At 39.5% G+C, this 72,089-nt stretch overlaps 1 pseudogene; it reads left to right on the top strand.

The window, feature by feature from the left end:
• Positions 1–43,780: 43,780 nt before the first annotated feature.
• LOC122744555 lies at positions 43,781–44,651 on the top strand (annotated as a pseudogene).
• Positions 44,652–72,089: the final 27,438 nt, after the last annotated feature.

Raw genomic sequence — 72,089 nt, 5'->3', positions numbered from 1 at the left:
AAGAACCTGTTGCCAATGGAACTTTCTCTCAGCAGCTGCCCATAGACAGTTAGAAGAGCAAAGTTAGCCCAGCAAACCAGGATTTCCTAAGTTGGCCCTTACACTACAGAAAGCATGAGATTGATGCGATCACTTAATGGCAAAACAGCGGCACTCTGGCTTGTCCAAATAGCTTTCCCTCTGTGTCTGTGTTTGTGTTCCCCTATGCTGAATGTGTTCTTGGGGCAAATCTCTTGCAATGTACTTTGGGCTGCTAGAGGTCTTCAGTCATGGGGTTTACCAAAGAGCTAGAAGGCAATGGCATTGTCACAAGGTCAATGACAACTATGTCTGGCCTTAACAGCACCTTCTGAGCCCCTTTATTCTCTTGGGCATGCCTATGTCAGGCATCATGGGATCCCAGTAGTCAGTGATCATGGATCCTGGAATAAGAATCATGGCATATAAATAGTTAACACAATGTACATTTCTAAACTATATTAGGCAAATGCAGCATTTTTTCATAATTTTTCATGCCGTGTACTAGACAGTTCAGTTGCTTCCTGATAGCTCAGCTATTATCTCTTGGGCAACCTCAGCAAAGTAGAGGCTGGGACCCTTGAAAAATATTGTCTGCTTCTCTTTTCATTAAATACGATACCCTAGCTATTCCTTTTCCCTACAATTTGTGTTGGAGACATGAAGGTATTGTTCAAGAAGATAGTTTATTGGAGTGACAAGAACCCTGGCTTTAGAATCAGAAAACCTAGGTTCAAATCTTGATTCTGCTATATACTTACCTGTGTGACTATGATCAAGTCACCTCTCTGAGACTGTTTCCCCATTTATAAAATGAAAGGGGGTAGCTAGGTGGTGCAGTGGATAAAGCACTGGTCCTGGATTCAGGAGGACCTGAGTTCAAATCTGTCCTCAGACACTTACTAGCTGTGTGACCTTGGGCAAGTCACTTAACCCTCCTTGTCCCACAAAAATTTGAAAAAAATTAATAAAAGGATAATGAAAGGATTAGACTAGATAGCCTCTAAGGATCCTTCCAGCTCTAAAACCTATGTTCCCATGATCTTATGACAACCTTTCTACCATTTCACGTGTGGTCTTCAAAAATTGTTGTTGTTCAGTCATTCAATCATGCCCAACTCTTTATGACCCCATGGACCATAGTACACCAGGCCCTTCTGTCCTCTTGAAGTCTGTCCAGGCTCATGGGTTTTTTGTTTCCATGACACTGTCTCATCTTCTGCTATCCCCTTTTCCTTTTGCCTTCAATCTTTCCCAACATAAGGGATTTTTTTTTTCTAATGAGCACTGTGTTCTCATTGGGTGGCCAGTATTTAAGTTTAAGCTTTATTTTTCGTCCTTCCAAAGTTGCTGCAGCCAAAAAAAATGTACCACACATAGCTATCCTGGTCCTTGGATGAAAGGCATGGGGCAGCTGGATGGTGTAGTGGAGAAGGTGCTGGGCATGGAGTCATGAAGACCTGAGTTCAGATCTGGCCTCAGATACCTCCTAGCTGTGGGACCCCAGGCAAATCATTTAATCTCTGTTTAGCTCAGTTTCCTCAACTGTAGAATGGGGTTAATAAGTGTACCTACCTCCAGGGTTGTTGTGCGGATCAAATGCTTAGCATATAGTAGGTGCTATGTAAAGGTTTATTTCCTTTCCCTCTTATCACCATTCCAAACCTTTCTAGGTTGGTGGGATCTGCCAGAGCTTGTGATTTGCTTGCATAACCTATGAGAACCCAGGGGTCCCCTCAACTCCATGATGAGGTCTCAGGGGAGGATTTTAGACACTTAGTAAATTCATTAATGAATTTACAAATAAGTACTCACTATTGATTGGTTATGCTGGTAAACCTCAATTTAAGCAAAATTGACATCAGCAGCATTCAGGTATTTAAAACACACATACATACACACGGACACATTTCCAAAAATAATCACTACAGTGTTCCCTCAAATTGCAAGCTCCCATAATGCTTTTAAACTGTCATCTGATTACAAAAATGTGATTTTTCAAGATCATGGCTTCTATGTGAAGCAAAGTCAGCCCATTCACTTACTAGAGAGGCAATCTAGAATAATTGAAAGGGCATTGGACTTGGTGAGGGGAAGATCTGGATTCAGATCTCTTCCTCTTGATTCATCTCACCTGTGTGACCCAGAGTAACTCAGTTAACTTCCCTAAGCCCCCTAACTTCCTAACTTCCCTAAGCCTTCCTTAAGCCTTGGTTTCTTCATCTGTAAAATAAGAATAATAATACCCATTATGGTTCTAATGCCATAATGGATGGCATTGTTGTGGAGCTCAAATGAGGAAAATGTTTAGTAAAATTCTTTGCAGATTAAGGTGCAGTAGATTTGTCAGCTATTACTATTAGATAAAACATAAAGATCAGTGCCATCCTAGCCCTCCCTCTCTATTATTGCCAATTGTGAATTAGTGGGATCTGAATGAATAAGAGGAATACTGTGCCCTGGTACTCCACAGACCAAAGATTAGAGATGCAAAGGCATCTGAAGGTAGGGCAAGTTCAGAGACTGCCAATCTGACATCGTGCACATAGAGATACCCAACTCACTCATTTGGCCCTGTCTCCAGTTGAGGAAAAGCACATTTGATCAGCACTGATAAGTCACTAGAAGGAATCATACCTCTGGTGTCATTTTTTCCCCAAATCCACTGTAACACATATATTCATCTTGTCAGATTGTTATATAAATAGATGAGGTAAAACAACATGGCATTCGCTGTACTTCAATTACTTTCTTGTATAATGTCAAGAAGTAAAAGCTAACAAACCATAACTTTTCTTGACATTTCCTCCCTTAAGTGACCAATGATGGATTTGCCCTAAAAAAGCATTCATCATTTTAAGGAACAGTAGAGACACTGGATTTCTTTGTGTTGGCTTTTTTCCCCCTCCTCTTCTCCTTTTCTTTCAGTCAGTGGTTAAATTGAAAAGCCCAGCTCTCCTGCAGATGGGAACCAAACGTGGTTGATAAGATTACATGTTTCTAATCCTGAGGGATGTTGAAGTCATCCAAGGAAAGAGGGCATTTGCTGTCATAGATGGTCAAGGGATAGACCTGAATTCTCAGAAAGGCCCACAGGCTCCTTTCCCCACCCCCACTAGCCCTGTCATCTTCATTCAGCTGTATAGTTGAGATTATATTTTTCCAAGCTAATATTTTTACTCTTCTCTAATTCACTAATGTTGCATCATAATCACTCTCTCTGTTCCCCAGCCAGGTCAAAACCCAAAAAAGAGTCAGGACAATGATAACGAAAGAGGAAAGGAAGATGAGAAACAGAAGTAGGAAGAGGATGAGGAAGAGAACAAAGAGGAGGAAGGGTAGAAGGAGGAAAGAAGAGAGAAAATAATCAAATATAATAAAAGGAGGTAGAAAAATAAAATAATAGCCATTAGACAAAGTTACAATTTTGCTTAATTCCTAAGACCTAGGGCAAGAGTTCTTATCCCTTTTTCATGTCATGTATCTCTATGGCAGCCTGGTAGAGCCTAAGGACCCTTTCTCAGAATAATGTTTTCAAATGCATAAAATAAAATCAAGAGTATTGCAAAGGAAACAAAAGATGAAACGAGAGATGTATTTTTTTGCTTGCCAATTTCACAGACCCCTTCTCCTGGAATCTGTCCTTGGATCCCTTGGAAGTTTGTGTATTCCAGGCTAAGAACCCTTGCTCTAGGGTACTGGTAGATAACAAATACATTCAGTCATAAGCTAAGTAGCTTAAACATCTCTGTTTGAAATAAAACCTCCATATAAACAAAAATATTCAGTGGTATTCATTGTGGTTACAATAAACTGGAAAGAAAGTGGGTACACATCAAATGGAAAAGGGTTTGATTTAACATATGGATATAATGGAATATTAACACTATAAGGAAGAACATGAGGAATTCAGAGAAACATGGGAAAATCAGCATGAAGTGGTTCAAGGCCAAAAAAAATCAGAACTAAAAGAACAATATATAATGACTTCAACAATGTGAATGAAAATACTCATTGAATTCAGATCAATTACTACTCTTGGTTCTGAGAAATGAAGGATAAAGCTATGTACTACAGTGGGTGAAAACAGTAGCTCTGGAGTTAGAACATCTAGGTCCCCAAGCCACCTCTGAAACTTGACTACCTATGTTTGGCTGTTGCCACATGTGAAATATTCTTTCTCCTCATCTCCATCTCCTGGATTTCCTGGCTTCCTTCAAGTCCTGCTAAAATCTCTCCTTCTACAGAAAGCATCTCCTGATCCCCTTTCATTCTAGTGCCTTGCCTTGGTTGATTACTTACAATCTATTCTTTTATAACTTGTTTGTACAGTTATTTACATGTTGTCCCCACCACCACCATTTTGACTATGAGATCCTCGAGGGTAGGCACTATCTTTTACCTTTCTTTGTATCCCCGGTGATTAGTACATATGGTACCTGGCATATAGAAAGTGCTTAATAAATGCTTAGTGATTGACTGACTGACCTTGGACAAGTCACTTAATCTCCTTAGATTTCAATATGTATGTATGTTATGTATATATGTGTGTGTGTGTGTGTGAATATGTATGTATGTGTGTATATATATATATACAGTATATATGTGTGTGTGTGTATATATATACATATATATATATACACATAAACAAATGTATACATACATACAGAGAAAGAGAGAGGAGGAGGGAAGGAGAGAGGGAGGGAGGGAGAGATGGCCAATTAGTTTCCTTCCAAATCCAGATTTATGATCCAATAAAAAGGTGAGAGGCCATAGGTATGGAATATAATATACACTATCAGACTTCATTGCTTTGCTGGTTGCTTTTGCCTATTTTTCTTTGTTTCAAGAGAGTGATAAGAGTGATAAGAGGAGGGCATAAGGATATTGGTCAATAATTGTGATGTTAAAATAGAAAAGAAAAAATGAAATAAAATGCTTCTGTTTGTATCACCACATGAAATATGTTTCTTGGATGTGCAGTAGAGAAGGCAGAACAAGGAGTAGACTATTTTACAGGTAAAGAGAGAGAGGAAACTGGACCAGAATGGAGGAGGTTACACGTTCCCATCTCTCTTATTCAGAAATAGCATGATTACACCACTAGCTCAACATGGCATGGTGGAAGAAGCAGCAGCTAAGGTGTCAGGAGGCCTGGGTAGTGTTGCCAGCTCCACCAGTGACTTATTTTGCGATGTTGGGGAAGTAATAATCTCTGCGTTGCAGTTCCCTCATCTTTCATTTGGGGATCACATTTCCTGCCCTGACTACCTCATGAAGTTGTTTGTGAGTATCAAGGAAGTAATTGATGTGAACACTTAAGCATTATCCAAATGCAAAGCCATATTACATATTATTATTCCTCTCTCTAGACAGCAGGGGCTAATGCATCAAGATCTCATAGCCTTGAGTTGGACTCTGCCCAAAGGCTTGTAGGGAAGGTTATATTATTCCGGGACTTCCTTGTGTGAGGATGGGGATTTGGGGAGTTTAGTTTCAGGATAGACCCTGGATTACTGGACCAGGTTGATAGATGCCAAGGTACAGAATGTTGGATGTTCCACTTATGAAAGAGAATGACCCCCCCCCCCTCCATCTGGAAGTCATTCTATGTTGACCCAAAGTATCACAGTTCTTCTATGTTCCAGCACTCCATCGTGTCAAGCCACGTTTCTCAGGGAGATGGTGGGGTGGAGCAGAGTCACTCCTTCAATCCTAATAACTCCAGAGAAGCCCCACTCCCTTCCCAACCCCCCACCCCCAGTCCCTATATCCCATCTTCCTGGTACCTTTTCTCTGGGGACCAATCTGCAGACAGGAACATTAACCTCAAGGCCTCACATTGGATCCCTGCTCCTTGGTTATTTTTCATTTTTTTAATCATTTTGGTTTCTATCATTCCAAATCGAAACAGAATTACAGCACTTATCCAATAATACTGTCTATATTGAGAAACAGGATGCTGGCAAACATAAAAAAAATTATGCTTTTTTTATTAGTATGTCCAGAACTAGAACGCAATAAAACACAGACCTTTCGGAGGAAGGGAAAAAAAGAAAAAAAAAACTCTTACTATGGAGAAAGAGAGCCAGGAGGAGATTACTTACTGCTACAGAATCCAATATTGTAAAGGGTTGGGGTTTTTTATTTTTTATTTTTTGCCTATGCCACATTTTTAATGTCTCAGTGAGCTCAGTGTGCTGTGACTATCAATCACAGGAAACTACTGATGTTATGAAACTGCTTTTAAGATATACGGAGTTTTCAGAGCCAAAGTTGTCTGAAGAATAAAAATCTTCAAAGCTCATATATTTTCAAAAATATCTATTTGATACACCAAGCTGAATAACAGCCAGCTGTCTCTACTCCATAACTGCTTGACAGAATGCATGAATATTGTTTTGTGGAGAAGGGCACTAAAATGGGGAACAAAAACTTTTTATGTTGGCTCCTGCTGATGCTATGGCCCACCTCTTCCATTTGTGGGCACCAGAGGTCACGTTAAACTCTGGACGATGAGACTGGGGAGACTCGAAGTTGAATTAATTTGGGAGACAGAAAAACCCGACAGATATTTATTTAATCTACAGAAAAATCTTATGCTGCTTGTCAAATTTTCCCCAAAAAACGGTAGTGGGGGTGTTTGGCCTAGACTAGGGGGTGGGAGAGGGAAAGGGGAGGGGACAATCAGGAAGAATAACATTCCTGTACCCCTTGGGGTGAATTAATTTTTCTCCCCCAACTTCAGAATCCACTGCATTGGAAAGAAGACTTACCTTAGAGCCACAGAATCTGAGTTCAAATCCTGGCTCTGCTACTTACTACCTGTGTGACCTTGGTAAGTCATTTACCCTCTCTGTGCCTCAGTTTGCTTATCTTGAAGATGAGCAGGTTGGTCTAGATAACCTCCACATTCCCTTCTAGCTCTAGCTTAGAAGTCTATGATCACTACAGAGCCCTCCATTTTTACTTTTCCCTCTATCCAATTCTTCTCTTCCTTCCCTCCTCCTTTTCTCATATCTCTTTCCTCCCCTGTATAGTATACCTTCTTCTTATCCCTCTTGTACTTTCACCTGACTCCCAAAAAAAGGCCAAAATCATGAGGAAAACAGAAACTCATTAATGAGAGTTAAAGAAAACCATTTCAATTAATTTCTACCCAAACCCAGAACTAGTCAAGGGACAAAACATCTCATGAACAGAGAAGGCTGTTTGCTTGTTTGTTTATCTGAAACCCAACCTGATTATCACCTGGCAAAGAAATAGAGAGGCATCCTCACAAGAGCACTAGATTAAGAGACAGAAGAGCTGGCCTCTACTTCTGAACTACTACTTCACTAACCATGTGACCTTGGGCAAGATTTCTACCTCCAAACCTCAGCTTACTCATCTGTCAAATGGGAATAATGATATAACCTAGCTCTCAGAGCTATTGTGATGATGAAGTGAGAGTGGCTGTGAATAGAATTTGTAAACTATGAAGTGATATATAACATCCACAGGACTGCAGGATCACTTCATTTCTTGATGGATCCCACCATGAGGCAGTATGGTACACTGGAAAGTGGGTGGGGATATAAAGTCAGGGCACCTGGGTTTGAATCCTAGTTTTGCTACTTACTCCCTGGGTCACCTCAGTCAAGGCACTTACCTTCCCTGGGCCTCAGTGTCTTCATCCACAAAATAAAGAGGTTAGGGCAGCTAGGTGGCACAGTGGATAAAGCACTGGCCCTGGATTCAGGAGAACCTGAGTTCAAATCCAGCATAAGACACTTGACACTTACTAGCTATGTAGCACTGGGCAAGTCACTTAACCCTCATTGCCCCGCAAAAAAAAAAGAAAGAAAGGAAGGAAGGAAGGAAGGAAGGAAGGAAGGAAGGAAGGAAGGAAGGAAGGAAGGAAGGAAGGAAGGAAGGAAGGAAGGAAGGAAGAAAGAAAGAAAGAAAGAAAGAAAGAAAGAAAGAAAGAAAGAAAGAAAGAAAGAAAGAAAGAAAGAAAGAAAGAAAGAAAGAAAGAAAGAAAGAAAGAAAGAAAGAAAGAAAGAAAGAAAGAAAGAAAGAAGTTAGATTTAATGGCCTCTGAAATCCCTTCCCACTTGAAACCTATTCTCTCATCAGTGGAGCTCTCCCTCAACTAATGCACAATTGCAAACCTGTATGTTTCAGTAGGCAGTCTTTAAGTGTTCCTGTACCCATCCCCATGGAAAAAAAAAATCACCACCTGCTGATCACATCTCTAGTAATATTGCTCTCTACACTTGACTAAATTAGTTCTTGGCTGACAGACATATATACCAGACCATGACTGAAGTCTCTTCAGTTTGGTAGGAATGGTCAGAACTTACAGTTCAATGACATGACCTATGAGAACCCAGTTAGGCACAAGAGGGCTTTGGCAGATGTAAAGGGCTAAAATTCTAGCTATACTGTCTAAAATATCTAATGAGTGGTCACCAATAAATTATAAGCTTTAGCAAGAGTTAGACTTTTAAGCATTTATTAAGAAGAATAAGAATTTGGTGAAGAGAGAAAGAAAGGCCTAGATTCAACTATCTATCTCGGGGAGATACAGTTCTCCTGCTCCCCTCTCCATGAGAGTCCTGGCGAAAAAGAACGAGAACGCCAGCCTCGCCCCCTCTTCCTCCTACAAGCAAACATCACTTCCTGATGCCAAAGAGCCGCATGTCTTACCTTCAGGCGCCTTCTCCTCATGGCAGAGCTTTGCTACAGCAAGTCTCCAGCAGGTGGCATCATTCCAATCATTACACAGAGAATGTTTATTACTATTACTATTTATCCTCCTCCTTTCCCCAAAAAAGCACAAAGGCTTCTTCATATTGGCTTTTCTGGGGGACCCTGGGGAAGTTGAAGCAGAAGCCTGCTGAGATCCACCAAGCCAAACTCAGGCTGCTGGGAGGATGTTAATCACCAATTTCTTACCCATAGTCAAAATCTGGAGGAGGGGAGTTTTGACTGCTCTCGTCTAGAGCTACAGATGAGGAAACCAAGGCTCAGAGAGTAAGTCATTAATCCAAAGGCACACATCTAGTTAGTAGCAAGGCTGGGACTTGACCCTGTGTGTTTTTACTCCAAATACAGTGCTCCTTCAACTCTGTAATGAAATATCTAGGGCAGGAGTTCTTAACCTGGGGTCCATGGACCCTTAAGGACTCTATGGCTACATTTCAGGGGGTCTATAAACTCAGATGAGAAAAAAATACATTATTTTCACAAACCCATTAGATTGTGAGCTCCTTGAGAGCCGGAACTGTCTCCTGCTTCTTTTTGTATACCCAGTGCCAGGCACATAGTCGGCACTTTAAAATATTTATTGACTTCCCTTCTGCCCGACTAATCTCTAAGTGAAATTTAGAATTTCCTTCAGTTATGAATTGTAGGCAACAAACATTATTCTAAGAAAGGGTTCATAACCTTCACCAGACCACCAAAGGAGTCTATGATGCAGAAAAGTTTAAGAACCCCTAACTTAAGACATCTCTCTCTTTAATAAAGGTCCCAAAAGAAGTTATCCCAGGTTCAAAGCATTCTGTGGATTTCCTTCACAAGCCATAACTCAGGTGTTCTTACTGATAATATTTATTTTACTAGCTATCCAAAGGTCACCATCAATTCACAGCAAAGACATTTAATGGCAGAGCCTAATAACAGGCCTTGCAACAAAACATTTCCTCCCTAAACTTGGGGCACACTCTCACACGAATGCACATACCAGCAATGAGAAGAGTGGACACAGCTAGGGAGTACATAGGAACATATGTGTCAAAGGCATGCTTATGAAGAAGAACATAGATAAAGGATATGGGTGGCCATGGTATATGTTGAAATACTCCACCAAGCAAATGAAAGTTAAAGGAAGAAAAGTAAGGAGGAACAAACCCCAGCCAGAGCACAATGAGACCTCACCCTCGCTCCTTTGCTCAATATTCCTACCTTTATCATGTATTTGGAACTGGCAACAAGCCTCCTAAGCTTTAAGCCACCTTTCATCAGAACACTACCAACCCCTCCTCCCGTCTCTGTAGGGGTGGTGCTGTGTTGGATTTACTCTGTGTGTAGATAGATAGATAGATAGATAGATAGATAGATAGATAGATAGATAGATAGATAGATAGATAGATAGATAGATAGATAGATAGATAGATAGATAGATAGATAGATAGGAAGGGAGGAAGATTGATTTGCACATGCTTTTTTGTGCATATGTTGTCTCCCTAGAAAGACCATAAGCTTCTTGAGAGCAAGGATTATTTCATTTTTGTCTTTGTATCCCCCAACCTAGCACAGAGCCTGACCCATAGTAGGCACTTAAACATTTGTTGATTGACAGGATGGTTGGTTTTCATGATAGGTAGATAGGTAATTTATGGAAGACTTCAGAGAATACCTGGACAAGATTTATACAAGATTTGAAGCTATGGAGAAATTGATCTGAAAGGATGAAATGCCTATGCTGATAAAGTCACAGATATTTAAAAGGAAGTTAAAAACAAAACTGAGTACAACGCAATTTTAACTCCATGTTTTTAAAAAAAGCCTCCTTCATGACCCACAACCCTCCTTCCCTGATAAAAATGAGACTGAGATTTTTTTAAAACTCAGATAATTTTTATTAAAGCCCTCTTTCCTCACAGACAGACAGACCAGAGTTCTCAGAAGTGATATTCTAAAGAAGGTGGGTGAGTGTCTTGCCCAATTATCCCCAGAGTTCTCCCAAGGAATAACACTATTCAGATAAGATGGCTCAACTCTGCTTAGAACCAACTCAAACATTAGGTAAAAAGGAGAATGAGGAGCCTGTGAAGATTTTGTAACTTGCTCTGAAATCAATGGGCAGTTGGCAGTTCAGATACAATATTTATAATTGCATTATTACATTTGAAACTCGTTTAAATTTGAAGAGTCTGGATTTAACTGACAAGGAAACATGTGAGAGGCAATGGAAATGTATTGTAAATGTCAGCATCATGTTTGATCATACCAAGGTGACCTTAAAATGCCATCTTATCCACTTTAATTTAACAAGGCTGATTTCCTAAAATATCAAATATTTGATATAACCAAGAATATATATTGAACTACTGGAACAAATAGCTAGAAGATATTTCAGTTGTCCTACTTGAAAAAGCAAGATGTAGGTAAACTCTTCTCTAATGTGGGTGCTTTTGCCTAAATGGAAAGTTTTAACTCTTCATCAGAAATAGGACCAGCCTCATACAGTTACAGTACAGTAGCCGCCTATGTGGTATGATTTAAATGCCCAAAATATCTCTTCCTCACTAATGCACAATACCTAATCATTAGCAATCTACTTCTTTTGATTAAAGATTTCTCCCTGAGGTCCCCTTTTAAAAAAAAGAGAAAAAGCCCTGGAGGGTATAATGCACCAAATCCCTTACTCCTTATTGAGGAAAAACAAGCCAGATAAATAGGTGCCTGGAAGAGAAATATGGACAGGAAATGGACATGGGTAGAAAAGAGAGTGGTAGAGGGGACAGAGAGCTAAACCTAGGGTCACAGGGCTTGAGTTCAAATTCTGACTCAGCCTCTAACTACGTTGATAATGTACACTTTCCTCTACAAAAAGGGCTGGAGGTGGGACAGGATGTATATTATGTAGCAACACTGACATTCTTCTGAAATCCATGTGAACAAGACAGATTCATAGCCCTACATATATAGAATTTACTCTATAAATGCATATATTATTAAATTGAATTAAGCTGAATTATCCAAGTAAATAGAAATATTGAAAAACACCTAATTGAGCAGGTGTCCATAGGGTTATTGTGTAATGATGGGGGTTTCTACCCTCTCCCCAATTAATATAATCACAGACAGCTCAAGCCTTAATCAGTTGGAGAGTCGTGAAGTACTTTAATCATTGCATGAAAGTGAATAATAACATACAGGAAATATCTTGTGACTGGCTGAGGAGAATCAGTCATATTTCATGGGACTGGATAAACCAGTGGTCCTGGAGTTCTAGTGGTAGACCAGTCCAGTGGTAGACAAATAAAACAGTAAAAAACTCTTGAGAATGAATTGTCCTTGGATGGGAAGAATCAAATTTCTCTCTTCCTACCTCACACTGATGGGATGTTGTAAATGTCAACAGGTAGGATGATGGGTATTTCCCACCCACATGGAAACATGTTCATTGGAAGCTGAGAAACTAAACACACAGAGGAAAAGAAGCTTCAGGATCCACTTCCAGTAACTAAGAGTTATGAGGTTACTCTTTTACCACATGTAATTTCTATGTTTGAGCCCACTTTCCCCAGGGACCTTGCATGTGGAAAGGGAGAGTGGTGCACCTCCAGTCTGGGCAGGGTGGGGTTGGGGGGGATTTCTGTAATATTTACTACTTCATAAATATCAGCTTTGTAAATATCAGCTTCTCAAAACATTATTATTTGGCTGATAAGCAATGGGAAGCACTTTCTTACATAATCATGTAGTGAGCAATATGCTTTCAGAAAAACCTGAGGAGACTTACAGGAATTGATGCAAACTCAAATGAACAGAACCAAAACGTTGTACGTGGAAACAGCATTATACAATCATGAACTGCAAATGACTTAGCTATTTTCAGCAATATAATAATCTAAGACAATTTCAAAGGACATGATGAAAAATTATATCCAAGTCCAGAGAAAGAACGGATGGAATCTAAGTTTAGATTGAAAGGGATTTTTTTACTTTATTATTCTTGGGGTTTGGAGCCTGTGTTTTCTTTTGCAACATAGCTAATGTGGAAATGTTTTGCATGACTGCACATGTATAAGCTATTTCAAATTGCTTGCCTTCTCATGGAGGGGGGAGGGGAAGGAGAGAGGAAGAGAATTTGGAACTCAGACATTTTTTAAAAGACTGTTAGAAATGTTCACTTAAATGTAATTGAGGAAAAAAATTTAAATTTTTTTAATTACCTGCTCTATTGTTTAGTTCAAATCCATCCTTCAAAAAAAAAAAATCCATGAGTCCATTGATATAGGTCCTCCTTCTACCAGTGCGGATTAAAACTTCCTCCTCACCTTGGCTGATGAGCTTCATGAGTTGCTGTGGAGAAAGCAGTTAATTCTTGGTAGTCAAGTCTCTTTGCCCTGTATTGGGCTAGAAGGCTTCTACTGTACTAATGTTCCATAAGCCTCTAATAAGCCCAGATTATTGCCCCACCATAATGAGGTATGTTGGAGGAAGACTGGAATGAAGAAGTCTCTTACTAAAATCACAGTTGTTATCACTATTTTCTTTCCTACTTCAGAGGTAGATCATAGACTTACTTAGGATCACAGTTCTAGAGCTAAGAGGAACCTCAGAACACATTTAGTCCAACCCCTTCATTTTTCAGAAGAAAAGACAGAGGCCCAGAAAGGTTTTAACATGCCCAAGGTCAGCATTGGAGGCAAAATTTAAACATAGGTCTCTGACTTGAGAGCCCAGGCCATTTCCACTGTACAACATTGTCTTTCCTGTGGTGATACTTATTACTCATTTCTCCCTGGGATGCAGTTTCTAAACATTCCAGGTAGGGAAAGAACAGAGCTAATTAAGGGGAAAGCACAACCCAGGGGAAAAATATTCAGCTTGAAAAGAATAACCCTATCATATAAATATAGGCATTGCTCACATCTCTTTATCTCTTGAAGCATTTTCCTCACTATGATCCTGTGAGGTGGGTGGTACAAGTATCATCAACCTCATTTTATAGATGATGGAAATGAATCTCAGAGATATTGTGACTTACTCCAGGTCACATAACCAGAAAGTGACAGAAGCAGGATTTAAATCCACATCTTCTGACTCTCATTACTTGCTCCCATGTGACACTGCCTCCCTGAAGATGCCAGTAGCTTTGGCCAAGAAGGTGGACCTATGAAGGCAAAACAGCATATATGAGAATGAAAGGAGCCTCATCCCATTGAGTCCTGCCCTTCCACCCTGCCAAGGGTCTGACATCCATTGTCTGAATGCATGCTGACAGCTCTATTCTGTTTGTTGGCCTCTGATCTTAGCCCCCATTTAAGGTATTCTTATACATCTTTGTGGGTAAGTGAATCTATTCACACATCTAAAGCAAAAAAAAAAAATGGAGGTACACTTACCCATCCCCAAAGCTATAGAATTTTAGCCCAGTGAAACATTAGTCTATAACATAATTATTCCAATTGGATCATCCCAGAATTCCATTTTATCCTCCATCTATGTAGGCAGTGCTCAGACTATGTGAACATGCCTAAGGCTTTCTGAGTATATGTAGTCTGGAAAATATGAATTAGTCACTTAATTGAGTGCAAAGCAGCCTTAATGCTTTATTGTGTGCAAAGGAAATAGAAACTTAAATATAAGAAATTTTAGATTAATCCTTTTTCATTTTTCTCTTTCTTTTACCATTTGGATTCTTTTAAAACTTCTTATGGCAAAGCAGTCCCATCCTTAATCCCTAAATCTGTTTACTTCTCTATTTGTTTCTAAATGCTATAAGAAGATGTACAAAATAAGAAAGGAAAATATCTAATTTTTAGAAGCTTTTGTTGTTGAAACTTCTGTGTGGTATAGTGGGGAAAGCCCTGGATTTAAAGTCAAAAGACCTGAGTTCAAATCTCAGCTTTTCTACTAACTAGCTTCATGGCCTTGGACATCTGTAAAATTTAAGGTTTGGACTAGATGATTTTTTTTTAAAGTGAGGCAATTGGGGTTAAGTAACTTGCCCATGGTCACACAGCTAGTAAGTGTTAAGTGTCTGAGGCTGAATTTGAACTCAGATACTCCTGACTCCAGGGCCAGTGCTCTATCCACTGCACCATCTAGCTGCCCCAGGACTAGATGATCTTTAAAGTGCTTTCTAGTTATAAATAATAGGAACTCACAATCTTAGGTATTTTTAAATTATCAGCTCTGGGAAGAATGCCTCCATAGACAAAAGCAAGACTACAGGAAATGCACCCTCAGCTCTTTTAAGTCTAATCTCCCCGGGGCAGCTAGGTGGCACAGTGGATAGAGCACTGGCCCTGGATTCCAGAGGACCTGAGTTCAAATCCAGCCTCAGACACTTAACAATTACTAGCCATGTGACCCCAGGCAAGTCACTTAACCCCAATTGCCTCACCAAAAAAAAAAAAAAAAAGTCTAATCTCCCCCACACCATGCATATTCCCACCTACATGCCTTTACTCATATTCTTTCCCTTTCTTCCTCCCCTGGCTATACAGTTGCTCCTCCTTAAGCCTATAAGGATCAAGCTGAGGTATGCAGAGAGAAAGTGATGTGGTACAATACCACCAGAGTGATGGTTTAGGTCTGAGTAATGTAGACCATGTGATAATGGCACAACTCAGTGCTGGAGCTATTTGCCAATCCTACTTACTCTGGTCCTTGATGGATTTGTTGTGGCCAGATGAGGACAGAGGTCCCCCAGTGGCCAAATAGATGAGATGATCAAAGCATTAAATTACTTGAATTCCAATTCACACTGTGTCTAGAATTCCATAATTCAATGCCAAGATTTAGATGAGACTCTTTCTGGAGAGTTTCTTTATCATAACCTGATGACCAAACTTTTGGAAAGTGGCTTGAGCCACCTGTGGGAATTGGTTGGTACATTTCTTTGCTTGCTCTAGGAAAGATTCAAATGGTATTCTATGTCTGTGAGAATTTTTAGATTTTAGGAAAGCCACTCAGAAGGGGTTTTATGTTTGTCATGTGTTGTATTGTTATTGAATTTTTTATTAAATTAGTCTATGCTGAGTGAAACTGCTATATGCAGCATACTAGCATGTAGATCTTCTCCTTTGGGGGAACCAGCTAAATTATGCTAATGTCACATGACGAGCACTCATTGAAATACAGCACAGTAAAAAGAAGGCAGTGTTAGCCACTGAGTGGGGGCTCAGAGCTAAGTCCTAATTGGTTGTTCCATAATCAATCAATCCACACATATATAGACAACAAGTATGACTCTTCGTAGTGAGAAACAGAGCTGAAAGATAGAAAGATTATCTTGTAACCATAACAGAGTACTTACTTAGCAGAACACTTACTTGGTAGAGTCATCCAGTGGAACATGCAGAAATAGCCAGTAAACCTGGGACTCCCCAGCAAGTGGCTATCAGCATCACCTGGTGGTTTAATATCCAATCCTGCTCATCCTTCAAGGCCCTAAAACAACCCACCTCTTCTGTGAAGTCTACTGGAACTTCTTGTTCTCTACAACTTAACACTTTTTAGTTATGCATTTCTGCTTTGCTTGTCTAGGTTTGGCAGATATAATCAGCCACAAAGCCTTTTTGTTACTTCTAGGATAAAATATAAACAGTTCAGTCTGATACTTAAAATCTTCCAGTGTGGCTCAAACCTTTGTTTCTGACCTCATTTTAATTTAATTCAACAAACATTTAGTATTTCACAGTATTCCCTTACATATATCAAGCAAACCAGACCAGTGGACTGACTACCTACCAGCTGTTCTCCAAATTTAGCATTACCTCTTCCTCCTCCCTAAATTCACACTGTCCCACATCTGAAATGCCCTCTTTTTTTAATTCCTCCTGTGAGAAGTCTTACCTTCTTTGAAGGCTCATCTATACATACATATACACATATACATGCATACATGCATACATATGTACATGCATAAATACATGTCTACATGTTGCATTACCCTCCCCCCAGCAGAATGTAAGCTCCTGGAGGAAAGGAACCATTTTATTTTTTCCTTCCTATCCTCTGAAACATAACACATTTCTTGACTCATAGCAGGCTCTTAATAACTGATTGTTGATTGATTGATAGATCTATATTTAATACTTACAAAATGAAATAAAACACTAGGTATCATGGGAGTTAGAGGAGAAGTTTCAAATATAGTCCTTGCCCTGAAGAAATTAACTTCTTATTGGGATGTAATGTTATTATGCTTTAATATTTAAATAACAATACAAAATTGTTGTTGTTGTTCAGTCATTTTTCAGCCATGTCTGACTCTTCACTACCCCATTTGGGGTTTTCTTGGAAAAGATACTAAAGTTGTTAGCCATTTCCTTTTCCAACTCATTTTTCAGATGAGGAAACTGAGGCAAACAGTTAAGTGACTTGCCCAGGGTCACATAGCTAGTAAGTATCTAAGGCCAGATTTTCTTTTAATGTAAAACTGAAAAACAAATTACCTCACATGTATATATTAGAGGCAATTTGTTTTTTCATATATTTTCTTTTTCCTCAATTACATGTTAAAACCATTTTTAACATTTTTTTAAAGTTTTGATTTCCAAATTCTATTCCTGTGTCCCTCCTTCCCCTCTTCCTGAGAGGGTAATCTATTTTTGAGACCAGATTTGAACCAACAAAGATATGTCTTCCTGACTCCAGGCCCAGAGCGCTATCTACTATGCCATCTAGCTACCCCAATAACACAAAATTAGGCATATCAAAATGAGTGGTTCAGATTTTGTCTGTGGTGTTTCCCCATCCAAGAATTCCCTATACCAAAGAAATCACAGGTTCTGTCCTTGTTCTTCTGGAAGTCTATTGAAGGGGGAGAAAAATATGAAACTGATTCTATGTATAACAAGAAGCAACCTTAGAGAAGGAAGTAGAGGTCTAGTCTTTGCATCAGGAAAATGTGGGTTCAAGTACTATCTCTGACACATACTAACTATGTGAAAGTGAGCAAGTCACTTCACTTCTCCCCAGTGCCCCAGTCAACTCTCTAAGACAATGTTACATATGAGATACCTATCTGAAATCAGTAGAGGGGTTTGAACTCAGGAACTTCTTTACAGCGATGAAATCACATATCAGAAACCAAAAAAAGGAAAATATGTGTGTGTGTGTGTGTGTGTGTGTGTGTGTGTGTGTGTGTGTATTGTGGGGACCAATTTTTAATTGGGGAGTGTTAGCTAAGTGGCTTGCCACAATATTGGGGCAAGGAAGGAGACCAGCAGCCTCCCTCAAAACAGAACAGGATTTATTTTAACAAGAACAAACTTAGAAAAAACACAAACAGGATCAGTAGGATCAAGGGAAAGGAAATAAAATTGGAGAAAGGGAAATTATACAACCTGAAAAAATACCACTGACCAGGAATCAGCTGAGAATACGCACAGCACTCCTGTCGCCTTCCAGCTTCCAGCTAGAATGGCAAATTCTCCTCCCCCTTCCCAGCAAACCCCAGAAGCCCCCAACCAATTAGCTGGCCGCTCTGACAGTCACATGACTGCCCTCACTAGGCTTCCAGTCATTATAATTTTGCCAGGCTCGTATAGGCATCAGTGAGTGGTGATGATGTGAGGTGCCAGCGCCATGGCGACTGCTACAACTGTGCTGTTTGAGGAACCCTAGAGGCCAGTGCGTGCACCGAGGTTTTTTTTTTTAATTCTAGTCAAAAGATGGAGTCATAAAAACCTCAAATAACAATTAATTCTCTTATATATATATATATATATATATATATATATATATATATAATCTAATGAATGCCACAACACTATCAAAAGAAACCTGATATGGTTTTGGAAAAAAAAAAAAGGTGGGGAACAGGAGGGGAAGGAAGGAGGTTGAGAGAGAAATATCTGAATTAAACAGAACAGCTGTCTCTGTTGATTAAATTATCCAGAAAATGGCTTAGATCTTCCATTCATTCTTGCACACCAAGAGTTATGTCATGTTGCCCTCACTGAACTCCAAGGGTACATGTCCTTTCATGTGACCCCATGTCTGTGAAAAGAAATTGGATTTTTTCAATATATTCTCCTCCTCCCTCCCCTTCCAGTATTCATTCAGCATCATGTAAAATCGGCTTTCAAAGCATTTTATTGATCAAAATCTGTCCCACTCCCTGCTTTCCCCCAACCTACCGCCAAATTTCCTATGCCTTACCCCCTGCAAAAATAAAGTAAAATAAAGTGAACCTGCCTGTCTTGGAAATTCCAATCAAGCTATGAAACATCAGCAGCCTGGGCCTTCTGTCACTGATAACTAACCATTTCAAAGGAGCCGGTATGAGAACCATTCCTGCTGTCTTATAGAGTGCATATTTTCCTGGAATAATATGTAGAATGCATTATTCTCAAAATGTTTCTCTCTCTCTCTCTCTCTCTCTCTCTCTCTCTCTCTCTCTCTCTCTCTCTCTCTCTCTCTCTCTATCCCCATTTCCCTATTTCCCCTGTTTTCCCTCTCATCTCTCACTCACCCCTTTCTTCCCCACTCCCTGATCCCTGAAATTTCAGAAGATTGGAATCACAGCAAAGGAATAGGGAAAACATACAAATTCCCATGACTTTGTAAGTATTTGACATTTAGGTTGGGTTTGGGGTTTTGGTTGGGGTTTCTTAAATGAATTATCTGGCCTCATCAAACCAACCTGGTTCATCCTCTAACTTTCTGGACAATACTAAGCACATTCCAATTGGTAGGTAAGTCTACACAATGGACTGCCTAGTTTGGGTTTTTTCTTAGGCTTATTCTCCTTTAATGGCTCTGGTTCATTCTCCCTCCCCCCCCCTCCTCCCTAAATGATCATTTTTATGCACATTTTTCTTCAATTATTACAACAAAAGCCTCTTTCAGGTTCAAAAAAACGAGGCTGTTTTCCTCCCCAAGCCAGCAGTTCTCTGACACAAAGTAGCAGTGATACTAAACATTGCTAGCGATTGTTATGGAAATGTATTTCTCTGTATCCTGTTGTCATGGCAGCTAAAGATCAAGGAATGCCTGCTCCATACAGTAATTTATACTGATTTGAAAGAATGTTTGGGGAAAACATTAAAATGTATAATCAAATATATTTGAAACCATAGCCTGACATAGTACAATATTGGTTATTCAAATAACATTTCCAAAGTAAAGTACATCATTTATTTCAATCAATATTGTGTGCGTTATTTATGTTCACGGAGTTCCTTTCATTTCCAGCACAGTGGCAATTTTGTTCTTTAAGCATTCCGAGTCTTCTTATAACCTTTACTCTGGCATCTGTCCAGTGGAAGCAGGAGCAATCCTGCACCCAGGCACACAATAGGACTGGGACTATCCGTGCCCTTTTTTATCTATTGCTTCTTTGTTAGCTAGGCTTGGGAGTGGGGGAGGGGAAGGAGAGAAGAGTGGGGGAAGGGGGATGGCGCTCCCTTAGGTGAATGCATCTGTCTTCTTGCAAGTGGTACTGCAACTGCCTGGGCTATCACAACAGGGCCAACACCCCTTCAGTGAGATGACAATTTCTCAGTGAGATGCTCTGCTGCATCATTTTGGTTCCCTTATTTGGGGAGAAGGGGAGAGCAGCCAAAAGAAGGAAAGGGTGAAACAGGCCAAGTGAGGGAAAGAAAGGAGTTGGGAACAAAGCACAAGGAGTAAAATTCTAGTTTTGCTGCCACTTTGGATGATGTTCCTTGTTCCTATCCTTTTCATTGGTTAGTCTTCACTATCATCCAGGCAGATAGCTGGTAGTTTAGATGGGGAAACAGAGACAAGGAGAAATAAGGAAAGAGGCCACAGAGCAGATCCCTGGCTAACCTGGGAATAGAACTCAAAACATTCTTCTTTTTCTTCTCCTTCTCCTCCTCCTTCTCCTCCTTCCCTTTCCCTTTTCTTTTTTCCTTCCACTTCTTTTTTGGTCTACACACCTCATTTTATTGGTATAGGGATCTCCTCTGTGAGGAAATTCCTCCCTATTCAGCAGCCATTTTCCAGTTTACAGTCTTGGAAAAGGGGACAGCTAGGTGGCGCAGTGGATAGAACACCGGCCCTGGAGTCAGGAGGACCTGAGTTCAAATCAGAACTCAGACACCTGACACTTACTAGCTATGTGATCTTGGGCAAATCACTTAACCCCAATTGCCTCACCAAAAAAAAAAAAAAAAAACCCCAACTATGTAGAGTCTTGGATAGTCAGATGCCCAGAACAAGGAGGGATTAGGTAACTTCTCCCCAGGGTAACTGGCACCTATCATAGGCTGGATACTTGAACTGGGATCTTCCTGATTCTGAGGTAGGCATTGTGTTCATTATGCCATACTAATATTCCTTATGGGACTTTAACACCAGGATGGCTTTTAGAAAATTGAATGGTATAACAGAAAAGAATATAAACTATAAACGAAAACTTGTGTTTAACAAGTATTCTGAAACTACTCGTTGTATGGCTTTGAACATATCACTTAATTTCTCCAAGCTTTAGAGTTCCAATTTCCTCATCTACAAAACAAGGTTGATAACCCGATGACCTCATTGAGTTTTGTTTTGTTTTTGTTTTTGGTGAGGCAGTTGGGGTTAAGTGACTTGCCCAGGGTCACACAGCTAGTAAGTGTCAAGTGTCTGAGGCCGGATTTGAACTCAGGTCCTCCTGAATCCAGGGCCGGTGCTTTATCCACTGTGCCACCTAGCTGCCGCGACCTTATTGAGTTTTGAGAAATGTGCTTTGTAGACTATGCTATAGTAGCACATGTAGACATGTGCTATAGAAACATGATTATTATTTAACATCCAAAGGTAAACTCTGAAGAATCTGTTGACACTCAAAAAGAGGAAATGAATTGTCCTATGTCACACAGTTAATAGAAGAGAAGGGAAATAGAACCCAAGTCTCCTAATCCAGTTTTCTCAAATGTATCACACTAATTGGTTCTGGATCATTCTTTCTATAGTATGTGGGCTTATCAAGATAGGCCCCAAATAGTTAAATTAAAGATGAAGCAGCAAGAATTTTAAATTGAGATTATCAAAAGTTTCCAGTGATAGTCTTCCCTCCCTCAATAATTAGTTTTCACCGTCTTCCCCATAGCTGGGTAATGTGCACTGACATTCTGTCTTGACATCATGAGCCAGATTTTCAACCAACCTCAGGCTGTCTTCTAATTTCACACTCCCAAATCCTGCCCCTCCAAAATTGGCATTTGTATGCAGGAAGCAGCTACCAGCATACCCCATGGCTTAACATACCCTCCAAAAAAGAATGCACCCAAGCCAATTTTATGCATGCAAATCTTGGCATGGGAAAATGTACATATGAAAATGCATCAATAAACTGCACCCACAGCCCAGAATTGCAGTGTCTGGGGAACCAGAGAATATAATTGAACACAGATAGACCAGATCAGAGTAAATGAAACAGGGTGTCTGCTACAAAGAGGAATCCAGGAAAAACAAAATAAATTTTAGGGGGGAAAGGAAGAAAGAGAAGAGGGAGGAAAGAGTGGACTGTCCAAAAGGTCTGTCCCTCTTTTCAACTGAAGAGCCCCCCTTGGAGGCTAAAAGGTAAGAAGAAAATAACAGTAGGCTCAAGGGAACAGAGAGAACTATGTTTCTAAAAAAGTGTACGGGCTATAAACAAAAGTTGAGAACTATCTTTACATGTAAAGGAAAAAATAAAATATCTCATAAGAAAAAAAAAAAAAGCAAAAAAAAAAAAAAAAAGTGTACGGGGGCAGCTAGGTGGCGCAGTAGATAGAGCACCAGCCCTGGAGTCAGGAGGGCCTGAGTTCAAATCCGGCCTCAGACACTTGGCACTTACTAGCTGTGTGACCCTGGGCAAGTCACTTAACCCCAATTGCCTCACTAAAAAAATAAAATAAAATAAAAATAAAAAAATAAAAAAGTGTACGGCGGGCAGCTAGGTGGCACAGTGGATAAAGCACTGGCCCTGGATTCAGGAGGACTTGAGTTCAAATTCAGCCTCAGACACTTACTAGCTGTGTGACTCTGGGCAAGTCACTTAACCCTCATTGCCTTGCCAAAAAAGAAAAAAAAGTGTATGCTGGTTATGTTTTTGACAATTAAAAAGAGAAATTAGTTAAAAGGGAGTGTAGTGCAAAGATTTGAAGTCAAGAATTTGATTCATATGCTAGCTCAGTTCTAGCTTTGTGACTCTGGACAAATGACTTGATATCTCAGCCCTCCATTTTCCCATCTGTAAAATGAGGAAGATAATATTTACACCTACCTCACAGGGTTGTTTGGGAGGACAAGGTCTTTTTAAAGTCTGAAAGTGCTTATAAATATGAGTTGTAACACAATAGAAATAAAAAAGGAACATGCTTTGTAGGATAAAATAAATTCTAATGGAGATTTAGTCTTGGGAAGTATCTACACAGGGCTCTTGAACCACTCCTTCCAAACAGTTTGACCCATTTTTTTTTTAAACTTGAATTACTATGACTGATTGAATCATGTGTTACAGTTAAGTGAGTAGATCTTGTTTATCTTCTGTGGCCATATCTACATGAATACAAAATGATTCTAGGGTCTCTGACCATTGTAGGACAGACCCTCACAGAGATCAGGGAGCCAGCAAAAACGTCACCTCCTTAGTATCAGGATTTCAATGAAGGTTTTGGTTTGGAATTCAAGAAATCACCAAGTAGAGAGAGTTATCTAAAGAAAAATTATATAAAGTCTAAAAGAAGTTATCAAATTCCACTAGCTAGCTCTTAATCCAATTTACATGTAAGAAACATTTATTGAACATTTACAATGTACAAAGTACTGCATTAGGTACAGCAAATACGAAGACAAAACTAAAAACAGCTCCTCCTCTCAAGAAGCATACATTATATAGGGGGGATACAACATATAATTGTTATAAACAGATAAGTATGTATTATGTATATACATGTATGTATGCATATGAATGTGTATATATACATATATTATATATGTGTGTATACACACTATTTGAGGAGAACTATCTGATAATAAATCACAGACTGGAATCTGACCTTAAATCTAAACAAAATCTCCTTTGCTGTCTGCTTTCTTCTGACATATTCCTTGTTAAGAGCACTGGAGGTTAGGCATGGTAAAACTTGCCTGTAGTCTCTGCTGCTAAGGAAGCTGAGGCTACTGAATAACTCGAGCTTAGGAGTTCTGTGATGAAGTAGGACTGAAATCAGTTAGGTGTTCCAGTAAATCTGGCACCAATATGGTAAACGGCCTTTAGCAAAGGGTCACCAGGCTGCCTAAGGAGGAGTAAACTAGCTTCCGTTTTATTAAGGTCAGGTCCAATAGTGGCCACTGGACTTCCAGTCTAGGAGAAACAGGGAGGAAAGCAAGAAAACAAAGGGAAAGAAGGAAGGAAGGAAGGGAGGGAGAGAGGAAGGGAGGGAGGGAGGGAGGGAGGGAGGGGAAGGGAAGGGAGGGAGAGAGGAAGGAAGGAAGGAAAAAGAAAAACAAAGGAAGGAGAGAGGGCAGGGAGACCAGTGAATGACACTATTCCATCACCAGATACTACCAATGAGACAAAGCTTGTTTTAGCACCATTGTTTCCCTTTGTTGATGGCTTTCGTTGATAATTTCTGGTTTCCAGGGAACTAGAATTGATTTGTCATCAGAATCTTTCATCATACTGGCCCAATGACTAGGTTTCAACAGGCTTTCCACTCAAGTAGTATTTACCATTGCAAATTCACAATAGCATTATAAATAGCATCTCCAAAAACTTCAATTAAAATTGATTTGTCCCTGTAATCTTACCTAATCGTGGCATGATAATGGCATTATAATGAGAATATCATAGACTTATACACTGAAATTATTTTTGAAGTGTTATTTCATATTGTAATGGCTTTGAAATGGGTTTATTTTTCTGCAGATAGTAGATCTAAATGGTTTTCTCAATGTATAATGACATGCTAAATATATGATAATGGATTCACACAATCATCCTCATAGACTGACTTGGAAATTTCTAATCTATTCATATCTCCTATTAGGATACTACCTCCTCAAAACCAATTTTCAGCCTCTAACTGGATCCCAAAAGATCAGAAAAAGTTGAAGATCAAAGGGCTAATGATAAATCTTGCATTTGGGTAATGCTACATAATTTCCCAAAAGCTTTCCATACATGGCATGCCTTCTCTCATTTGATTCTCACAACCCTGGCAAAGTAGGCAGTGAATATTATCCCATTTTACTGATTGGTAAACTGAGACTCAGAGAGGTTAGTGGCTGTATATAATAGAGTTGAGACCAGAATGAAGTTCTGGAGATGTTTTTCCTACCACAATGATGAGTAAATGTATAAACTCCTTCCAGATAGAACTAGGGTGAACACAGTTCATACTAATTCAGTCATTGTTGGAGTCTGGCTGCCCTAGTTATAGCATCATAGATTTAGAGCTAGGAGGCAACTTAGAGGTTATCTAGTCCATCCCCATCATTTTTCAAAGGATATATTTAATCCCAAGGAGATATAAGGACTTGCTCAGAGTTATTTAAGTAGCAGAGCCAGGATTCAAACCAAATCCTCCAAGTCTAAAACCAGTACTCTTACCTCTGTACCGTACTATCTCAAGTCATCTGAGGTTGATTGACTGACCTATATACCTGATACGCAGCATTCAGATTAAGAGACTTGAAAACCCACCCCAATCTCCCTTCAGGGACATCAGGCTTTCCATAAAAGAAAGCAATAGGCAGTGGCCCATAATTGATTTGATAACAATAATTTATGTTGTTCTCACATTCTGTCTTCTATACCTTTGCCTCCTTGACTTTGATTTTCACTTTGTTGTATGACTTCAACTATGGGGTTACTCCTTATCTTGTAGTTCCCTGGCTTTTACCCTACCTGTATTTTCAAACAATGGCACTCAAATGAGTGAAAATATCACTTCCATTCAGGTTTGCCTCAGAAAATATTTAATGTTCCAATTTTATTCAGGTTCCATAACTTTAAAAATAGATAGGTTCAGGGGCAGCTAGGTGGCACAGTGGATAAAGCACTGGCCTTGGATTCAGGAGGACCTGAGTTCAAATTCAGCCTCAGACACTTGACACTTAACTAGCTGTGTGACCCTGGGCAAGTCACTTAACCCCAATTGCCCTGCCAAAAACAAAAAAATATATAGGTTCAGGGGCAGCTAGGTGGCACAGTGGATAAAGCACTGGCCTTGGATTCAGGAGGACCTGAGTTCAAATCCAGCCTCAGACACTTGACACTTACTAGCTGTGTGACCCTGGGCAAGTCACTTAACCCTCATTGCCCTGCAAAAAAAATTAATAATAATAATAATATATAGGTTCATTCAAGCAAATGAGAAGTTGCTGAAGTTCACAGAGAACAAAGAATGAATTAATATACCTCCTTTCTCATGGCAAACAGGTGAGAATCTACTAGTACAAAATACTGTCTACATTGTACAATTCAGAAACCCATGTTGGACATTGTTTTTTTCTCTCATAGGAAAATTTAACCTGGAGGGAGGGTTGATCTGAAATAACTGTGATGTAAAAGTCAAAAGTATCATTAAAATATTTTTAAGAATGTATAGCTTCAAAAAAAAAAATTCAGGAGTACCTGAGTTCAAATCCGGCCTCAGACACTTGACACTAGCTGTGTGACCCTGGGCAAGTCACTTAACCCCCATTGCCCCGCAAAAAAAAAAAAAAAAAAAAAAAAAAGAATGCTTCATGGGATCATAGTGTAGGGGAGTGGATCTTTAACTAGCTCCCCAGAAGAAAGCATAAAATAATCACAAAGTATTTAACTTACTATAAAGATTGGGCCATGTTTGGTAATCCTCTGTGAAAAATGAATCTCTTCTCTAATGGGTTTAAAAGGAACAAGCTCATTGGCTAACTAACCATATTGCCCGTGTGCCTGGAAGCTTTAAATAGCTAAAACTCTAGGTAATTGGAGACATTATAAACAGGAAGCTTCCTATGGAGAAGAATGGAGTAATCTTCCCCTTCCCCCACAGGTCATGTCACTTGAAGAGGAACTACTTGACCAGTAAGAGACATTGCATCCAGTGAGAAAGAATGTAAATACTTTAGATCAGGGATGCAGACTTGTAGTCCCTGGTCTGCATGTGTCCTATAAAATTCTCCAGTGTGATCTGAATAATATTAAAGTAAAATTTAGGAATGTTTAACAAAATAAATTAAAATAGAACACAACATAGATAATGTTAATTTGTGGTTTTTTAAGTCATTATGTGACTTCCAAGGATCCATTTCTATTTGGGTTTGATGCCACTGCTCTAGACAGACATGGGTAATGATTGGAATGACGCCACCTGCTGGAGACTTACTGTAGAAAAGTTCTGCCATGAGGTGAAGGTCTCTGAGGGCAAGACCACACATCTTTTCTTTGGCGTCAGGAAGTGATGTTTGCTTGTGGGAGGAAGAAGGGGGAGTCTGGCACTCTGACTCATTCTCTTTCCTGAGGACTCCGGCGGAGAAGGGAGCTAGAAATTCACTCTCCCTTTAATAGACAGATGAATGTAGGCCTTTCCTTCTCTCTTTACCAAATTCTTATTCTCCCTAATAAATGCTTAAAAGTCTAACTCTTGCAAAAGCTTATAATTTATTGGTGACCACTCATTAGATATTTTAGACAGACTAGCTAGAATTTTAGCCTTTACACATGGATACAGAGATAGCCACTAGAAGGAAGAATCAGCTTCAAGAAGTATGACCCCCTAGGGACAGCTAGGTGGTGCAGTGGGTAGAGTACCAGCCCTGGAGTCAGGAGTACCTGAGTTCAAATCCGACCTCAGACACTTAACACTTACTAGCTGTGTGACCCTGGGCAAGTCACTTAACCCCAATTGCCTCACTTTAAAAAAAAAAAGAAAAGAAATATGACCCCCTGACAGAAGAGAGTTAATTGAGTATGGAAAGGAGCAGACTAAAGGGATCTGTGTGAGGATTTGGGTGTGGGGGTGGTAAAGAGGACTTCCAGGCTCTGCAATACCAGAAGTTGTGGGTGCCTTTGCCATACATGTACTCTATACATGTGCTTCACTATTATTGTGTTCTGAGTTTGGGCCCACTCTTCCATGAATGTTCTATGTATTTCTGGGATAGTACATGCCAGGTTTATGTAAGGAATATTTTATAGCTGCTGTTTTACTATCTCATCTTAGTAAATATTTTGCTAAAAGCTAATTATATCTACTGGCTGATTATTAATGGGAAGCATACTAGTGGGGGCTCATGAGCTACAGTGTTGGGATTTCAGACCTACAGGATTACCCTTAGAACTTGAGGAAGTCACCAGCCTCTGGGGACCCCAACTGTGAATACACATGCAAGATAGAAGAGTGATCCAGTAGGAGGTGCTATAATTGGACCATAAATTTAGAATTGGAAAAGACTTTAGAGGCCATAGGATCTAACCCCTTGATTTTATGGATAAGGACAATGAAACCCATGGAGATTAAGTAATCTGCCCAAGATCATACAGGCAAGTGTCAGAGATAGCATTTAGCCCTGGGTCCTCTAAATTATTCCAATATGTTACTTTGTATACACATTATATTTGCTTAGGTAATGTTGCATTCCCCCTTGCAGAATGTAAACCCTATGAGGACAAGGATTATTTCATCTTTGTCTTTATATCCCCAGTACCTACCATATTGCTTTGCCCTTAGTAGGTGCTTAATAAATTTTTTGCTGAATAGAATTAAATTGAATTAATTTAAGGATTCAGTTCAATGCAGATCATTCAGATGGCTCTAGTATAGAGTTTATACTTCAGCTTGGCTCTAATCCCTGTTTGTGGACCACACTAGTCATTGCTCCATGTTCACTGAAGAGCCAGACTTTTATTCCAACTAACCTGGCTCCTTAATCTGTGATTCCAGCATTTCTGGGCTTTATTCCAGGGTTTCTATCCAGCTCATGGTGATCTGCTTCTAGCTCTAATAGCCAATAGATAGTCCAGCTGCCCGTCCTGCAGGGATGAGTATGTGTTCAGGAGGGGACAGGTTCTCTTTCTAGTTTCCCAGGGAAAGAAAAGGGCTCCACAAAATTCAGACCATACCCTAATTTTGTTTTCCTCTGCATCTAACTCAGTTGGGTATTTCCCATTAAGGATCCTAATAAAGTATCCATTAAAATGGAGGAATTAGGAGATTTCAAGTCATAGAAATAGTCATGGGGAATAAGGGATATTTGTCTCCTCACCCTCCCTTCCTCTTTTGAATAATTGGAGAATATTGAGGATGTCGGCCACAATGAATGTGCATGGTAAAAAGTGAGACTGAACAAGGCCTGGGAAATATGTCTAAGGGGAAAAGTAGTGGCAATAAGGAAAGAAGAGAATAATTTCATAATAATAGCAAACATTTATTTATAACACTATGTGCCAGGCATTGTGCTAAATGCTTTATAATTATTTTCTTATTTGATCCTCACTACCCTAGAAATTAGATAGTATTATTATCCTCATTTTACAGATGAGGAAACTGAGGCAAGGAGCAGTTAAGTGACTTGCCCAAGGTCACACAACTAATTGTGTCTGAAGTCAAAATTAAATTCAGGTCTTCCTGACTCCAGGCCCAATATTCTATGGACTATGCCACCTAACTTCCTTATGGAGTTTCTTCTTATCTTAGATGGCATCAAAAGATTGGAGGTCTCTTTAAGGGTTTACTACTTTACCCTGAAAAACTGAGAGATTAAACAGTCCTACCAAAGAATCACTATAGTGGCAGAAGGGCTAGAGACATGCCATTCTCCCATCACCCCCACAACAGTTAGCCAAGATAATACTTAGAGAAAAAAAAAGCATCAGTGCAGAACAAGGGAGAGAGGAAGCCCTTATTCTTTGGGCTATAACTGGATATTTTCTTATATCTTTGGGACTAACAATTGCTCATTCTAGGATTTCTATTTTGTTTTCCTTTTAAGAAAATTTTTGGGGCAGCTAGGTGGCGCAGTGGATAGAGCACCGGCCCTGGAGTCAGGAGTGCCTGAGTTCAGGTCCGGCCTCAGACACTTAACACTTGCTGGCTGTGTGACCCTGGGCAAGTCACTTGACCCCAATTGCCTCACTAAAAAAAAAAAAATTTTCCTTTATAATATAATGAACATAAAATATGCTATTCTTTCAAGTGGGAGGTTAGTTTCAGTATATTATGGAGTACTATGCATATTTTCCCCAGGTTTTCTAGGTGTTGAAGAGGGAAAGAAGAGAGATTCTGAGGGAAGAACATTTCTCTTTTATTAAATTTATTTTATTTTAATTTATGGAATAAAACAAGCATTTCCATATGTGTAATTTAAAATTCTAAATGTGGGTCCTTATCTATTCCCCCAGTTTTGGGGGAAACTGACTAAAATCACTGATAAAACAACTTTAGGTTTTTAAGGGTTTATTGAAAGATAGCAAAAGAGAAAGATTGAGAACAGAATTCCTACAACCTAGTAATCCTATCTTTCCTCAACTCCTCTGTCTCGTCCTCTGCCAATGCCACACCACCAAGGTGAAGTCAGGAACCAAAAGAGACCATGCTCTCTGTGCAGGCTCTCCTACCTCCTTCCTGTCCCCTCCCAGAAATGGGAGGTTCTTCAAGCTGGTTGGTTGACTGGGCCGGAAGTTCAAAGTTTTTTTAGATTCTGAGAACCATGCTTTCTTAAGTACTCTCAAGTACCAGCCAGATGTGCTTAGAATCTAGTCAACTACTAATTCAGTCAAATCAGCCAGTAATCCACTCAGGTGGGCTCTTGTGTATCTGCCAAATCTCATCTATCACATTCCATTATCTTGACATATAACATAGTATAATAAAAAAGGTGATTGCACATGAAACTACAAATCAATTATATACAACTTGCTGTTCCTTTTAAATATATAATTGTTATCATGTAAATTTCTTTTTTTTCCCTTTTTTTTATTCCCTTCCCCCTTTCCCCCCTTCTCCCCTCACCCCAGAGAGAGCTAGAATTCAATGGAAATTTCAATATAAAAGATCCAGGAAGAAATATAAGGAAAACATTAAAGACTAATTATAAGGGAAAGAACATTCTCAAAGTGATTCTGGAATATCTTTACCATGATGTCTTTGGAGAGTCTCTGCCACAAGGGTTACATAATACTAAATAAGTCGCAAAATAAGAATTGAATACCTCTACATATGATATTCAGTCTACTAGGTGTCACATGGAAAGAATGAAAAGGTTAGAGCTGGAAGGGGCCTTAGAGATCACCTAATCCTGCTGCCTGATTATGCATTCCCAGAGAGGTTAAACAATCTGCCCACTGGACATTTGTATCAGAACAGGGATTAGAATCCAATTCCTTTGGCTCCAGATTTAGCGTTCTTTAAACTAAACTAAACTGCCTCCCAAGGATGTGCTGGAATCTGTTCCTACCTGCCTGAGAGAGAAAGAGAGAGCTGATTGTTAAATTTTCAGAGAATATTTACACCTCAAAAATCAGCAAACACCACACATTAGGATTTGATTTATCATTCTGTTGATTAACTAATAATAAGAAAGTAATGAAGAAAATGCTAATAATACAGATTAAACTTGTATACTATGCATACATTTTTTTCCAGAGAACTATTAGTTAAACATTTACCAGCACACACTTGATGCCTCCCCATAGTAAAGAAATAAGATATAATGAACATGACAGAGATTTAAATCCCTAGGATTTACTTTGTTTCCCACAATGCCTATGTCCAGTCATGTTTTCTTGGCTCCAAGTATCATGGGAAATGAAATCGTAGGGACCTTACAACTCTTTCTCTGCTTAAGAGTTTATACTCTTCTTGAACAGTCAGAGTAGCCCCCATTGAAGAAAACTAGTCTTTGTGAGCAATCAGCTAGCAAAAGGAAGTATCTACTACTTAAAATCATCTTTATCCACCTAAAATTATTTTTCAACTTTCCCCTGGATCTATCAGTTCCTGTGGTTTTGCTCCTTAGTAAACCTAATCTGACAATCCATACTCTTTTTTCCTCTCCCTGTAAAGCTTAATTCAAAACTGTCCTTTTTTGCTGGGCCCCATGATGTCATCACTGCCTTCCGGTTCTTGCTGCTCTAAAGCAGAGATAGTAAATCTCTACTGCAGCAGGAGGCAGGTTTATAATGCTAATAAAAATCCAATTGATGCTAAGCTTCTGAACAAGTGAAGGGGACATTGAGTCTACGCATCACTCACCACCACCGTGGGGATTTGCTGCATGCCCAATGTAGCCTAGGACTGTGCTGACCAAATGAAGGAGGTTGGTCAGTACAAATAATCCAGCTCCCTTTTCCCCATCCACATTCTGTAGTTCTAGGTCATAGGCCCCTCTCCCTACTAATAAAAGTGTGCTTTCTATGGATTCATGCAGACATGTATGTGTTAGCAAACAGTATTTTTTCATGATGTACTAAACCATACAGACTCTGAATTCAGATAAATAGTATGTCAGAAGACCCATATTTAAGTCCCACTTATGACATTTATCAACTACATGACTTTGGACAAGTCATTTAACCTTTAAGGATGTCAGATTTCTCATCTGAAAAGTGGGATAATAACACCTATCCTGCTTATTTCATGAGATGATTGCGAGACTCAAATAAGATAATGAGTGTTTTTAAAACTATGAAGAGTTTTACACATGTAAGCTATCATTATTATTTATTATCTTCCACACATTTGGAAGGGAAGGGAAAGTTGTTGTTTGCCCTTTGGTTCTTGAAGAGGACTATGACATCAGGAAGTGATGTCATGACTTGCACTGAATTGGATTTAAGTGGGGGAGGGCTGTAGAAGATCACCAACCTCACTCTCTCCTTTAGAGCCATCTGGGTCCAGTGGCAAGATATACAGCAGGATGACTGGAGATGGCCCCAGATGTTTAAGGCAATAGGGGTTAAGTGACTTGCCCAGGGTCACATAGCTAGTAAGTGTCTGAGGTGAGATTTGAACTCAGGTCCTCCTGACTCCAGGGTCAGTGCTTTAAGCCACTGCACCACTTACCTTCTCCCAGAAGGGAAAGTAAGACAGATAAAGAAATATACCTCAGGGCAGCTAGGTGGCGCAGTGGATAGAGCACCAGCCCTGGATTCAGGAGGACCTGAGTTCAAATCTAGCCTCAGACACTTAACACTTACTAACTGTGTGACCCTGGGCAAGTCACTTAACCCCAGTTGCCTCACCAAAAAAAAAATATATATATATACCTCTTTCCTCTCTACAAAGAAGTGCTAAATGAAACACCCATCATAGCACTTCCATATATACATATATATGCTACACATTACTTTCAAAAGTATCCTGTTTATCTATACTTCCTTCTAAATCTCCTTCTCTTTTGTGTATTTATGTTTTTGGAGGCAATCAGGATTAAGTGACTTGCCCAGGGTCATACAACTAGTAAGTGTCTAAGGATGGATTTGAACTCACGTCCTCCTGACTCCAGGGCCATTGCTCTATCTATTGCATTACCTACCTGCCTCTCTTCTGTGCATTTTTTAAATGTTATAATAGCTGTGTGTTTTTTAGCATCACTGTTGCTAAAATCATCCTTCTCCTCTGATTCCTTTTCTGATTAACCAAAAGAAAGACAGACAACACAACTTTGCAATAAATAAACATAATCAAGCAAGATTAATCAACACAAAAATGTATGTCTCTGCACCTTGTGTCCATCACTTCTCCATCAAGAAATAAACAACATGATTCATCATAGATCTTCTAGAGACATGGTAGGTCATTGCTTTGATCAGAGTTCTTATAAGAGGGACTTTTCTTTACCATGTTATTATCCTTGTATAAATTGTTCTGTTTTGCTCATGTCATTCAATGTCAGTTCATACAAACCAGGACACTCTGAAATTATTGTCTCTTTCATCATTTCTTATGGAGTAATAATATTCAATTACCTTCATATACTACAATTTGTTCCCTGACAAATTATACTCTGCTTTTTAGGCTAAGTTATGCATGGTTGTAAGCCTGTCTTTTGCCTTCTAGAACATAGTGATCCAAGATTTCCTTTCATTTGTGATAGAAACTGCAAGGTCTTGTGTGATCCTGATTATAGTTACTGGGTATTTGAATCCATTATGATGGCTCATAATATTTATTTTTTATGTGGGAGTACTTGATTTTGTCTATTACATTCCTGGGACTTTTCCTTTTGGGATTTTTTTCAGGACATGATCAGTAGATTCTTTCTATCTTTACTATCTCTCTTGTTTTAATAGATCTAAGCAGTTTTCATCTATGATTTCTTGAAATATAATGTCCAGACTTTTTAAATAGAGGTTTTCAGGGGATTCAGTGATCCTTAAATTCTCTCTCTTTTACATGTTTTCTAGGTCAGTTGTGTTTTTTATATCAGATACCTTCCATGTTTTATTTTTTCAGTCTCTTGATTCTGTATTTCTTGCTATTATTATCTGTTTATTCTATTCTAGTTTACAGGGATTCTATTTCTTGGATAAGGTTTACTACTATCCCTTCTAAGCTATTTATTCTCATTTCAATTCTTCCCTCAAGAACTTTTATTTCATTTTTAATCTAATGTGTTTTTTTTCTCCTAAGCACTGATGTAGTATTCCTTATGGAAAGTCTGTTTTTCCCCCTTTGAGACTGCTTGCAGTTGTGATGGAGTATGATTTGCAAATATATGTGATACTGGATGATGTTTCTTTCATTATGTCATCTCTCCAGCTTTAGTTCTTGAATTAAGGCATTGTGTGTCAGGGCTAAGCTTTGCCCTCTACTATGCTTTTGGTTGGGGTGATCAGTTCTTCTTGCTCTTGCCCTAGGTCCCCTGGGTTCTTGTGCTGACTTTCACCAAATCCCAGAATCGGATCCCTTGGATCTTTGAAGTTGAGAGTGTTATATCTTCAAGATCTTCTCTGGCATTTCAGGACAATGATGAAAAACCATAGAACTCCTGAGCTGTTCAACACACTGATCATCACCGGCTACTTACACTCTAAGGCTTTTAAAGCCCCTAACCTGGAGATTTCTCAGGAGAGCCTTCTGTTCTTGCTATCCCTGGACACAGAACCTTTCAGGCTCCGTGTGACCCTGGATGTTCTAGTTGTACTGTCATAAGTTTTGGTTTTGACCCTGGATTTCTGGCTGATTTTTGTGCAGTTTTGGGATGGAAGCTGTAATTTACTATAGTTTTAAATTTTAATTTCTTGATAATTACATGATCTGATTCAGGATTTTGCTAGAGTTGGTATAGGGAAGCTGGGCAGCCAGACTCCTGCTCAGATAGCCATATACACAGGAAGCCATTTCTTCTTTAAAAAAAATTTCATTGAAACCATTTGTTATTGCATCACCTTCATTTCCCAGTTTATCCCTCCCACCCTCCCCAACCAGAGAACCATCTATTATAATAAATAATGAAAAAGAAAGGGGGAAAATAGCAATTCAGCAAAACTAACACATCAATCTGGAAAAATATGTAGTCTTCCATAACCATACTCTCCTACCTCTACCAAAAAGGGTAGGAAATGATCCCTTATATCTTTTCCTTGGGGCCAAGGTTGGACATTATAATTATACCATAGGGTAAACTACAATAACATTAAGGAGGAGAGGTTACTGAGTAATTACAGTGGAGGGAGGGAATAAGAGAAAGTATGTCAAAGGCAGAACTCAACTCAGGCCTTTCATATCCCATGGCTGGCCCATTATACCACACTGCCTATCCTATCCATGTTATAGGTGAGGAAATTGTGGCTCAAAGTTAGGTGGATCATCCATAGTCATATAACTAATGATTTGAAGATCCAGAACTCAAACCCATGTCTTTGGATCTCAGGTCTAATGAATAATTCCCATGAAGGACCTAGGTGGTACAGTGGAAGATCTGAGTTCAAATGCAACCTTAAAACCTTACCAGCTGTGTGACCCTGAGCAAGTCATTTAAACTTAGACTGCCTCAGTTTCCTCAACTGTTAAATGAAAATAATTGTGCCTATCTCCCAGGGTTATTGTGAGAATCATATGAGATGATATTTATAAAGCACTTAGCACAGTTCCTGGCACATAGTAAGTATTTAATAAAGCTTCAGTTAATACCCACAGAGAGTAGAGAGACTAATTTACTTTAAAAACTCATTTAGAGAGCTAATGAAGGCAGGAGTAGGCTCTCCTCGTCTGGGCTTCTAAGTGTTGCCATCATGTGGGATACACATGTAACTTTGATTCAGCCAATTAAAATATCCTCCCAATTATAATCAGCAATTAGCCAGCATGAAAAAGATGTGTTTGCTGGGTTGGGGCTGGCTTGATTTTTAGCACAGCTGGGTTTAGAAAATGTTCTCCTTGCTTATATATTCTATGGAAATCAAAACCAGCAGCAGGTCTTCACCCATAAGAGGTCTCTGTCTTAGAAACATAGCAGTTGCCCAGGTACCCCAGAACCTAAAGTAGATTTTGGCCTGACCAGTAGTTTTTCAGAGGCCAGCATTAAGAAAAGGACAAAAACTAAAAAGAATCCTGCCCATTCATGGATTAAATGCAATGAGCAATCTTGCTCCCAGGGACAGATGATGAAACTCCCCTTTCTCCTCTCTTTGGAAAGGTGGGGGACTACATGATCAGGATGCTGCATATGCTGTTAAAGGTATTCAACATGTCAATCAGCTGAAAGATTTTGGTTTGACACAAGGGAAGGTTCTACATCAGGAAGTATATGGGGGGGGGAGATGTGATAAACAAAGAGTAGTAATGAGACTCTTTTTAAAAAGACAAGAACGGGGGCAGCTAGGTGGCAAAGTGGATAGAGCACAGGCCCTGGAGTCAGGAGTACCTGAGTTCAAATCCGGCCTCAGACACTTAACACTTACTAGCTGTGTGACCCTGGGCAAGTCACTTAACCCCCATTGCCTCACTAAAAAAATAATAATAATTAATTTTTTAAAAAGATAAGAACATAATCCTGGGATCCTCTATAGATGGAAATCATGAACAGAGATGGGCTCCAGTAAAAATGGTAATCCTAAGAATGTGCAATACCTCAGGAGCAAGCAACCACTTTTCGTTCCAAAGTGATGGGGGGCGGGGGTGGAAGAAGGTCATTCCATTCATTTAGACTTTACCAAGGTTCCCCCTCCAGCCTGCCCTTGCAGAATATCATTGTTTTTCCCAGCTTTTACTCCACATCTATGTCTTATTACCCCTAAGTGCCTTCCTACCCTTATCAAAATGTGTTCACAGACTCTTCATTCACACTAAGTTGTAAATGGCTGATAGTTTAAAGTAGTATACCTTGTGAGGTATTTTTTAGTTCATTTTTTGGTGAGGGTGGGGAGGCAATGAAGGTTAAGTGACTTGCCCAGGGTCACACAGCTAGTAAATGTCAAGTGCCTGAGGCTGAATTTGAACTCAGGTCCTCCTGACTCCAGGGCTGGTGCTTTACCCACTGTGCCACCTAGCTGCCCCCAGGTACTTGCATTTTAACAGGAATTAAATCCCATACTATAAGTGATGGCACTCTGATAGTGAAATTTCAGGTGTCACCTAGTAGAAGTTGGGAAGAAGATTTGGGGGAAGGAAATATTGGAGGCTTCCTACCACCCTTGAAATCACACCTGCTCTGCCACCAACTAGCTATTTGACCCTGAAAAAAAAATTATTTAACCTCTTTGCTCTTCAGTCTCCTCATCTGTACAGATAGTTACAACAACAATAATAGCTCCCATTTCCATAATGCTTTGTGACTACACAATTACATATAAATAGCATAACTATTATTACCAGTATTTGTGGGATGAGGAAAACTGAGACCCAGAAAAATTCAATGATTTGCCCAAGGTCCTCCAGGTAGTAAATGGCACAAACAGGCGTCAAACCCTGGGGGGCATAGATCCAGTATTCATTTCCCAACACTATAGCTGCCTAATAGAAAGAACCCCAGAAGACATCCAGTACAACCCCTCCCCCACCCCATTTTACAGATGACAAAACTGAGCCTTGGAAAAAGTAGATGATTTGCCCAAGGTCAGACTAGTCATATATGTCAGAGACAGGATTTGAACCCCAGTCCTTTGGCTCTAAAGTTAGTACTCTTCACTGTATCCTGTATACATCCTAAAAGGTGTCCTTTCTCCTTCACAGGATTGTTTTGAGGATATAAAGTTAGGTAGTTTATGTGAAAATGATTTGAAAAGCATGAAAGCACTATACAAATGTAAGGGACTATTATTATTCCCCACAATAGGCCACAAATCCACCTTCTCAGAGCACCAGGCAATCATTCTCTTTCACAAAGCACAGGGCTGAAAAGGAAAGTCCGATAGCCCATAAAGCCTTTGAATCTTTCTCCTTCCTATCACATCTCCCTGATATGGCAATGAACTTGGAACTGCCTGGATGGCCTAGCCCTCCACTGTAATTAGCTGAGTAACACCAGATTTTGCTGTCCAGATCTCTGCTCAGTGGAAGCCATCAATCCCCTACTCATTCGCATTTACGATTTAAATTAAGCCCCTATTATTATGTCTCTTTCAATTGCTTAAATCTCTCTTCTGAATAGGCTCCTCCGTTATCTGGTAATATATGGTCACATGAACTTATTCAAAACACAACATTTTCCCATTATAATAGTAGGTGATTATTAATGGCAGAATGCCCATCAGAAATGAAAACAATCCTTCACTTTATTCAAAATAAATGTGCTCAAAAAGTACAGAGATGGTAAAATTAATTTGAGGGTGATCAATTCCTGAATTCTAAATGAACATAATTATGTAATCATTAAATTATTTAATGGGCTTCATTAGGCTTATTTCTGGCTTGGATGTCACATTTTTCATCCCAATTAACTCAGCTGTTAAGATTAATCTCTTATTACTAGTAAAAGCAAGAATGGAAACCAAGCTTCAGAAAACTGAGACCTACTAAAGGCCACCTAACATTGAAAAGATGCCTTCCTTTATCAGCCTCTGGGATGTACTTAGTCACTACAATGAAAACCAAGTTTTAAAAGAAGAACTGAACTCTCTCACTGGTAGACCAGTTGACATCGAGACATTCTAGGGAATTGATCAGCTTGGGGGATGGCAGAGAGAATGGTAAATAGTCCCATCATCTGGATTTTGCCTAACACTGACCAGTGCCTGACTTCAGAGAACTGACATGCTAAAGGCTGAAACACATTTACACTACTGTATACTTTATACACTCTCAATTATCTGAGAGCTCCAGCTCTAGCACAAAGGTGTGGATGATTTCTATTTATAAGCTCACAGAATATTAGAGCCAAAAGGGTATGGATGAAGAAGCTGGACCCCAAGAGGTGAAATGACTTGCTGGAAGTCATACAGTTGATAAATAGCAGAGCCAGGCATAGTGCCAACTAAAAGCTTGTTGACTGACTGACTGACTGACAAACTTGAACCCAGGTCTCTGGCTACAAGAGCAGGTTCAGGATGCCTTTTTTAATATTTGATTGCAAAAGAGGCATATTAAAGATGGGCATATTCAGAGTTATACTCTAAATGTTAGAAAATCAGAAATGCCAGGGAAAAGATAAAGTCAGATTCTTAAAGCAAAGGGAAACTCAAAAAAATAAATTTCTTATGATATTATAATCACAAATTAAGAACAAGTCCAAAGATTTGCTCTTACCTTGCTGATTTTTGATATAAGCTGACCCTATGCTACAGTATAAGATATTTAAATTATGATGATGACAATGAAAACTAATCAACAAACATTTATTAAACACCTACTATGTCAGGCACTGGGGAAACAAAGAAGATAAAATATATGCCAAGTAAATATAAGTCATTTCTATGAGAATGCACTAGCAGCAGAGGAGGCAAGGGGAATCAGTAAAGGCCTCATCTAGTGAGAAAGTAGTATTTGAGCTCATCTTTGAAGGAAGCCAGAGATCCTCAGAGGTGGAGGTAAGGAGGGAGAGAGCATTGAAGGCCCACTGCCACCAAGAGGCACATAGGCACAGGAGCCCTGCAAGTAGCAGCACACACCCCATCCCCACCAATGGTCTTGATTCCAGCCCAGAATTAACTTTTATGGAGAAGGAGCCAGCCATCCCCACCAGCTGCCACTCATGGGGCAGAAAACTCAGCAGGGCACAGACCACTATCTCTGCTCAGACACTCATAGAGATATCCCACAAGTATAAACCGAAGACCTCTGGGATTAGCAATATTTCCAGCCCAATGCCCACAACCATCATCCTGGGAAGCAGCCCTTATAGATATTCAGCCTGACAACCATTCCTACAAATGTCCCAGCTATTGAAGGCCCAGAAATGTAAGTTCTTGTCACCAAAGTCCTTGGCACTTTGAAATGGTTCAATAGAACCATTTAAACTCTCTCACTGGCAGATCAGTTGACACTGGGACATTCTAGGGAGCTGAGCACCTTGGGAGCCAGCAGAAGGAATGGTAAATAATCCCATCATCTTTTTTCAATGGAAATTACATTAAAGAAGTATTACCATCTGATTTGCTGCTGCTCCCTAAGGATCATGGGATCTTTCCATATGACTTGTTGAAACCTTCCAAATGTGTTATCTCCTCCATTAGAATACAAGCTTCTTGAATGCAGGAACTGTCTTTTCTATTTGTATACCCAGCACTTAGCATGGTTCTTAGGATATAGTACTTGCTTAATACATGCTTTATTCATTTATTCATTCATAACCTGTGCAAAGGGACGGAGATGGTAGATAGAATGTTGTCTGCAAAGGACACTAAGTAAGCAAAATTGTCTGGAATGTAACACTTATTAAGGAGAATAATGTCTAATTTTGGAAAGGTAGGATTGTGAAGGACTTTAAATGTTTGGGAAAAAAGAGTTTGCATTTTATTCTTGAGGTAGGAGGGAACCACTGAGGTTTCTTGAGCAGGGAAATAACATGTTCAGATAGTACTTTATGAATATCATTTTGCCAGTTGTGTGGAGTCTGGATTAAAGAGAGAAGAAACTGGAGACAGAGAGACCAGTTAGAAGGCCATTGCACTGCTCCAGGCAACAGGGATTTTTTTTTTAACTGCAATGGGGGTGGGTGGAGAATAAATGAATAAATGAACGAATGAATGAATGAATGAATGAATGAATGAATGAATGAATGAATGAACAAATTAAGTAAGTAAGTAAGTACACTAGGGTGGCTACAATGTGAGTGGATAGAAGGGGGTGGGTAGAAGCTTTGTGGAGATAGAATTGACAAGACTTGGTGGAGAATAACCATGAATCATAATGATCAGAGGATATCATTTATCGATGAAACAGAGCCAACCTGAGGCTTCCAATGTTTCTTTCCCTCATCATTCCCTTTAATTTCTATGAGACCTGTGATGAAATAATGAGATTTAGCAGATACTCAAAGACCCACCTGGAGATTAATCTAGACTGATTGAATCAAGTGAGAGTGATTAACTGCTGATTAGCCTACTTCAGGTTAACTGTATTGTAATCACACCTTGAGAACACCTTCAGAACCAATGGATTTGGATGATGCCAACCAATCAGCTTGAAGCAGTGTGTAAGGACTGCCTCTGTACCAGGCCTATAAAAAGCTTCCACAATTAATTTTCTGGAGAAAGTTCATGATTGAAGCAGGCTTGTGGCAGAGGACTTGAGGAAGAACCAGACCAGACCAGGCTAGAACTCTAGGCTAAATAGGCTTTTTTCTTAACTTTCTGAACTCCATGGGAATATCTGTATGCTTTAATAAATGTTTAATGCCCAAGGACTGGTGCTAAAGCTTCTGATTTAAGGCAACCACAATTTAGATTTTAAACATCACAGACCCAAAAAGTCCTCATGCAACCCCTGGACCACCATGGCCTGCCCTCAAATAGCAAGAACCCCACGCTCCACACATTTTTCTTGAATCAATCAAAACTCAGTGTGTCTTCAAGGCCCTGCAGGGAAGCAGCCTCATCCAAAGGTGAGAATACTAGATTTCAGGCAGCTACATGGTGCAGTGGATAGAGCACTGGCCCTGGATTCAGGAGGACCTGAGTTCAAATCCAGCCTCAGACACTTAGCACTTACTAGCTGTGTGACCCTGGGCAAGTCACTTAACCCCAATTGCCTCACACAAAAAAAAAAAAAAAGAAAAGAGAATACTAGATTTCAAGTCCAGAGACATAGATCTGAGGCATGGCTCTACTACTTAATACTTGTCTGACCTTAGACAAGACACGTCACTACTCAGGGCCATTGATTCCACATCTATAAAATGAGAGAGTCCAACCAGATGACCTCCAAGACCCCCTCTAGCTCTAAATCTATGATTCTATAATTTCTGAGTGTCTTCCTGATCTGGGGTTCTGTGAACCACAGTCTATTAAACCACAATCTATTACAGTCTGTTAAAGTACTGGCTCTAATATTTATTTGTCTAAGATAATAATGTAAATAAAGCTCTTTTTAACTACAAACCCCTAGGTAAATACAAATTATTATTAGTCTTCTTGCTTAAGTCCTAAAGAGTAACTTTGATGATGGACTTTCGGGTAGTAGGGTAGACTGAGATGAACAGGTGGTTATGAGGCACTGGAGAGTAGAAGAAAGGAGATCTTTTTGATAACCCTGAAATATATCATGAACATGACCACATACTTAATATCTTGCATGTCAAACCAACCTTAATAAGAGGATATTATAAGGGCCCCAAAGTCACAGACAGTATAGCATAAGTAATCTGAAGTGGCCATGCCATGAATAAGCATTCTCAATGGTTCAATTCAACTCAGTTCAATAATGGGCTACTTACCCCATTTTATAACTAGATCAGAGGCAGCCAGTGGTCCCACAAAACTTCCTGTGTTTCAGCTCACCCTGGATCCCAAGCTAGACTGGGCACTCCTTCAGCCATTCAGATGAGGCACAGCCATGGGGAATTAATACATTTCCTAAAACTCCTGGACTTAAAGCAGCACCTGAGCTATCTGGGGAATTCCAAGGCCTAGGAGAACACTGGGTTTGCAGCCTCTTGGGAGATATTTATTATGCATTGTCTTCTTGTTTTATATACTATGGATTTGTTTATCAATTCTATGCTAAGAATAAAAACAACTGCATGTAGCAGCCAAACATGTTTACTTCTAGAGAATTCCAACTCCATTGTGCTGAGGCTAGGAGACTAGGGCTCTCTGAAATAACAAGGAAGATAATTCACAAATTCTCACACCCTGGGAACACTGAATTGGATCGAAAGAGAGTCAAAGAGAATGGGGTAGGGGAAGAGATGAAGGGAGAGAAGAGAGAGGGAGGAAGAAGACAGAGAGGAAGTAGACAGAGAGGGGGGTGGGGGGTGGGAGGGAGTGAGAGAAGACAGAGACAAAAACACAGACAGAAATATTTATTCAGTATTTCTCCCACCAAGGGAATGTGTAAACTGCCAGTGAGTTTGTGACTCCCTAGAACAGATATCTGCCTTGAAAAATACAATCATCACGGGGCGGCTAGGTGGTGCAGTGGATAAAGCACTGGCCCTGGATTCAGGAGTACCTGAGTTCAAATCCGGCCTCAGACACTTGACACTTACTAGCTGTGTGACCCTGGGCAAGTCACTTAACCCTCATTGCCCCACAAAAAAAAAAAAGAAAAGAAAAGAAAAAAATATGATCAGTTGTATAGAAAAATAATTCGGTAGGGTGGGAGAGTATTAACAACTGAGGGCAGCAGGAAAGGACTCACTTAAGAAGTGTCATTAAAGCTAACCTTGGAGGGGGCTAAGGATTCCAAGAAGCAGAGTTGAGGAGGGAAAGTATTCCAGGTATGGGTACTACCTGTGCAAAGGACAGAGGTGGGAAATGGAATGTTGTGTATGGGAAGCAACAAGTAAATCAGTTTAGCTGGAACATGGAATACATGAAAGGAAGTAATTTGATAAGTCAGTGCAAGATTAAGAAGGATTTTAAATGTCAAACAGAGGAAACTATTTTATCCTGGAGTAATAGGGAGTCAATGAAGCTTCTTGAGCAAAGAAGCAACATGGTCAAACTTAAGGAATGTGCTTTAGAAATAGCATTTTGGCTTCTACTTCTAACGAACACCAAATGGCAGATGACGCCAGTGCTGCAGAAGGAGCTGGAGGCCCTGGGAGCCCCAGAGTTGGAGGCCAAGGGGGCTTCCATGGTGGCTTCGGCAGTGGGGGCCGAGGTCAAGGTCAGGGCCCTGGTCGAGGCCGCGGGCCCCCGAGGAGGAAAGGCCGAGGATAAGGAGTGGGTTCCTGTCACCAAGCTGGGCCACCTCGTCAAGGACATGAAGATCAAGTCTTTGGAGGAGATCTATCTTTCCTCCCTTCCTATTAAGGAATCTGAGATCATCGATTTCTTCCTGGGGTCTTCACTGAAGGATGAGGTTCTGAAGATCACACCTGTTCAGAAACAAACTAGAGCTGGACCATGTACCAGGTTCAGGGCTTTTGTGGCCATTGGCGACTACAATGGCCATGTTGGCTTGGGTGTCAAGTGCTCCAAGGAACTAGCCACAGCTATTTGTGGTGCTATCATTCTGGCCAAGCTGTCCATCGTTCCTGTGAGACGTGGCTACTGGGGAAATAAGATTGGCAAGCCTCACACAGTGCCCTGCAAGGTCACTGGGTGCTGTGGATCTGTTTTGGTGCGCCTGATCCCCACCCCTAGAGGTACTGGCATTGTCTCAGCTCCTATGCCTAAGAAGCTCCTGATGATGGCTGGAATTAATGACTGCTATACTTCTGCAAGGGGCTGTACTGCCACTCTGGGCAACTTTGCTAAAGCTACCTTCGATGCCATCTCCAAAACATACAGCTACCTAACCCCAGACCTATGGAAGGAGACTGTGTTAACTAAGTCTCCCTATGAGGAATTCACCGACCATCTTGTGAAGACTCGCACTCAGGTATCTGTCCAGAGGACCCAGGAAGCTGCTGTGGCAACCACATAAGATTTTTTTTTTTATAAACACTGAATAAACTGAACTATGCCTGCTTTAAAAAAAAAATAGCAATGGGGCGGCTAGGTGGCGCAGTGAATAAAGTACCCGCCCTGGATTCAGGAGTTCCTGAGTTCAAATCCGGCCTCAGACACTTGACACTTACTAGCTGTGTGACCTTGGGCAAGTCACTTAACCCCCATTGCCCCGCAAAAAAAAAAAAAATAGCATTTCGGCAACTGGGGGGAAGACAGATTAGAGAGGAAAGAAACTGGAGTCAGGAAAACCAATTACAGGGCTACTAGAATAGTCCAGGCAAGATAATCACAGCAAATATTGATATAATACATTAGTTTACAAAGTAATTTACATCTATTCTCCTATCTGATCTGCACAACAACCCTGTGAGGTAGGTTATTATCACCATTCTACAGGTGAGCAAGTAGCTGAGAAAAGTTAAGTGACTTGCTCTTCATCACATGCCTAATAAACTCCTGCGATGGGATTTGAATTCTTTTGTCCCTGACTCTAAGTCCAACACTCCATCCTCAGACCTGCCAGTATATATAATGAGGGCCCAAACTAAGTTGGTGGTTGTGTTTCAAAACATGTGTCCTTTGCATGTGTACTAGATGGCCTCCAATGAGCGTGTCTAACACAGAGTCTTCCAGAAACCATCCCTATTAATATTAAACACAGAGACCTGAACTGACAAAATAATATCTACCTCCATTTTCCTTTCTCCCTTTTTTTTTCCCTTGGGCAGGGCAATGAGGGTTAAGTGACTTGCCCAGGGTCACACAGCTAGTAAGTGTTAAGTGTCTGAGGCCAGATTTAAACTCAGGTACTCCTGACTCCAGGGCCAGTGCTCTATTCACTGTGCCACCTAGCTGCCCCACCTTCCTATAGTTTTTTTTTAAACGCTTTATAAAACTAAAGTTGATATGATGTTGATGGATACCTAAAAATGGGAGGACACAACCAGGGAGGAATCAAGCTGATAGCAGAGAAAAGAGACTCTCTAATCCCCTCAGGATACGAGAGAACCCTGGGGGTAAGGGAAACAAAATGTAACAGACCTAGTCCTGGGAGAATAGAGCCAGAGTATAACCACATAACATATATGCCTATATAAATATGTATGTGTATACACACACATATATAGTAAGTGCTAGTCCTGGTCTCCATTGCTTATCTCACCCTACTTAAAAGTAATTGATTGGATCAAGTGTGAAGGGAGCTGGGGGAGTTGGGGGGGAGGGAGGGCTATACACTTCCTTGAATCAATCAGGCCATTGTGTGAGAGATTGGGTCATCCCTAAGGAATTTGTATAAAAGTAATGAGCTATCTTAGACTGAAGTAGAGATGCTGAAGGTCTGGAATCTAAAAGGAAGGAATGAGGTCATGCAGAGCTAAGCCAGAAAGAACCTCCAGCTGAGGGCCAAGCAACAACAGGGAAAAGGAAAAGATAATATTGAGTCGTGGCAGAAAAGGTAGAATCAAGGTGGGCCATGGGCCATATGGGCATATTGAAGTATATGACCTGGGTTGAGACTACTGGTGTACCTACCTCCTTAATTACTGGGGGAAGCCCTCTGAAAAGGTCTCATGTTTCCTCAGCTTCCCTTCTAAATATCTGTCTTTCCACGGATACTATAATATAATCTGCTGTTTCATTATTCAAATACTTCCAGTAACCCAAATTTTGTCCCACCACAGAGTCCATTAGTTCATTGGAGTTAGATATAAATATAAGTTAAGGCAGAGAGCCCAACTTCTGATCAAATGTTGGGAATTTTTCTACCTAGGAGGGAACTGTGCAGAACTTAGGGACCCCTAGACTTAAAATTAGCTAATTATTATGAGTGTGTGTGTGTGTATTGTGTTTGTGTATATGGGGGTGTGCATGTGTGTGTGTACTTATAATGGGCTTATAGTAGAACAAATATATGGCATATAGCCATATGACATCAGAAGACTTACTAGTACAAAAATGAAATCATGGGAGAACAATAAATTTACATCAAAGTGGTATAATAAAGATATCACACATGCATTGTAGGTGTTCTTGCATCCAGGCTAATGATCACTCTTGGTTGCCCTAAGATAAAGCATTCCTATATGTTTATAACCAACCCAGACTCCAGCTAATCTGTTTCTGAATATAAAACCAGTTTTGAATTGTTTAGGATTCAAGACCAGGTATCGCAGAAACCAGTAATTGCAGACTAAAGGCTTCCATTAGGCCACTGTTTTTGTAGGTCTCCTAGAGGCTGTGGTAACACACAGCTGGCCTTTTTCAACCATTGTGCTTTACCCATTTGTTGTCACAGTTTAACATACCCCTACAGTAACCTTATACATTGGGCGCCAGTTATCAACTAATTGAACTCCCATTGGTAGGGCCTGGCCAATCAAGTAGAAGAAAGAGGGTATGGGGGCAAGTGGTTAAAGAGTGGGGAAAAAAGGAAAGAAGAAAGGAAGGAAGGAAGGAAGGAAGGAAGGAAGGAAGGAAGGAAGGAAGGAAGGAAGGAAGGAAGGAAGGAAGGAAGGAAGGAAGGAAGGAAGGAAGGAAGGAAGGAAGGAAGGAAGGAAGGAAGGAAGGAAGGAAGGGAGGGACTTTTTCCTGAGTCTAATAACAAAAATGCCTGTGTTCTCCTGTATATCTCACAATCATAAGACATGATCCAGTCCATCACTCTGCCCTCCTTATTACTTGGCAGTAACAATAGATTTCTATACACTCTGTGACTGCCCTCCATTACCAGAGGGCAGAGCAGCAGCTACTATACTTCAGAAGCATCCAAGAGAGAGTCAGGGTGGGCTTGTTGAGCACTGGGGTTGCTACTAGACAGGCTTGGGCTGTCCCCTACCCTGCCACCCTGGGGGAGAGAGAGGAGGCACCTGTGCCTAGGTCTAATGAGCTTGTGGAAATGGATAGGTCACATATAAGCCAATTATTGCTAACAGACTGGTTTGGGGAAATCATTTTCCCTGGAACCAATTGAAGCCCATTTTGGAGATAAAAGGGACAGTGCATCAGTCTGTGGTCAGAAGCAGCTTTCATGCATTTCATGGAACAAGGAGAATGTGAAATGTTTGAAACTGTGAAAATGGGGTTTGGCCAGATTGCTCAGTCAAGGCATTTAAAGGGTCTCAGCGTGACAGTCTACTCAAAACCTAGCCCCTCATTTAAGCATAGGTACAGATATTAGCATTTATCTCTTTTATGTGAATTCTCTGCACTATACTGATATGTATCTCAACATGTGTCATAATTTAGTGCTTTACAAATGTTGACCCTTCACTCACATTCCAATTACTCATAAAAAATAGAAGATGAAGGGAACCTGAATAATTGAAATCCCTAAATAGCCCAAATACCTTATTTTTAAGTATAAATTTTACCTACTCAATCGTGAAGATATTTACTATAGTAAATGACAAGAAACCAGCCTGAATGGAGAATGGCATGAATCAAAGGAAGGCCAATGTCACCGATGGCTTGTGTTTCAGAGTTGGCCTCCCAAACGTGGCTCAGTAATCTTCCAAACATGACAGTAGTGTGGCCAAATAAGCCTATATTAGTATGAGGAAAGAGGGAGGAGTAGGGATCTATCCAGATGTACATGAAGATGGGCAGAACTCAATCCAATTCAACAAACATTTATTAAGCAAGACACTGCACCAGGTTTCTTACAAAGATAAAATAAAATAATCCTTGTCTTCAAGGAGTTAATATTCCCCTGGAGGATCACAACTTGTACCCAGATTAATATAATGCAAGGCAAAAGATGAAAGGAGCAGAGGAGAGATAGACAGTGCTCCAGGAACATTTGAGGAAACAAACACTTAAAGAAAAAGGAAGTACCTGAGATGAGCCCTAAAGGAAGGTAATCTGAAAGGCAGAGATGAAGAGAGAGCACTCTCTAGCCATGGAAACTATTGAAAATTCATGGTGCAAAGTGAAGTAAGAAGCAGCAGGAAACCATAAACCTCCTAACAGCAATATTGCAATGACAATAAACTAAGAAAGTTTTAGTTAGTCAGATCAATACAATGATCCATGGCAATTCCAAAGGATTCATGATGAAAAGTGGCAGCTAGATGGTGCAGTAGATAGAGTACTGGCCCTAGAATCAGGAAGACTCATTTTCCTGAGTTCAAATCTGGCCTCAGACACTCATTAGCTGTGTGACCTTGGGCAAGTCACTTAGCCCTGTTTGCCTCAGTTTCCTCATTTGTAAATTGAGCTAGAGAAGGAAGTGGCAAACCACTCCAGTAATTCTTCCAAGAAGACCCCAAATAAAGTCATGAAGAGTTAGACACAACTAAAAAAATGACTGAACAACATGATAAAAAATGCTATCTACCTCTAGAGAGCAAACATTAACTCTAAGTACAGATTGAAGTATATGGGGTTTTTCTCCTCTTTCTTTATTTTTCTTGGTTTCCCCCCACCAAAATATGGCTAATGTGGAAATATTTTGCATGATTCCATATGTATAATCGTTATATTTCTTACCTTCCCAATGGATAGAGGAAAGGGTGGAGGGAGGGAGAGAATTCAGAACTGAAAATAAAATTTTCAAGAGGTTAAAAAAAAGAAGGAAAATTCATGGAAGTAACAGAATTCTGAGTTCAAATCTGAGTCCTGTTCTGAGTAATAGTCAAGCTTGGCTGAAACATAAAGTATATAAAGGAAAGTAATGAGAAATAAGGCTTGAAAGGCCCTTTCACTGCTGGCACCAGATTCACTGCTACATTGAAGTAATTTTTTATCCCATAAGCAATAGGGAGCCGCCGAAGGTTTTTTGAACAGGGGAGTGGCATGACCAGACCTCCAGTTTAGGAAGATAATTTTGGCCTCTATGTGAAGGATGGATTTATGAGGCGAGAGACTAAAGACAAGGATACCCATCAAGGGGCTATTATAATAATATAGGAAAATAGTGATGAGGTCTTGGACTAAGGTGTCGCCATGGGAGTGGAAAGAAAAGATTGGATGTAGAAGATTTATGGAAATACAATGAAGAGGAGTTAGCAATAGCTAAGATATTGGAGACTGAGGTAGAAAGAAGAGTCCAAAATGTTTCTAAAAGTTATGAATCCTAAGTGACTGGGAAGATAATGGTCTCCCTCAATAGAAATGGGGGACTTTAAAATAGGTAAGAGGTTATTTTTAGGGGAGAGTGGAGATGATGAGTTCAATTTTGGACATTTAAGTGACAAAGAAAAGTCCCATATATATAGAAACAAAATATTTATAGCAGAACCCTTTGTGGAAGAAGGGAGAGAAGTAGGGAAGAAGGAAGAGAAGAAGAAAAGGAAGAAAGAAGGGAGAGAGGAAAGAAAGAAGGAGGGAAGGGTCTTCCATAAGAGCCTTCCATTCATGATATGGGAACTGAATAAACAAATTGTGACATATGGATGTAACGGTCTATTGTTGTACAGTAAAAACAATAAATATCAGAAATTTAGAGAAATATAAGAATACTTATCTAATCTGATGCAGAGCCAAGAAAGAAAATCTGAAAGAACAATACTGAACAATAACTAAAATCATATAAGTGAGAACATTAAAACACACCAGAAATCAGATTAAATATAATGTTCAGAGTTAGTTCCAGAAAATATAACTTGGACTTCCCCAAACTCAAAGGAACAAATAAAATAACCTAAGCAAGGCACTATGCCAAGTATCATTATTACAAAGACAAAAATGAGATAGTCCCTTTGCAAACCTTAAAGTGCTATACAAATACTAGCTATTATCATTATTACTAGCTATTTCCAGAAAGGTGGTGAACTGCAGATATGGAATGTTTCACCAGATATGACACCTGGTTGTGTCAGTTGGTTTTGCTTAACTGTTTTTGTTGTTATAAAGGAAGGATCTGGGAGAGGGATCAAAGAATAAAGACAATGTGAAAAACCATCGATGAAACTTTTGAAAAAGATATCAAATTATAAGAATTTAGCAATCTGAAAAAAAGGGAAAAAAGCAAAGAAACTAAAGTGAATCTCCACAAGATTCCCATCCCCCCCCCCCGGAAAAAAAAATCTAATTAAGCAATTTTGTGACAAAAGCTCAGTTAAATTGGCTTCTTAGTATTAAGGTCCATTGTCTGCAACATGTATAACAGCTACAATATGCATGTTAAAGAACTGGGTCATAGGACTAAAAACAAGATAGGATTTTTATGACAGCAACCCATGGGTCCAGAGCCTGAGAGGTAATTTGTCTCAAGAGGTAGCATAGGAGCAGCTAGGTGGCATGGTGGACAAAGCACCGGCCCTGGATTCAGGAGGACCTGAGTTCAAATCCAGTCTCAGACACTTGACACTAGCTGTGTGACCCTGGGCAAGTCACTTAACCCCCATTGCTCCGCCAAAAAAAAAGAAAAAAGAAGAAAAAAGAGAGAGATAGCATAATATAATTTTAAAAGCATTACACTCTGAGTCAGAAGCTTTAGTTTCAAATTTTGCCCTGGCCACACCCTAGCCTTTTGTAACGATTGGAATGACGCCACCTGCTGAAGACTTACTGTAGCAAAGCTCTGCCATGAGAAGAAGGCGTCTGAGGGCAAGACATGCGGTTCTTTGGCGTCAGGAAGTGACATTTGCTTGTGGGAGGAAGAGGGAGCGAGGCTGGTGCTCTCGCTCTTTTTCGCCAGGATTCTACTGGAGAGCAGAGCAGGAGAACTGCAGCTCCCTGAGATAGATAGATGCGGTAAATTGAGCTTCACTAAATTCTAATTCTCCTTATTAAATGCTTAAAAGTCTAACTCTTGCTAAAGCTTATAATTTATTGGCGACCACTCATTAGATATTTTAGACAGACTAGCTAGAATTTTAGTCCCTTATACTTTGTGACATTGTGCAAGTGGCATACCCTTCCTAAAAATATTTCCTCATCTGTAAAATTAGAATCTAAATATTTAACCTTGCTCTGATTGCTTCAAACCCTAAAACACTGTCAATTTCCCTAAATGAAACCCATCATTGCTCAAAAGAATATGGCATAACTATGCAGGGAAAAAAATAGATGAAAATGACAAAGTATGATACATAGTTGGATGGATCACCTGTAAAGCTCATTCATCAGTACATATATCTCAGATAGACATTTCAAATAGACAGTATTCTGGGCCCATGATTGAACAAGAGTAGAAGAAAGAGCTGTATGGCTTTTGACAAATGAACCAGTTCTTTTATGACCCCAAACTTTTCCTTGAAACAAAGGCCCATCTTTTTAATACTAATATTCCTTTAGTGATCTGTACAGCTACAAATCATAGAATACCACCGTTTTTAAATAATTAAAGTTAAGGATCACCCACAGGTCAATGGAGAGGTTCATGGTAGACTTGAGAAGCCTGCAACATATTACAAATGATCAATTGCACATGGGACAAGTGGCATTAAAGATATCTCTAGAGAAATGTAGAAGGAGAAAAAAATATGGGCTAGTCACATACCCAGCATGAGGGATAATTACTGAATAGCCTGGGTGCTACATTAATGTCAAGAGATCTAGAGAAAGGCCCCTAGAATGTTGGGTGAGCTCTCTATCACAAACATATGGGGGAAAATGGACAAGAATAGCACAGACTAGGCAGAAATATGTGGGTGTGATCTATATCACTGGATAGGATATCCTTATTAATGAGATCACAGATTCATCAAAGCATAAACATAATATTTGCTCTCACATATGTCATGAAGTTATAATGATGGTTGTACCTTTTCCATTATTCCATGCTGGCTTGCCATTCTTTTCAGTAGTGGCAAATTTTGCTTCATTGAAACTGGACTAGATTTTTGGAAACAACAAAAAGTCATTACAAGTCAAGACTGGTAAATAAAAGAAAAATTTTTAATCATTTGGGTCAATAGTAAGGAATGACTATAATGAGAATGATTTTTCTTTGTGGCTCCTAAACTAATTCAATTAGGTTCAATTCAAATTCAAATTCAAATTCATCCAGCAAGCATGGTACACCTACTAGGTACAAGTGACTGTTATGAATTCTGACAAAGACACTTCTTCATTTACCAATTTATACACACATGAATATAACAACAAAATATACTTTATAGAAATAAAGAAAAATATATGGAAATATACTAATTGCTCATGGTTGGGCTCAGCCAACATAATAAAAAATGACAATACTACCTAAATTAATTTACAGATTCAGTGCCTAACAAAGTACTAAAGAATTACCTTAAAGAACCACACAAAACAATAGCAAAATTCTTCTGGTAGAAAAAAAGTCCATGAATTTCAAGAGAAATAATTTTTAAAAGGGTGCAAAAGAAAGAGATCTAGCAGTACCAGATCTCAAACTATAAAGCAAAGTCATAATCATCAAAACTATATGGTACTAGGGTTGTTTTTTTTATTGAAAAGTTGATCAGTTGAACAGATTAGCTATATAATATACAGAAGTAAAATAACATAGTAGTATGGCATTGGATAAACCTAAGGACATCGGGTAGTGGTATAAAGACTCAGTATTTAACAAAAACTGCTTGGAAAATTGGTAAGCTGTCTGGGAGAAAATAGATAAATGTCAACATCATGAATCACATAACATAATAAGATTCAAATGGATAGAGGACCTAGATCTAAAATGTCATATAAATTAGAAGAAAAGGGAAAGAGATAACTTTTACATCTATAGGTGGAGGAGAAGGGTTCTTGACTAGATAAGGAAATTATCACAAAAGATAAACAGGACAATTTCAATTATATGAAATTGATTTTTACACAAGAACAATACAACTAAAATTCAAAGGAAAATAGTCAACTAGGAAAATAATCTTCACAGCAAATTTCCTGATAAAGGTGTGATATCCAAGATCTATCCATAAGAAATGGATACAAATAGATAAGAACAAGGACTATTCCACTATAGAAAAATGATCAAAGGATATAAACAGGCAGTCCTCAAAAGAGGAAATATAAGCAATCAACAACCATAATGCAGGGATGGGGTGCAAATCACAAATAATAAGATAAATGCACATTTAAACAGCTTTGGAGTTCTTCCTTACACCCATTAAGTTGGCAGAGATTTTTTTTAAAAGGAAAAGAATAATTATTAGAGGGTTTGTGGGAGGACAGGTGTCCTCTGAGTGGAGTTATGAATTGGTCCAGCCATTTTGGAAAACAATTTGGAACTCTGCCCCCAAAATGACTAAATTATGCTTATCCTTTGGCCCAGGAATACCACCAGTAGCCATTTCCCCCCAAAGAAAAAGACAGAAGAAAAGGATATTTATATGTTCAAAAATAATGATAGAAGTGCTTTTTCATTATAGTAAAGAACTGGAAACTAAGTGTATGCCCATCAGTTAGAGACTAATTTGACCAATTATGGTATATGAATGCAAAGGAATATTCCTGTTCTGTAAGAAATGAGAAAAGGAGGGGGCAGCTAGGTGGCTCAGTGGATAAAGCACCGGCCCTGGATTCAGGAGGACCTGAGTTCAAATCCAGATTCAGACACTTTACACTTACTAGCCATGTGACCTTGGGCAAGTCACTTAACCCTCATTACCTTGCAAAACAAAACAAAACAAAACAAAAGGAATAAGAAAAGGAAAAAATTCTGATAATACTCAAAGGACTTACATGAATTAATGCAGAGTAAAATGAACTAAGACAGAAGAATGATTTATATGACTACTGTATTGAAAAGAAAAACAACTCTAAAATACTTAAGAGTGCTGATCAATGTAGTAACTGGTAAGAACTCCAGAAGACTAATGATGAAACATACTTTTGGGGCAGAGATGTCATAGAATGTAGGCACAGAATGAGTTATACTATTTTCAGACATTATCAAAGTATGAATTTGTTTTGTTTTACTATACTTGTTTGTTAGAAGGAAAGGATTTTGGAGAAGGGTGCTGAGAGGGAGTAAGGGGCAGTAACAGTGCTATTTAAATAGGGAACAAAGAAAAGAGCCTTTTAAAAAAAGAAAAAAGAAAATATCAGTAATAAATCACTTTTAAAACTCACAGAAGAGAACTTCAAGATATCCATAAAGGGACATAAATGACCAGGGTACTGTTAGTTCTGTCATGTTAAATTTTATATATATATATACATATATATATATATATACACAAAATATATAATATTCAGGATTTTGTGTGTAGGCCTCCTTTTCTATTCTTTGTTTTACATGGAAATGTTCATGTTTAATAATATTTTTCAAGTTCATAATTTTTAAAAAGACCTATTTCAAAGTGATTTCCAGAGAGGAGTTTCAGAAATGTTTTGAACAAAGCTGTATCACAACAATAAGTGTGTAGTTCCCAAAATTACTACGTTGAAGGGCTAAACTCATGTACACAAGTCCTGGTAGACTAGTTTAAAATTTGATGAAGCAACTTGGCATAATGGATAGAAAGCTAACCAAAACATCTGGGTTCTAGTGCTACCTCTGACATATATAATGGTTGTGTGACCCTGGACAAGTTACTTATCTTCTCAGTGACCAAAATGACTCTCTAAGATTGCAAGTTGCAGAGAAGATATTCATCTGCTTTTGTAATGAAAGTTCCTTACCAGTTCCAGTCTGAAAAAGAAAAAAAATAGTTTCATCCCTCTCAATCCAAAGTCAACCTACATATTAGACCAGACCTACCTGATTCCATTAAACCATGCCTCTCCATGAATATATCCACTGGGTGCCAAGACACAGATGGCAATGACCTCATTGACTCTAATAGAAGCTATCAATAGGGACATATTATGGCTGCTGGTCACCTCACCCCATGGGCAGACTTGACCTTACATAGCAGCTTCTACCTGCATGGCACTTGAAAGGTCTATGTATAAACTAACACAGAGACCAAATTATTTCTTCCCCAGTAGCCTTTCTGAGATGACTGAAAAGCTAGCTTTACATATTCCTTCAGATTTAGAGATGATCTCCAACTAAAATATAAATACCCAAAGGAATATGGCAATGCATTAAGCCAATTGCCTTATTTGTGAAATAATCAATCAGATCCAAAGTGGTAGCTGAGAACAAATTTTTATAGGTGAAAAGATGAAAATAATAGTGAAAATGCTGGACATCTAGGGGTAAGTAGGACAACAGAGGCAACAGGAGGATTCCAGATAACATCTCATTTCTATAGCACTCTAAAGTATACAAACATTTTCCCCACATCAATTTTCTAAAACAGGTAGTACATTATTATTTGCATTTTACTAGTACAGAGATTAAGTCTTAGAGGGGTTCAGTGACTTGCCCAAGGTCACACAGTTGGCAAGTAGCAGAACAAGGATTCAAACATATGTGGTTACCTGTGGACCAGTACCCTCCAAGGACATGGGTCCAAGGCCCATCCTGGTACCTTGACCTGTGCCACTCCTTTTCTTTGTTTTATTGTCCTGATCTAGAAAAGTCTCTAAGATAAAGCATAAATACAGCTTTATGCCTAGGGTATCCCCAAATGTGAGTAAGAGGATGCCCAAATTCTATACAGAAAATAAAAATACAATGATTATTAGGTATAAGACAGTCTTGATTTCACCTTGCAGAAAATGCATAAGATTCTAAGGACTCACAGAAAGTCATGAACTAATAACGAAACACAAAATGTTTAAATAGCCCATCAGCTCTGCCTGCTATCAGGGCAACTCCCTGCCATTCTGTTGGGTCCCTCCCTCCCTCAGAGTCCTACACAGTCTCTGCTAGACTTGTAGTTCCACCTGGTGGTTGAGACTCTCCTCAAGAAGTAAACATGAGGAACAGCTAGGTGGCACAGTGGATAGAGCATCGGCCCTGGAGTCAGGAGTACCTGAGTTCAAATCCGGCCTCAGACACTTAACACTTACTAGCTGTGTGACCCTGGGCAAGTCACTTAACCCCAATTGCCTCACAAAGAAGAAGAAGTAAACATGATTTGGACTTTGATGAATAAAAGCATATTATTCCCTTCTCATCATACCTGCAGAGTCTGAGTAATTCACTGGCTTTGTTCTCCAAGTAGAACATTATATAAGAATCCTATAGACTGTCTTCTTCCTGCTCAAAGGATCAAAATACATCATGAAATCTTATCTCTCTTGAAAGCAGAGTACCTAAACTCTCAAACTCAAGAACTCTTGAACTTAGAGTGACTCAATAATCAACTCTCAAAGCTGATGGTGCCCAAGTAATTTCTCTTCTCTGCAAGAAGGCTAGATTCTTATATCACATTGCACAGGGAATTAAAAATACTACCCCCTCAGGGCAGCTAGATGGCGCAGTGGTTAAAGCACCGGCCCTGGATTCAGGAGTACCTGAGTTCAAATCCGGCCTCAGACACTTGACACTTACTAGCTGTGTGACCCTGGGCAAGTCACTTAACCCCAATTGCCTCACTAAAAAAAAAAAAAAATACTACCCCCTCCCCACATAATGTTGGGATTCAGGACCTTAGGACCTTGAACTCCCTTTCAGGCTACACGCAATCATATGTCTCTCCATTGCCATGTTCTTCTGCTGCAAGTTGCCATTGCTACTTCTGGTTAAAAAGTTTGAGGGTGTGAAAAAAAACTTCCACTCCCCTTTCTGTAACCTAGAAGAAGGTTAGAAGGAAAGGGCAAAGAGTTAGTCTTCAACAGCTGGGAGCTCTAGACTGTGGCCAGATTTTATTAGGCACAAGGAGGAGTGGCTAGTTTTACAATCATCCAAGTAGGAGCTCCTTGTGCTCATCAGTCTGGTTGGGGAACTTTTCAGTTTGATAAAGGGCTAACAATGACCATCATTCTGAAATTTCAGCCATAAACTCATCAGGGAATTTCATCAGGTTAACTGGAGAGCTCTTCATTTTGATTAGGAATGCCCCCTTACACTCACATCTTCTAATCTCAAGGTAGAAGCTCTTTCTACTCTGCAGACTTTGCCAATTTCACAATTTTGCTGTAGGTCAGTGTTGGCCATAGATTTCTGTGTGTTAGAGCAAAAAACATGTCCATGGTCCATAGACTATTTAATTGTAGAAAGAGGAACATACTGCAGAATTAAGCTCTCTTCAATAACTTTTTTTAAAATTAAATACAACATTCTGATTCTTCCTTAACTGGACCTTCTGTCTTCAAGCAAACTGTTTAACTTCCATTCCTCAATTGTGGAAAGAGTAAGGAGATGGTTTGAGTTTTGCCTATCCGAAGTTATACACTTTTGATTTTTTTTAACTGACCTCATTTAGCAGGGTGGAAGTCAGCTTTTCCTGGTCTATTAAGACTTCAATAAAATCATTCGTTTATAGTTAACTGGAATAGTATTCACATTTAGACCTGCATATTAATTGACTGATAATGAGATGATAAAGCTGCTTCTCTCTGCAGGTGTACCAATCAATTTCAATGAAACTGAAAAAATGAGTTCTTTTCTTATTGCGACTGAAATTAAAAAGTGATTTATATTTTCTAATAAAGTGGTTTTCATTGATCTCTTTCTGAAAATGTATGGTATCATTTGCACCCTTTTAAATTATAATAGTTTCCGTTTGTGAAAGAATGATTTTCCAATATAATTTTTGGCTTCAATTGATGATTAACTTTAATATAGATTTGTTTGAGAAGGGTGGGGGTATAGAGGGAGTGAGAAGCACATGCACCTCCAAAATTGCTTACTTTTAATGAACTTTAAATCTAAAGGCAATAAAATGCTTCACTTAAAACAATGTTGACAAGGGAAGTTGTTTTTCTCAAGAAATCCATTTTTCTATTTTACAAATTTTCCTTTTGTCTTAGACTTTTTCATCTGTACCAATTGTTTTCTGTTCCTGTTATTAGCCAGTCTAGCTGCAGGGCTAATGTGGGAAAGCTTTTTGCCTGTCACCAATAACAAATTCCAACTTGGAGATGCTCATGGAGTCCTGTTGTTATCTGTTGAATTCTTCTGGCAGATGTGGGAACCCGTGGAGCAATTAGATTTCACTTTAATTTATTATTATTGTCTTCCAAGCCATAATAATTAAGCAACCATGAAAAGAAACTATATTCTGAACATGTGTTCAAATATCGCAGAGTCAGGAGTAGGTGCTAAGGGATCAGAATATAGCTTGCTTCCCTCCCAGCCACAAGGCCAAAGGCTGGAAATTCCTAAAGTCATTCTAGAGTAGATGGAGTACTCAGGACTGAATAAAGGAACAAGGTAGTCCTGCCTAGTATTTCTGAAAAGAGTAATCTGTGGTAAACTGGTAAACTAAGAGTTTCGTGCTCTTTACCAGGAGAGAGGGGTAAAGTAATTTCCAGACAGGGTGGCCCTTACCAAAAGACTGCCTACATGACACAATCTAAGCAACACCAGGAAAACTCCACAGCTCCAAAATATGTCTTCTAGCCCAAGAGCCCCAGTGCCTGAAATTATACCATTTGACCCAGAATCATCCCTCTGGAGTAAGCATTGTCCTTTCCCTGTTTCACTTTTAAAATATCCTTAAGAAATATAATAATGAAGTCGAGGAGTTAATATTGAAATAGAAAATTAATATCTCCTCTTAGAGCTTGGAATGAATTGTGCTTTTGGATCTTTTATTTAAAATCAATACTTCTCTTCTATGAGAGCAAAAGAGATCCAATGGCCCTTTCATAGACTATTAGCACCCTCTGTCCAAAGGTATTAGACAATGCAAATCCTGGAGGCTGACCCTCAGGAAGTGTCCTTCTTCCTTCCTCAATGAATTCAATATCTGATTCACAAGTTCCCTCACCACTGATTCCCATCTTCATACTAGAGAGTTTCAATGTGCATGTTGATGTTTCCTCAAATATTCTAACATCACAGTTCCTGGATCTACTCAACTCCCATGAACTACTCCTCTACTCCACCTCATTTACACAAAGGACTCTTACCATCATTCAGAAGTGTTCCCTTTTCATGTATAAGGACTCTGAAATTCCTCTATTCCAGCAATTCTCTTGCTTTTTGCTATCAGGATACCTTCACAATCCTAAAAATAATTGAGGATCCTCCCCAAAGAGCTTATCTTTATGTGGATTATATCTACCAATATTTACTATATTAGAAATTAAAATAGTATTATTATGAAATAGTTTTTATCTCATTGAGCCGTAAAGAGTCTTGGGAACCCCACAGAGTCCGTGGACCGCGCTTTGAGAACTACTGCTCTATCCAGTCATAAATTTCCATCACTCCATTTCTTCCTATGCCTTAATACTCCTAAACCTATTCTTCATTCTTACCATGACCTCCAATCCCAATAGGCTATATGCTCCTCCCTAGCCAATCTCAACACCTTAGTGAACCAGCTCCACCCTACTGCCCTCTACTCTTGAATCACTTTTTCTTCTGCCCTTTCCCTATTTATACCTTGCCAAATTTCAACTCTATATTATTCCAAACATCCACTTTGATCATTCCTCCTTGAATGTCACTGAAAAGCATGCTGACTGGATCTACTGCAAATGTATGTTATCTAATCTCAACTAGCCACTCACTACAGCAAGGCAATCCTATGCCTCCCTAATGGATTCTGTATAGTACTCACCACAGCAATTCTTCCAAATCTCTACTCTCCTTTCTTTTCACATCACTCCCTCCCCAACCTTCTCAGTTGAGGAACTTACTATTGAAAAAAATTAGGTCATTCAAAGAAACCTCCCTCTTTTCCCTTCCTCCTCATCTCATACTCCCCTAAAAACATATTAGCTTTACAATCTTAGGCAAGTCACTTAACTTTGTACCAGTTTCCTCTCAGCAGCCCTTAAGGTCATTTTCATCTCTAAATCTATCATCTTATGATCTCAAACTCATTATCTTCCACCCCCCACTCAAAAAAAAAACATTCCTCTTCTAAATGTCCCCATTACTATTGTGTTCACCCTCATCTTTTCAGTCATGCAGGTTAATGACCTCAGTGTCATCCTCAACTTCTTACTCTCACTCACACCACATGGCCAGTCAGCTGCTAAATCACATTGTTTCTGCTTCCACAACATCTCTCCTCATCATCCTTCTCTACTCATACATCTACCACTCTAGTTCATGGCCTCCTTTCCTTGATTATTGCAACAGTCTCCTAATTGTTCTACCTACCCCACTCCAGTCCATCCTCCACACAGATATCAAAGTGAGATTCCCAAAACACAAGTCTGACCTTGATATTCTCCACTTAGTAAAATCCAGTGGCCCCTCTGTTATACCCAGGATCAAAAATAAAATCCTCCATTTTGACATTTAAAGCTCTTCACAAACCTCTTCCTTTTCTATCTTCCAGTCTCCTGACATATTATTCCTCTCCACATATGCTATAGACCAGCCATACTGGTCTACTTGCTGTTCCTCACACAGAACACACCATTTCCCATCTCCATACCTTCATTGTGCCATGCTTGGGAATGCTTTCTCTCCTCTTCTCTACCTCTTAGAATCCCTAACTTCTTCGAGACTCTGATCAAGAGCCTCCTTCTTACCATATGGCTTTCTAGGTTGCCCCCAGTAAACCTGTGCCTTCCCTTCAAAGTGACCTTGTATCGATTTTGTATGGCATATCTGGCATATACCTATACTTATACTCATAGCATTGTAAACTTGAAAATAAAAAGAACTGTTTCCAACCTTTAGGAATGAAAGTGGAAGCTGCCTTGTCACTCTATGAACGCCAGTTTAGGGTGAGGAGTCTCCTTCCTCTTCTAAATATATGAATCAAAATTCAGTACTCTTTCCACTTCCTGCTAGAATTTCTTTGAAACAAATACACATAAACATGCATCTCCAAAACAACTCACTTGTGAATAATTCTTTGATGGGCTTTTTTGCCTCTGGTACAAATTCATTTGATGTGAAGAATTTTACCTACCTTAATGATGCCCTCCTTGAGGGTAAAGACTGTTTTCACTTTTGTTTTTGTAACTTTAACACTTGGCTCAGTGCCTAGCACATAGTTAAGAGCTTAAAAAACTGATTGTTAATTGATTAATGCACCTGTTGACCTCCTCCTTGAGAAAGAATTCCACTTTGGATATTTAAAATCTACCCTTTTTTTTCTCCTTTATGTACAATAGAGGTTCAGTGTCTCTTTCATAGATATTAGAGCTGGATGAAACCAGAGAGGCCATTACAAACCACTCCTCTTTTGGAAAAAGAGAAAACAAGTCAATATAATGAGGAATTTGCCCAAGGTCACACAACTAGTTGGTGGGAAAGCAGGTCTCAAACCCAGGTCTTCTAATTCCCTGTCCAGTATGAGGCAACTAGAGTATAGTAGATATACCACTGACTTAGAATCAAGAAGATCTGAGTTCAAATCCTACCTCAGACACTTACTAGCTACATGACCTGGCCACATTACTTACCCACTTTCAGTCTCAGTTTTTCCTCACCTATAAAATGGGGATTAAAATAGCACCTACTTCCTTGGGCTGTTAGGAAAATCAAATGAGATAACATATATAAAACACTTTTCAAATCTTAAGAGCCGTATATAAAGACTATTATTTTTATTTTGCCCACTATACTACACTGTGTCCCAGGTAACTGTGGTGAAAGGTAGTGCCAGGATGGAAACAGCGAAAGAAATTGAGCTAATTTTTTCATTAAGATAAGATTATTTACTTAAGAGAGATTGGAGAAAAAGTTGAGTTGTGACTCTCATTCCACAGGGATTATTACAGGATTGGGATCCAGACCAACAGGCATTGAAGCATCTGGTAAGCCCTAGCTGAGATGAGCCCCTATAGGGTAGGTTCTACTCCTTGGGTATAAGAATAGACATTAGGAACATCCCATCCCAATGTCAATCATTCAAGAGAGGAATATTTAAGAGAATGGATCACAGCTCTAAACCTAAAAATGACTTCCAGGGTCAACCAGTCCAACCCCCTCATTTTGCATATGAGGAACCTTCCTGAATTCCCTGAAGGTTCCATGATTTGCCCAAGGTCCTACCAGATAATAAATAGCAAAGCAGGAATCCCCTACCAAGATCCTCTGACGACTCCAGTCAGTTCCTGCTCCATTTGCCCAAGTAAGAACTAAGATTAACTTGGTTTTCTTATCCTCCAAAGCTAAATACCCAGCTTTTTAGTGAGATAAAATAGAATATCCTCCTCTCAGGATGATAGAGTTCCTAGGACTTCGAGTTAGAAGGAACCTGATAGCTCATGAAGTCTAATCCTTCCTTTTAGGGGTGAGGATCAGAGGTGAGAAAGGATTTGCTCACACACAGTTACTAAGGAGCCAAGCCAAAGACTTCCAAGGTCCCTTCCAGCTATAAACCTATGAATGTAATTTCAATGTTCTACATTCTCTAGTAAACACACACATACACACACACACACACACACATCCCTCCAAAGCAACCCACTTATGAATAACTCATCAATGGCCTTTTCTGCCTCTGGTACAAATCCATTTCATATGAAGAATTCTTAGTACCTTAATGATGTCATTCAGTCATACAGTATATTATAATAAGGAGTAATTAGCTTTCTGACTGTAATAAGAAAAGGGTGGAATGCATTTAAATTAGAATTGATTTTTTTCCCCCTTTTCGATGTTTTTGAAGGCAGAAATCAGGTTCCTTTTTGCCAATTCATTTTGAAGGCAAGCTTTAGAAGCATGCTACATTTGAGCTCCAGTGCCCCTCACTCCTCACCTTGGATGGGCTTCATAGGAAGGCAAGCTTATTGTGAGCTTGGAGTGCTTAAAACTGTTCTTTCCAGCCTCCTTCTTCTCCCCCCACAAATCAGAGAACTGTAGAACTGAAAATCTGACGATGCATATGTATTTATCCTTGGCCTTGGCCTGCAGATGATGACCTCGTTTTACTGCTCTAGCCAGTAATAAAATGTCCCTTGATGATGGTGATATAATAGGCGATATTCCACAGGCTCAAAAGGAGTAGTTGTGCCAGCCTACAAAATGGCTTCTTTCTAATAATCCTAGATAAAATACCCAAATAAGCTAGATAAGAAGCATCCTACATTTTGTGAGCCCCCAGAGTAATCTCTCACTCCTGACCCTAAAAGGGGTTTCACAAAGAAATAAATGAAGCTCCGGCCATTCTGTGATTGGAACTTCTAAAGCTATCTCCCCATGCTCCTTCTACTCTGTCCCCTGCCCCCAACAAATCAAAGGATCGTAGAATCTTACACCCTAGGAATCATCACAAGTACCAATCAAAAGAAATTTTTCAGTGCTAGTAAAAGACTGAAAGCATATGCTTCATGCTTAGTTGTGAGACTATTTTAACTAATAGAAAGTTCACAGGATCATATATTTAAAGCAGAGACCTTTGAGATTATCTAGCCCCAATCAAGACCCAGAGAGGTTGTAACTCGCCCAAGATCACATGAATAGGAAGTAGGTTGTTGTTGTTGTTGCTGTTCAGTCATTTTAGTCATGTCCAAGTCTTTATGACCTCATTTGGGGCTTTCTTGGAAGATACTGGAGCAGTTTTACTGATTTCTTTCTCCAGCTCATTTTACAGATGAGGAAATTATGACCAACAGGGTTAAGTGACTTTCCCGAGGTCACATAGCTAGTAAATGTCTTGAGGCCAGATTTGAACTCAGGAGGATGAATCTTCTACTCACTGTGCACCTGGCTGCCTGGGTAGTAGGTAGCAGTCAGGATTCAAACCCGGTCCTCTGACTCTAAATTCAGTGTTCTTTCCACAGCAATACATTTTGCCCTCAGGCGTAGCAAAACAAAGTACTGTGTGAAGTCTAAACAGGAAAGGCCATTCTGACTGAAGTAACAAAGAGCTTCATGAAGGAGATTTTGCAAGATGGGTAGGAATTCAACAAAGGAGAGGAAGGATAACTCCAGGAATAAAGAATACCACCATCAAAAGCACAGGAGATAGGAGGGTCAGTGCATGAGAGCAGAATATAAAGTGCAGATAGTGGGAGTAACATGAGATAAGGTAAAAAGTAGGATGGTGTCCAGATTACAGAGAAGCCTTGAATGCTGAGTAAAAGAATTTTAACTTCGTCAATAATCAATAGAAAGCCCCTGAATTTTTTTTTGGGGGGGGGGGGAGAAGACCTAGTCTATTCACAAGAAAGATGATTCTGGCAGATGACTGGAGTTGGGAGAGAGGACACACCAGAAGACCCTTTCCAAGGTTATTCTAAAAGACCTCACAAGTAATAATTAAGCCTTGTACTAGAATGGTAGCCATATAATAGAAGAAAGGAACCAGATACGAATAATGGTTGAGAAAGAATGGACCTGACTTGATAATTGGGGTCCCATGAGAACTAATGGAAATATGAGAGTCAAATATGACTTTAGGGTTTCAAACATGGAAGGGGGGCTTGAGGGGGAGGTTGTGGTGCCTGAAATAGAGAATTATCTCAAAGAGATGACTCTGGGCAAGAGAGATAAGGACAGAATCTCCAGAAAGATACTCTGGTTATAACCTGCCACTGTTCACTGCACCTCTACAAAACTGTACAATAAACCATAAAATAGACTGCACAATAAAGTGTAAAACACAATACAGTGACTGTACCCTCTCTTTCTGCACGTCTCTCCAGCAAAGTAGGAAGAGAGTGGAGACTGGGCTTTTCATTCCTTTTCTTCTACTGCCCTCTAGTGTCAATTTACAGATTGTCCTCTTCAGATTCCATTTTTCTCCTGCACAAAGTAAACAGAGTTTAAGAATTCAAAGGATTCTTAAAAAAGGAACCTTTAATAAATCTATCCTTCTGTCTTCAGATAGGTGCTTCCACATTTAACCCCTCTCAAGAAGATGGAAATCTAGGGACAGCTAGTTAGCACAGTGGATAGAGCCCCAGCCCTCGATTCAGGAGGACTTGAGTTCAAATCCTGGCCTCAGACACTTGACACTTACTAGCTGTGTGACCCTGGGCAAGTCACTTACCCCAAGGTGCCTCACCAAAAAAAAAAAAAAAGATGGAAATCTAGTAAATGATTCAGCAGTCTCTCTGGATCAGCTCTCTTCAATTCTTCTTGATCATGAAGGAAAGGGAAAGGGAAAGGAGAAGGAAAAAAGGAAAGGGAAAGAGGAAAGGAAGGAGGGGAAGGAAGGGGAGAGGGGAGGAGGGGAGAGAAGGGAAGGGAAAGAGCATTTATTAAACACTAACTACATACAGGACACTATTCTAAGTTCCTTATCCATATTTTAATTTGATCCTTTACCACCCTACTAATATTTGGTGCTAATTCTATATCCACGTTAGAGTTGAGGAAACTGAGGCAGGACAGAATGAAGTGATTTGCCCAAGATCACACAGCTAGTAAGTATCTGGGGCCATATTTGAACTTAGGTCTTCCAGACCTTAGCACATCATCTAGACAGAACACTTACCTCTACAGCAATAGATCCATTTCTTCTTGTTCAGCCCTCAGTGATAATGAGGGTCATTCTGAGCATGAGCCAACACAACTTCTCTGGCCTGACTGTCATGGAGGCATAATGTTAAATAGAAAGCAGTAGCACCCAGTGCAAATTACTCATCTTCCATTTTCCACAAATAGTCCTACTGGCCCTACTGCAGAGGTACATCATTTGTACCCTAAGGCATAGGTGATTCCCTCAGACATTTTATTTTCTCCACATGTGAAATATCTCTATTATCTACCTATACGCACAGGGCTGTAATGAGTAATAATGTTATTATTAGTATCTCATAAAAGGGTCAATGACGTCCACCAAGCAATCCTGCAAGTCCACATTATAGTTCCTCTACTCCTACACACCTGCTACCTTGAAGAGATCTAGAAAAAGTCACCCAAGACAATAATCCTGTCTGGAACACCACAATTTATGTTATCTAATTTCAGTTGAGCTCTTATTGAAGTAAAGGAGTCCTTTATTCCTCCCTAATTGATTCTCTATTCCCACCCACAATAGCTAGGCCAGGTCTTCTCCATCCCACTTCCTCACCCTCTCAGCTGAGACCCTTGCATCATTCTTTACTAACAAAATAGAGAACATTTCCCTTGAACCCCCTCTTCTCAACATCTCAAAATCCCCTGGCATTATTCCCCAATTCTCCTCCCTACTCTAGTCTCTGATGAGTAGCCCCACACCTCCCCAAGACCAACCCTCTACATGTACCCTTAATTCTATCCCTGTCCATCATCTACAAGAGATTGTCCCTATAATCATCCACTCTTACTCTAATCTTCAATCTATTTTTTGTCTACTAGTTTATTCCTTACTGTTTCCAAACACCCCTATGTCTCTCCCTTCCTTTAAACACTCAGTAGACATTACACTCATAGGATCATATATTTAGAGCTAAAACAGATATTAGAGGTCATCAAGCCTAATGACCTCATTTTTACAAGTAAGAAAATTGAGTCTGAGAGAGGTTAAGTAACTAGCCCAGAGTTCCATGGCCAATAAGTTTCTGAGACAGGATCTGAACTCGGGTCTTCCTCAGTTTAATCCAAATACTTTATCTACTACACCATCTGGTAGGATTTCCTAAATAGTAACTCTGAGCAGTTTTACCTTGTAACTCCTCATTTAATATAAGCTCCATTAAACAGCAAAGGAAGGGACCATTATAATTGGTCTTAGTCTTTAAAAAAAAAAAAAGAATCTAATTGTTGGAACAAGGTATGGCCAATTATATATCCAGAGATGGTGGGGGTGGGGGGAGGTTGGAGGAATAGGATGATAACATCTGTCAGAGGGGTCAACCCCTGAAAGAACACCTTAATTATAGATGTTACAAGATGCATCCATTTCCTTTGCTCTCAGTTCCCTTTAACCACAGCATGATCTGGCTTCTATCTCTGAAACTATTCTCTTCAATAACAATGATCTCTTAATTGACAGAGTTAACAGCTTTTTTCTCATTCCTCTTGAGAAAGTGACACTGTAGACCACCCTCTTCTCCGGGATACACTCTTTTTAGGTTTATGTGGTACTGTTCTATCCTAGTTCTCATCTTCCTGTCTGATAGTTTCTTCAGAGGTCTCCTTTGCTAGCTCATTCATCCCATACCATGTCCCCTAACTGTTAAGTGTACTCCAAGGCTCTGTCCTGGACCTCTTCTCTCTTCTCTCTATACTCTATTATTTAGTGGCATAATAATAACAATAACTAGCATTTGTATAAGCACTTTACTGTTTGCAAAGCAGTTTACAAATATTATTTCATTCCTATTTTAAAAAAAAAAACCCTGTGAGGCAGGTGCTATTATTATTTCCATTTTTACAAATGAGGGAAATTGAGGTATATAGAGATTAAATGACTGGCCCAGGGTCACACAGTTGGAAGATCTATGAAGCTAATTTGAATTCAGGTTTTCTTGACTCCAGGTTTCAGCATTCTATCTACTGCACCACCTAGCTATCCTCATCAGTTCCCAAGGATTTAATTGTGATCTCTATTTACAAGACTCCCAGATTTATCTATTAAGCCTCCTGAATTCCAGTCCCATATCACCACTGCCTTTACTTGACATTTTAAGCTGGTTGTCCCACAGAAATTTTTCAAAATTTAACATATTCAAAAAAGAATTTATTATCTTTCCTTCACCAAACCCCACCCTTTTTCCAAATGTCTCTCTGACCATGGATACCATTATCCTTCTGGTATGCCAGGCTTGTAGCATTGGTGTCATCCTCAAATAAGAACCTGGGTTCAAATCCCAACTCTAGCACTTATTTCCAGTGTGAGCTTAGGACAAACCATTTAATTTCCCTGAGGCCCAATTTCCTCATCTGTAAAATGTGATAGTTGGACCCAGATAGCTTTGTAGGTACCTTCCAGCTCTACATCAATAGTCCTAGGATCTCATGACCATATATCCAATCACTTGCCAAATTGTTTTGTTTTCTACTTCTCCAACACCTGTCCCCCTTTTCTTCATTCACATATGCGTAAGTCTGAAACATGCCACTCACATACCACAATTCATTAAATTCCAGTGGTTCATCATCCCCTTCAAGATTGAATGCATAAGGCTCTGTTTGGCATTCAAAGCCATTCATGACCTAGGCCCCCCTCCTACCTTTTCAATCCTCTTATAAGTTTCTCTCTGCCATGTACTCTTGGATCCAGTAACACTGGCCTCCTGACCGTTCGTGTGAACCAAGAAAACCTCCATCTCTCTGCTCCTGGCATTTGCTATGGCTGTCCCCCATGCCTGGAAATGCTCTCCATCCTCATTCTACCCACTAACTTCTTGTCTTCCTTTAAGTCCCAATTAAAACCCCATCTTCTACAGGAGAAGCCTTTTCAATCCTTCTTAATGCTAATGCTTTCCTTCTGTTAATTTCTAGTCTTCCTGTATATAGCTTCGCTTATTTGCTTGTAATCTCCCCCATTAGATGTGAGATCTTTCAAGGCAGGACTCTCTTTTAACTCATTTTGTATCCCCATGCTTAGAACAGTGCATGGAACAATAATAGCATTAATAAATGTTTATTGACTGACTCAGAGAATTTAAGTTCTTTGAGGGCAGGGACTCTCATTCTTTTCTGTGCATCTCCAGCAACTAGCATGGTGATGCACATATTGATTGGTTGCTCCCCATGAATCAAGAGCTTTGGGCAAAGTAGGCCTAGATCTTCATCTTTCTCTCTTCACTAAAAAAGAAGTACCAGATTTCTCCATTGAAACTCCTAGGAATAAACTCCGTTGCCCTCTGGAGAACTCTGATTGGGATTTAATGCGAAAGCCTTCTTGAACTAGCACTTCAATGCAGTGCCCTTGGTTCAACAGCACAATTGAGTCTTCCCATATCTCTCCACTTCCCTTTTTCTTTGCTCTTCAGAACAGGCTAACAGTGGTGGCCTAAGCCATCACGATAGCTGTCCTGTGGGTAGCCTATCAGCTTTCTTATGGAAACAACCTTAATCTCTTACCAAGAACAGTTTTGCTCAGAGACCCAAATAGACAATGCTGGATGGGAAGCTTTGTGTTTAGTGGGAAGAGTCTCTTCAGTGACCCCAAATTTTTTTATTAAACTCCTATGGAAAAATGATATAAACATTCACATATTTTCTTATCTGCTCAATTTACCCCCTGGGCAGACTGACCTTGGGATGGAGGGAGGTAGAGAAGAAGGGATCATAGAAAACAGATACTTTCTCCCTGGAATTTCCAGGCCACCAAGAATAAATGACCTTCCAAAGCTGATAGGGGAAATTCCTAGCATTCCATTAGGCCACTGGGCAACTATCCCTCCTATGGTGGGAAAATATAAATAGTACAGATCATCAGACCGAAACACACAAATTGCCCTATGGAGGAGGAGTCCCACAGTGCCAAGTAGCAAACCACTGTACCTACCTATGAACTCAGTAGCTAATTTTAGATATCCCCAGAGCCCTAGCAAACATATTAGCCACTTTTGATTAATTTGTCTGCAGCCTCAGCATCCACCTGCATTCCCCATAAATCACAGTTCCTCCACCACCACCACCTATTCCCCAACCACGATTAACCAATCTTTCTAATTTTCATGATCACATTTCTAACCTGGGCTAGGCTGGGTGCTGTTTGCAGGGAAACCAGCCAATAGGACAGTCAATTCCATTGCACCTGATAGAGGGCAAATTCAATTCAACTGTTAAGCCTTTTTTTCTTTCATATAAAATCATAAATCTAGAAATGGAAGGGACTTCAAAGGCATTTATTCTAGCCCCCTCCTTCAAGTCACCTAAGGGAAATAAATTCAGGCCCAAGCAACCAGAATGAATGAAGAAGGGTCTAAATAAGGGCTTAAACTATAGGAATGCAAGAAGTTAGATGCTATTTATATAGTGCTTTAAAGTTTTGGAAAAGTCTTTACATTCTCTATCAATCAATAAGCATTTATTAGGCACAATAAGAGCAAAAAACAAAAAAAATCTTCAATCAAGGAACTTACAATCTATTCAAGTGTAAGCAAATATATTTTTAAATTTTACTACCTCATCTGAGTCTTACAACACTATGAGGTAAATACTACAGAAATTATTATCCCCTTTTACAGAGAAAACTGAGTTAGAGAGGTTAAGTTACTTGTCCATGATCACAAAGCTAGTAAGTATCAGAATCAAAATAATATCCCCAGTTTATCTGCCTCTAAGTCCAAAACTATCCACTGTGATATGCTGCTTCTTGGTGGATAAAACTGGAAACTTTTTCCACATCTCTGGTACTGGCTCCTAATATTAAAATATTGGATAGTGGGGTGGTGTGGCAGGGGGGCTGGTGAGGGAAAGGAAGGGAAGTAGAGCAGTGATGCTTCCTTTAGGTTCTAATTAAGTCTACTTTCTCCAAGAAGGCTTCCCCATCCTCCTCTAATAATAATATCCTATTGTCCTGTATATAGCTTGCTTTGTATATATTTGTTTGTATGTCATCTCCCCCATCAGACTGTAAGTTCCTTGAAGGCAAGGACTGCTTTTATCTCTTTTTATATCCCCCGCACTTATCACAGCGCTGGGGCATGCAGTGGCACATAATGAATGCTCACTGGATTGAATTGGAGGGACTAAGAGGCATTTCTTTCTCTCTGAAAAACTCATTAGGGACAATCATACCATAAAGACCTGTTGGAAGAACCATAGTAGTTTATGGGATATTCCCAGAGTTCCCAGGATTAGTGCTTCGATGATCCCCTGATTAAGGTTAAGGCTAGAGACAGCATTCCTTTAACAAAGCTCAAAATGTCTTCTCACTAAGATTATCTCATTTGTTTTCCCAACATTTCCATGTTAATCAGGAATTATTCTCTATTCTATCTTTACAAATAAAGTTAGAATTTTGAACCCAGGTTTCTTGACTCTTTCACAGACCAGTACTCTTGGCAGGCATGATTCCATGACAGTCTCAGTTATTTATCCAGGAAAGTTCCTCACCACTGGATTCCAATATTTCCATCCCCACCCTCATTATTGTAATCCCAGAAAATCTATCAATCAAAAGTATGAACTAAAGCAAACAAAATCTATAATCAATTTATGAGGATTATAAGATTTTTGGACATTGAATGAGAGATATATTATCCTACACAGGAAACAGCTTATAACTTTTTGAGATCAAATAACATCTTTTAGGCAACTTATAAAAACAAGCAAGCCCATTCAGTGGCAAAAAGTTCCACTTTGAAGGATTTCTGTCTGGGAGTTGTAGCCAAACCCCTGAGAAGCAATAACTTTTGGAAGAGGGGGTTAGGAATAGAGTAGAAAATGTCCCCATGTCTCTCTCACCCCCATTGACTGTATCATTGGAGAAGCTAGATCAAAAGCAGATAGTATATCCATCTGGGGTCATAGAACTTAGACAAATAGAACACAACACATATAGTAGGGATCAATAATTACTGGAGGAAACAACTTCAGGGAGAATGGCACTTCATGCATGACAAGGACAAGTGCTGCCTATCAATTCTACAAGGCACCCATTCTCAGAGATATAGCAGAGAGCTATATCTAAGGAAAACATCATGAGTACTCTGCCTAGGAATCCCGTTGACCTATAATTAT

The sequence above is a fragment of the Dromiciops gliroides genome, chromosome 2, assembly GCF_019393635.1.
Source record: "Dromiciops gliroides isolate mDroGli1 chromosome 2, mDroGli1.pri, whole genome shotgun sequence".
NCBI classification, from domain to species: Eukaryota; Metazoa; Chordata; class Mammalia; order Microbiotheria; family Microbiotheriidae; genus Dromiciops; species Dromiciops gliroides.
The sequence above is the reverse complement of the archived record's forward strand: the minus strand, read 5'-3'. Positions and strand labels throughout refer to the sequence as shown.